Genomic DNA, 71,559 nt, shown 5'->3' with positions numbered 1-71,559 from the left:
AATGATTAGCTTTAATCCACACTCAGCTCTCCGGATGTAAAGATTTATTCCAGGTCTACTGATGCTGTAGAGAGCAGGGAAGAAAAATTCAAAGAGTTGCAGAATTTAATCCAAACACAGCCATATTTGTGTTGTACTAAGACTGAGCTTTTGACACATCACACCAGACTGCACTAATATGTGACAAAATACAAAACAAACGATGAATTCATTCACGCCTACATGTATGGTGAGATTAGCTGCATGCAGCTGTTGGTTCCTGTGTTGGCAGTGAAGCTAAATAGCTGTCTGACACATGAGCAGTGAAAGGAAATGAAAGCATATTCAGTGACGTACACTTTCACGCCTGTTGCTCCTTAAAATAAGAATACAGCGCAGTGTGGTGTGTGTAGGGGTGAGAGGTGAAGCCACTGAAGGCCTTACTTTGGAACAGGAGACAAACCACATGAGGGGCTGAAGAATATGAAGTTCTGCTGCATGAGTGACTTCATTTACTTCTGTAAACTAGTTTCACGACGGTTTCACATTCGTTTACCTGCTGTTCTAAGACAAACACCACGACATCCTCATTTCCTGGTAAAAGTCCCTCAAATTCTGGGTTTTATGGCCGGTATCGGTGGGCTCTGTTGGTGGCAACACATGAGATGAATGAAAACGAAGAAATCTAAAGAAGACAAACCTCCAGAAGATGAACTTCAGTGTGAGACCATTAACCCTCCTGTTGTCCTCATTTACGGGCACCAAAAAATATTGTTTCCTTGTCTGAAAAAAATTTAAAAATTCAGCAAAAAAATTCTCTAAATTTCAGAAAATTTGCGAAACTTTCAGGAAGAAATTCCAATAATTCCTTAGAAAATTCCCTTAAAAAATGTATTTTAAAACAAAGAAAAAAATTTTTGTAAATATTTTCAAAAAATTTGTAAAAATCTTCCCAAAAAATCCTAAAAATATCTTTAAGAACATTCACACAAAAAAATCTACCAAATGATTGATTTTTGGAAGATTTTTACCCTGGACAGGTCGCCAGTCTGTCACAGGGCTACATATACAGACAAACAATCACACCTACGGGCAATTTAGAATAATCAATTAACCTCAGCATGTTTTTGGACTGTGGGAGGAAGCCGGAGTGCCCGGAGAAAACCCACGCATGCACAGGGAGAACATGCAAACTCTATGCAGAAAGATGCCAGGCCCACTCCGGGATTTGAACCAGGGATCTTCTTGCTGTAAGGCAAAAGTGCTAACCACTACTCCACTGTGCAGCCCCTTAGTCAAATAAATTTAGTTTTAAGTTGAAGCAGAAAGTTAACAAAGAAAGTTGAAAACCACCTTCTGATACCTGAAATCTCTGAGTTTTCACACATAGAATGCCTGAACATGTCAAACTGGTTTCATAGTAGAACCATCACTTTAAAAATGTTATAGTATGGTGTGTTGCTCAAAAAACATTATGACTCGGTTGTCTAGGGTCAACACAAAAACAGGGCAAACACTGGTTTCCAGGGGGTCAGGAGGGTATTTATTTGAAAGACTAACTTTACAACACAACATGTGAGCAGAAAAATCACAAAGTCTGTCTTTAGTTCAGCTGAAAATATTACTTTTTGTCTTGTTTATTGACCAAACTTTTTAGGAAGTAGATGAAGAATAATTAAAGCTCTCATGTAGAAGTCCAACTTATTTTGGATTCTTGTGGAGAGTTTAATCTTAGAGTTTGTAAAGTTTTTGAGTTTTTAGAGTCACATGGATTGTTTTGACATTTAATAACCGAGTCCTGAAATAAAATTACAGTTGTGGATTTCTGTCATTTCGTCTGGACTAAACAAATAACAGCAGCAAAAATCCCAAACATCATTATGAGGAATCTGGATTGAGGTTTCTTACTTGATAATGATCAAAACATGATATTTAGGTTGGTTTAAAGGAATATTCCACCTTAAATCTTTGAGTGTTGACCTAAAAGGTTGGTTAAAAATCTAAAAGTATTCCACCTACAAGGTCCTCACACATCCACCTTAAAGGAACATTCCAGGTGCTCTAGGAAGTACATGGACCTGCGACACAAGAACATCTGCTCACTGTGAAAGATTATTAAGAGCAGCTTTTTGTGATTTCTATGCAGAACACTATGATGATTGCTGAGCTGTGCACTATTAAATGACTTAAGAATATAGAATATTGTTACTGTTTATTATTGTTCTCAGGTTTACTATTAAATATATAGAGTGCTGCTTACTGTATTTTATTGAATTTTAAAATTTACATTACTGCACAGAACATTTCAGATTATTTTACTACAGATCAAGGGTACAGATTGTTGTTGTTCACTGTGTATTGGGTAGTACTCATTTTGATTTAGACTGATTAGTAAACAGAACCCTATGATATTTATTGTTTACAGCTGAGAACTAGTTACTAGAAGTACAGAATATTATTTCTTATTTTAGGTGTGATAATTGTCAGTAAACATTCTAAGAAGTAGAAATTGACAGGGTTGTAAATACTGCTGTTCTTGCACAATATTTGTCCCTTAATTGCCCTTAGGATACTGTCATTGAGCTTACCAGTTTTACATAGCAGGCAGATGCTGCAGCTGATAATGCTGTAATTCACATAAACAAGGAAACAAGTCCATCATAATTTGAATGTTAACAGTCCAAAATGAAAAGGTCATATACAGCTTTCCTACTGGGTTAAAGAGCCAAAAAAAACAAAACATGAAAAATACTTTGTAAAAGCGAGAGGTCGGTAGCAGCTTTCATTTTTTCTTACAACTTTTCAGTGGCTCCCCCAAAATATCTGCTGTGCCCCTCCACTAAAATTAATCTGGATCTCCTCCTGCTGCCAGAAATGTTTTATTCTGCATCTTTCTGTCTGTCCAATAAGAGAAGCAGCCCTAAAAAACATACAGTTTCAACAATAAAGGCACACAACACACTAGGAGTGGCCCCCTTTTTTCAATTCTTTCTCTTTTTTTTCCCCACAGATGCATGCATCGTAAAGCTCTTTATTTTGTCTGTAAAGCTGAATGTCTCTGACTAAAGCAAAGTTTTGATTAGAACTCAGACACTCAGCTTATCTGCTTCATCAGTCCTGTGTGGGTGTTTGATCAGATTTCATTGACAGCTGCTGGCAACAAGCACGAACAACTGTCATCAGATTTCATTTCTAATGCTGCCGAGCATTGATTCGTGCATGGAAACACACCATGTCACCTCGTTCCAACCGACGCCCGCCCACTTCAAACCAGCGTGAAAACCACATGCATATACAAATCTAAAGCGCTGGTGGAAATTTCTGTATTCTTGCACGACTCAATAACATCTCATATCAGTGACTTTAAGATATTCTTCAATGTGGAAGCTGCTTTTATTATCAGGAACCACTTATTGAGTGCTAAAATGTGTAGTTTTTCCTCAATCTGTTGCAATTAGTTGTTATATTCCTGATTGTCCCTGTTTTGTTAAATCACAGATACTAACTAGTAAAATTGCAGCAAAACTGTATTAATTTTTAAATGTAGTAAAACTACAAAAAAATACAAAAAAATAATGTCTACATCAAATATCTATATTTTTATGAATTACAATTTGTTCCTTTTACTGTGTTTGATAGTAAGATTAATACAATTACATAAATTTTACTGTATTTAAATCTGAAGCGTATAAAATTGTGTATATTAAGGACTAAAAATGTTTTTAAATGTCAACTATTTTGTTAAAATAACAGGCAAGAACAAGTAAATTCACAGAAAAAGGCAAACGGTATTGATTTGCATGTTGATTATTAAAAAATACCAAATGTCCAAATCAATATTTTGCAGTTTTACAAACTTTTTTTTTTTTACAATGTGTGAACATAAAATTTCAGTTACATCTGCTAAAAATATATATTATTATTATACAAACATTCATTTATTTATGCACTTATTTATTTTTATGGCACCCTTGCTGCCATGTTTTTAGAGATTTTCCTCTTTTTTTTCTTTCCAGTTCAGCTCCTGCAACACTTTTTATAGACCGTATAATAGCTCTGATAAATTACACATCTATCCAGTTCCTGCATTGTGGTTGTGATTCAATAGAAGCTGTTGGTGGAAATTATGAGCAGCAGCAGCACCAGGAAAGAGGCAGTTAAAGCCACACAGAGACAATAAAACCTTTGAGATATCAGCTCTCTGCTGCTGTTACTGGGAAACCAAATGCAGAAGTTTCATTTAAATACAGATTGTAAGAGATGTTGTTGCACTTTTTCTGTAGCTATTGAAGGCAAAGCTGATTCATCCAAGTCACGCTGGGCATATTCCTCTTTTTTGGCCTTCAGTATTTTGTAGACATTTCTGATGTAAAAGACAGCTTTGATCTGTAAATCTTTCCCCTGAGGTCTTCTTTACTCCACACCTGTCGTCTCCTGAGGCAGGTGTCGGCCTGCTCTGGTGCTTCCTTCCTTATGTAATCACTGATTATTTGTTCTCTCCTTGTTAAACACTCTGACTGACTGGAACATGCACACTTATGATGCTGCCTTTTTTTCAGCCTAACAGACAGTTGTATTATCTTATCTTTATGGTGGATTTCCGGCACATTTGTCGCCCACATCCTGTGTCTTAACAACCCACACAAGCTCCTACTCCTGTATCAGACATCGCATACAGCCTGCTACACCGGCCACCCACGCTTTATGACGCCCCAAAACTTCCCTTTCTAGAGATATTTCTGCTCCAGACTGGTTGATCTCTTGCGTGAGAATAACATTTCTGGTTGTGTCTGGTGTCTCCTTCGTGAAACACTGAGGTGCGAGTGTTGAGCCAATCAACCCGCTGCTTCCTTATTTTTAACCAACAGCAACTGATCCATTAATTTCACCGGAGGCACTAACGGCAAACAAGAAACTGTGACGCATGTCACGCTTGACAAATAGCACTTTGGTCTGAGCTGTTTCACCACAGAGGCTCAACTCTGTCCCACCAGCTCTCCTGCTTCCTCTTCTGAAAGCTTCTTTGTCATCACTGACGGAGATGCTCCAGAATGTACGTTTTGTTTACCAAATTAAGCGATCACAATTTCAGGTACAATAACTCAACTTTCAGTGAGCGCTTCCTTGTTACACTACAGTGAAAAGATGTTTGCAGAACTTTTAACACACACACTGAGGGCAGATTTATTTTTTTAAAGGTCACAATATTCTAAATCTTGTTCCTGAGGAAGAGAAATCTATTTCTGTAGTGTCAGTTTATTCACTGAGGCACAAAATATCTGCCTCTGTAATTACTTTGAGGTTGCATGCAAAGGGACACCAGGAAGTCATGTGTGCATGTGAGGGGCCTGAGGCGTCACTGGAACCTTTTTCTCTGATCTTCAGTCTTTAATGTATAAATATTACTCCACTGATGGAACATTGGGCTTTCCTCTGAATATGAACCTTTACCATGAGGAAAAACACTCAAAATATTGAAGTGCAAATGCTTCACCCTCCATCAAGTTGATACTAAAACACTGTGAAACAATCTAAAGTGCGACATGTACACAAGCAGCCTGTAGGGTTTCCATTCTGTACAGTTTAGCATCCCCTTCTGTTTTTATGTATCTTTCATACCGATATCTAAAGCAACAAACTGTGTGCCCCAGACAAGTTTCCCCCGACTGACAAAATTAAAATACTAATCCTGAAACCTAAATTACCCAAAATGCACCTGGATTACTGACAGCTTATTCTTCGATTCAGGTTCTTTATGCTAGTTAGTGATGAGGGTTGTGTTTCACTTGTGTCATATGTGTTACCAGTGATTCGTCATCTAGTAATCAGTCTGTGGATGAAACTGAACATACAAGCGCAAGCTCATGTCAGAGTTACACGTAGAGGTGGACGTTTTTCTGACCAGAGATGATTTCAGCAGCAGGTGGGATCCTGATGTAAGCAACAGCAAAAATATGTATGAATAAATGTTGGTTTTCAGTTTTATTAGTTTGTACACAGACAAGCACTTAATCAGCTGCTACTTAAAGGTCTCGGTTCACAGCAAAAAGGCCAAGCATGATGGTTATGAGTGCTTACTTTTGAGAAATATAACTGAATATTTGGGAGTTTTGAGACTAGACATATGATGGCATCTCTTTGAGCTCTGGGGTATGTTTTTATTTTAAAGGTTTTCTAATGTTTTATAGACTATATGATTGAATAATTAATTGACAAAAATAGTTACCAATCTCCAAAAGTGTTTTCTCTTTGCTGTTGATATAAAACTGACCCTTTTCTTGTCAAACCAGCTGAGCAAAAACAATAATCCGGCCTTTTTTGCGGTAGCAAGTACTATTACATACGCACATGCAAGTATATTACAACACATATTGTTGTGACAGAGCAGTGAGGTATGCATTTAAGAAGCTACTTTAAAAGATGGGGGAACAGTGCAAGAAGCTGCAACCTACAGACAAACTAATTCACCACTTACTCCTGGAATAAACAGCAGTGTTTTAGCAGGCGGGCAGCGTCCAAACATTTGCAACAGTAGCCACACGCCTGGACTAATCTCCTACTGTGTTAATTGCCGAGCATCTCCTCGTTTGCATCCTCTCTCTCTGCTAAATGGCCCCTTCACACACTGTTTCTAGTGAGCCATCATCCCGACTAATTATCCCCTCGTTATGCATTCAGCCCATTCACTCTAAACTGCTGTTTTAAGCACCACTGAGCGTGCATAACAACCTCAGTCCCCCTCCACCCTCACCCCACCGCCTGAAGAGGGCCCGGCTCCGACACATGGCCGCATACCATCGCTCACCATCGTCGACACTCCTGATGCATCTGTGAATGAATGGTGGAGGACAAAAGGGATCAACGACGCACAGCCAACGGAGAGAGTGACCACCATGACCTCATGGGTCAGCTGGGAGCCAGGAATGAAAAGACTCCAAGCAACCCCCGCCCAACAAACACACACACACACACACACACACCCAAGCAAGCCTCGGACAACTAAAGCCGCCATGGGAATATGGGAGCGTGGAAGAGGAGGAATCAGCACTCAGGAGCTGAAAGAAAGCGGTTGTGTTTGGAATTTTGGGTCATGCCTTTCTCCGCACATTCCTCACCATTCTCCCAACAATAAACTGTGTCAGAGTCGATACAACAGCCTCCATTCTGGATACCTAGCAGCACGAAAAGCCTCAAAGCATCCAAAGCCGCGCACTAACCTCCAAAACTCGGAAGATAACATTCTTAAACTGTGGAAGAGTTGTGCAACTATAAAGGCTTGCTACATTTAAAAATATCACATGGTACAGGACGCATCTCCAGCGGGGAAATTACAAACAGACTGTGCACACACTCGACGTCTGAGTGCTAATTCAGGGTTGGAAGCTGCAATTCCCACAATCAGTAGTGGCTTGTGGAACAAAACAGCTTTTCTTGCAGGTTCTGTGCCAAAAAATGAGCATGTAACCAGTAAATGCCACATATTTTATTTTTAGGAACCACGAACTTGGGCAGAAAAATGAAATGGGATCAATAAATCAACTAGGGTCGATATCAAACTCTTATAAAACGTTGTGTTGCACAATTACAGTTACCGTGGGCGATTTATTCAGCTGTCGAAATAAAGGTCAAGCATGCAGTAAAAACAAAACAAAAAAAGTCCTTCATTCTGTACATAATCCAAACATGTTAAAAATAAATAAATAATTTAAAGATCAGAACTAAAACAAAACTTATGTACAGCTGAGAAACACTGAGAGCTACTGAATGCAGCTAAATGTTCATTGGTCTGGGAGAGGTGCAGCTACAGAGCCAGCACACTTTGGTCTCAAACTCGCCATTCTTTGGGTCTGTTTGCTGTTTTCTTTGGGAGTTTAGTTTGACAGTCACTGGTGCTTTAAGTCTGTTGGGTGAACAGATCCGTTTGCTGCTCACAGTTTGCTCTCCTCCTCCTCCAGCGGTCGATTCAAACCTGGGATGAATTTGAGGAGGCGCCTGCGGAAGCTCTTCTGTTTGGGTTTCCTCTGCAGCGAGTTGAATCCTCCCTGCTTCTCCCCCGAATTCGACGACGACGAAGATCCCCTCATGTAGCTGCGGGTGCTGGCGCTGCGCGTCAGCTGCGTCTTGGCCGTCACGAAGAGCTCGCTGGCCGGTCGAAGGCGCTGCAGCCTCTGTGGCGGCTGCTGGTCTTTGTTTTTGTCTGCGTTTTCTGAGTCCATGTTGCCGTCTGCCTGGTAAATGCAGGTCTGGTAGAGAGGGTCGTCCTCGGTGGCCGTGCTGAGGAAGCTGGCGCTGCTGCTGGTGCTGCCGGTGCATCGGAGAGCTCTCTCAGCGGCAGGACTGGGAGCACCGAGGCTGCCGTATATACCTGCTGACTCCAGGGACTCGTACACGGCAGCATCACTCATCACTATACCTGCAGGGGAGGAAGGACATGTTAGGATTCAGCAACTTCAACTAAAACATCAGAGCGAAAATCTCCCCGTTGCAGGATCAATAAAGGTTTAATCAATCAATCAATCAGTCTTTTCATTGATCACAAAAGAAATGGTTATTTTCCTAGTTTGGTAACATGAGCATTTTTTAATTTTTGTTTGTATAATACTGCTTTTATCTGGTGTTAATCCTGAATGTCTGGTCCCAGCGTAGGAACAAAACACACAAACATCGATTCAAAATGAAAGACTGCATGATCTGCAGCCTGGACGCTCTTTGTTTTTAAAGAATGTACCCAGTACTTCTAGGAAAGCGGTGCGGACACTTATTAAATTATCTTGGAGGAACACGGTAACAGAATTAACAGTACTGGGAAATCATTTATTTCATTGGTGTAAACAATCTTCAATCACCAGGTTTAAGGCAGTTCAGAAACATAATAAGCAATAAAAAGTCGATTTTTTTCTAATACAAGGCAAAACACATTTGTTTGTCTGACTGGAACTGGGTGGAGATGTGGAGCACTGGCCAGAGGAGGAACCCATTAAGTTCTGGTGCAGATCTGGATCGTTTTCCTTAAAACTGAAAACTGGGTATTGGCCTTGATGGACGACTCTCTGATCGTCCTTCTACATAACTTTCTAAACCACAAACTCTCAGTGGGTGTTAAAGGAATGTTATCTTTAAAAAAATGACACCATTTATCAGAGCCAGAAACTGTATAAACACAGAGAATTCTTGGATCCTTGAATGATTCTTGATCTACTCATCTATTATGCGCCCTTCTGTCCAGAAAAATAACCAAATCCTAGCTTAAAAATTGTCATATTTTCTCAATATCACATTTTTTAATTTAAAAATTCACCAAAAAATAGTTTGCTCTAACCAGACTTTGTAAAAAAACAAAAAAAATCTGTCTGACTAGTACTCTCAGTACAAAATGTTGGATGTGTTGATTCAGTTTTTTCAATTTTTAACAAGTTTAATGATTATTATTGTGTTTTTTTTATTTATCTATGACATTTTAACTTTGTTATGCTGCACAGAGGAGATTTTTGAGTTCTCGACCTCTAGCCATAGTTGTGCCGTTTCCAGAAAACTTAATATTGCAACAAAAACTGGCCTAAAGTGGCCTTCACCTCCGAATTCGATGAAACTGCTTGGAGTTCACAATGTTCTCTAAAATTACTTGGGCATATCACTATTGTTTGTTTGTTCTGCATCTATGTCAATAAAAGTGTCGGTCCACTGATTCTTGGTGGATTTTTTTAAGCCTACATTGGCCTAAAAACTCCAGTATCACTACAGTTGAGCTACACAAGAAACCTGAAATGACCTACCGTGAACGAGCCTCTGCTCCTGCACCATCAGAGATCGATATTCATCCCACTTCTCATGAAGAGTTTGCTACAAAGAAAGGCAGAGACACTTGAATTGACTGTGACAAGAAAACCAAAACATACAATCAACAGAACAACTGAGGATCGAGCATTTTCACATGTAGCTATTCAAAGAAAAGAAAAACCCACACTGCATCTGCACTGGATGCAAAAAGATAAGTGCGGTGAATATGACATACAAGGGTTTCCTCGACAGATGAATGTATTAAAGTTTGATTTTGAGTCCAAGCTATATAGTATTTAGTGAGCAATCAGCATCAGCTGCATCTCTGATTGCACCAAATGCAGCGTTTTCTGCAGCAGGTTAATCTTTAAAAAGCTGCATTAGTGTCCCAGAAGGCGGCTGTGTTGCAGCGGATTAGAGCCGGACAGCTGCTGTAATCTTTGGGGGAAAAGCTCGCTCAGTCGACCACTTCACAGGCAGCTCGAGTTAAGAATGTCTGCAGCGAGCAGCGAGCCTGCTGCACAAACTGCTGGTGCAACAGGTGCTGCTGCTGGTGGAGACAGGTGTGGAGGGAGGGGGAGGTGGAGGCTATATCAAGCATTTAACATAATGTGTGTGCGTGAGGCCGTCGGACACACAATCAGGCTGACTCATTGATGACAAACGGTAAAAAAACGGCTGCAGCAGAGAAAAAAAAACTCACCTTCAGATACTGCAGTCGGGCTTCCAGCTCGGCCTTTCGGATTGAGTCACTGTAAACCGTCTCCAGCCTTCAAGTGAAAAACCAGAAGGCAAAAGACTTAATCAGCAGAACAGGATGCAGCTACGCTTATTAACAGTTATGGAACTACAAGGGCAGCGATAAAAAACTCGACCATATGAAAGGCTCTTTTCATAAGTCGGTGGCGGGAAAAGGCCTGCTGTCGAGCGACAGTTTACAAGCAGAGGGCAAGGATAAGAAACATATACAGTTTCCACTCAGACACACGAGTGCTGCAAAGCCTTTGAGTTTACACGAGTGGAAGGACAACTTACAGAGCTCGTTTGCACTCTAACAGTTTATACGGACTCCAGTTGTAAGTATAGTTTGATGATGTCAGTCTATAAAATCTGTGCCTACACTTCACTCTGATGCGGTTCACCTCCCGTCCTTTGCAGGAGCTCTGGAAGCTCACAGTCGGGGCCTCGCCAATTGTCCTTTTAATCTTTTACTAGCAGAGACGGAGGGCGAGGAAAGGAGTGGTTCAAATTAAAGACCCACTCAGCAAATCCCAACAGCGATGTGCGAGATACTCAAGCGACGGCTGACAGACTTATTGGAACTCTCAATAAAATGAGTAAAAAAAAGGGCAAAATTTTCAAAAACTCTTAATTATGTTTAACCTTTTAGTCTGTGAAGTGCGAAAAAATAAAAACCTAGTTCTTCAGATTGTTTTATTTGCACAATTAAAAGCCCAAAACCCAAATTTATGCAACTGAATTGAATTGATACAAAACTAAAAGTAACAAATCCTAACATTTCTGAGGCAAAAGCAAATGTGTAGCATTGATTTCTGATTGGGCCTTACTGTTAGTACACTCACTCTCTGATTCGTCACACCCCTGTCACGTGACTGACAGCGTTTTACAGGTGCTACCGTCTCTGTTAGCAGCTGTTGTGTAGTAACTTTTTGCTCTTGCTGTATTTTCTCCAACTTGCACACGCTCAAAGTATGCAGACAGTTATGTAATATGTCATTTTAAAATGCTGTTTTAAAGCTGTGTGGGAGCAGCCCTCAAAACACAATGGACTTCATCAAGTCAAATCATTGATACAGCACGTTTAAAACAACCTAAGGTGACCAAATTCTGAAATACAATTTCCTCTGCAAACGAATGCTGCTCTTGATAAATTTACATTTTAATCAATTACTAAAAGTACTGAAGCTGCTGCTGTTGTTTTTGTTGCCCGTGTACCTGATTGAGTTTCCGCAGGCCCTGATGAGCTGAACGATCTCCTTGTGTCGAAATCCCTCCACGGTGGCCTCGTTCACACTTGCGATGGTGTCCCCTGCACGACCACACACACAACATGGGAGTTAACCAGCAGCAGTAGGATCAATATGCACTTTTATCCACTGTGGCTTTAATTACTCCAAGATGCAGCCATCTGAGGCCTGTTTGATTCTAAATGAAACTTCAACACATGCGGCACAAATGTGGAAACACGTGCAGAGCTGCAGTCGCCTCAAGAAAAAGGACGCTTCAGTATTAAAGCATGTTTGTGTGAAAGCTGTTTGTCTATTTATAAGAGTCGCACGGTTCTACTTCAGGTTCAGAGAAATAATTAGATGCGGACTCTCATATGTGACACTTGCCTTTGTGAAACTTCAGCACAAAGCCTTTTTTACTCTTTCCAAAAACCGCCGTGATGAAGTCATTGTGTTCGCAGAGAGACGCGGGGAACAATTGAGCGAGCATGCGAGGAATGTAGGAAGTGAAACTGAAGTGACATATGGAGGTTGGATGAAGGAAATAGGAGGCGGCAGCAGCAGATAATCACCTTCTCCCTTTTTTTGACACTCTGATGGAGACTTAAGCTGAGAGCCTGTGACCGTTTGCGGAAGCATGACATCAAGGAAAGAGATGCTTCTCCTCAGCTCACTTAAAAATCATCTTCCTGTAATGCTCCTTATAAAAAATGGGCTGGATTATTATAGCAATGTTTCTATTTTCACTTATTTTTTTATTTTTTAAAGAAAAGTACAGAAAATGGAGCCAGACATGTTTGTCAAATAAAAATATCACTCCCGTTAAAACTGGCTGGCCCTGCTCTGTCTGGCACGCTGGTGAGAAGAGCTGGCAGATACATGTTGGCTGAAATAGCCGCTCACTAAAGTTGTTTGTTGACTGGAAAAATGAGTAGGCAAACAGTGGTATTTGTACTTCCCTAAACAGCGGGCTGGAACTCATGAGTGCTTTGTTGATGTACGGTGCACAAGTGTCAGCTGGCAAACACAGAAGAGGCCCAGCCGAAGCTAAAGCTCATGTGATGCCCGCTTCCTCATGTCTATTTCCAGTGCTTTTCAGGTTATTTCAGGCTTGGATACAAATAAAAAAGAGCAAAACATACAGATGGAAAAAGTGTGCACTCACCAACTTTAAGTCCTGCCTGCTGGGCCGGGCTGTCGTTGTGCACCTTACACACAAACGTGCACATCTCCACTGAGTTCTGGTCCTGATGATGGAGGCCGTAAGTCTGAAAGAGACAACCGCACAGAATTAAAGAAATGTCAAGGAATCATCTTATGCAACATGATTGATGTCAGCTGTTTGGAGTGATACAATGCAACATGAAAAAAAAAAAACGCTAAATAACGTGCTGAGGAAGCCATGACGGACGTTGCAGGAAAGAAGATCTTATCACTGAACATGCAGAGATGTGACGTAAACAAGTCAAGAAGGAGGTTTTTCTGTTCCTATCGGAGAAAACTGAAACCCCCAGGTGGACTTATTAAAGCGAATCCAAAAACTGTCCTTATATAACAGAGAAACTGACACAAAACCTCAATAAGAAGCCACAGGTCAGCCTAATAGATGCTGAAAAATGTTTGAAATAATACCATCTACTGCTATTAAACACTCAGTCAAAGCATTGCATTTCGATACAAGCTGTGTAGAGAGATGAGAAATGTGGCGAAAGAGACACACAGAATGACAATCAGGACTCACTGCTACCAGCATTTGCACCCAGTGTTTTCTGTGCCTTAACCGCTCCACTATCATCCCACTCCTCCGCATCAGTATTTTCATTTTATGCCACTTTTTACTACTCCATCGTATTTCCAAGACAAACTACCTCACTGAACTGAAAGCTTTGGCCACAAGTTACTTTCTGGATAGAGATGAGGGGTGAAAATAAAATTTTCCTCGTCGCATGTCTCGGTTTGTGGCTAAACAACGGCTCAAAACCCACAGATATTCAGTTTACAACGATACAAACCAGACAAAATCAGAGACTCGCTGTCATTTCATTTAAAAGGACAAATCAGTCAAAGCACAATGAATAACTGTGTGACATTAAACCGAATATCTTTGGGTTGTGGATCAACTAAATAACTGACAGATTAACTGATGATAAAAACATTTGTTAGTTGAAGGCCGGTAACACTCTGACTGCAGGATATTTACTTCTATTTACTGATTCTTCAACCGTCAGAAAACATCGTGTTGTCTTGGAGACCGTTTTGTTACTTCCACATATATTTGCATGCTCTTCCTTGTTTCAGTCACCACAGTATCTCTGCAGAAGGTCAGAGCGCTGCATGCTACAGACAGACTTCCCCTTGTCATACAGACGTCAGCCAGGCAACACGAAGCTGCTGCTGTAGAAGCATCAAAACTAGTAAAATACACACAAGTTATCAAGTGGCAGTCAGGTACTCCTGTTAGAACATGGAACCGGCTTTCATGAGTGTGTCTTCAGGAGATTTGCGTGTGTCTGTGCCTGTGTGAAGCCTGAAAGTTAAACATATACCCATGCAAATATTGTCAAAATGCAAATATGACATTTACATGATGGATCCTCAGCACCACATCCGCACTAACAGAGCAGATACTGAGGGAGGAAAGCCATCAGGAAACACAAGACTCCATCTCCATCAGACCGGGCCTCGTGATCTCACGTCCGTCGGGCCGCGGCCGGCAGGAAGGGCGGGAGCCTCAACAAAACCGTAAATAGAACAATATGAGTTTTCCTCAAAGAAGCACTTCACTATGAGCGCCTACGCTGTAGAATATTCATGTTACATTCCCACGCTTTAACCGTTGCAGAAAACTATTTAAAGAACGGGGTCTGAGCAAGAGAGACGACGCTTCAGGGCGACAGACCGATACTGAGGTCAAGCATGATACTGTATGGGAAGTGTGCGAGCTTAAAATACAGATGCTGAGAGAAAAAATACATAAAACCATCTCCTGTTCTCTCCAGTCACGAGATTAACAACAACGAGGTATTCGACTGATGCGTGACCTTTAATCTCCAAACACTCCGATTAACAGATGCAGGACAAGATGTTCATGTTTCAGTCACTTAAATTTCATCACTCGCTGACAGAAATGTGGCCGATAGCAGAAAATCCTATTAAAAGGCACTTCAGAAATCCCCCCTGCTTATGTCGCTGTTAATCTTCTTACCTGAATCTCAAAACCGAAGGTCTCCTCCTCTTTTTTCTCCAGGACCACCACCTTCCTAAAAGAAGATGAAGAAGAAACACATTGTCATTTTTATTTCAATACTTTCCTGTTCATAGTGCAGTTATCACAACTTCTTTTATCGTAATTCAGTGGATAAATGAGCAAATTACTATTTTGATATTAAATGAATCCAGGAAGTCATAGTGCATATATTTGCTGTTTTTATAAGTTATTTGTGGCAAATATCTGTTGTTCTTGGCCTTTGTCATCTGGTTGAGCTGTAGAAAGGCATGTAAATAAGAAAAAGCTATAACAATTATTCAAATAGACCCAGAAACTTTATAGATAACAGATTAGCCATTTTTCAAGCCAATTTTCTGGTTTTCTGTGTTTTATACCATGTAAATTGAGCATTTGGACGTCATCTTGAGCTCTAAGAAACAAAAAGGAGCATTTTTTTTACTGCTTTCGGATGCAGTAGAAGCAAGCATTTTCCATCCTTGCCCTTTAAAGCAAGTAAATATTACCGGAACCCATTAGCATACAGGCTAACGATAAGGATATTTATTCAGAATAACTTTCTGTTCGTAAAAATGCCAAATGAAAGACACACAGGGTTGAATATCAATAAGGGGTTAATGTCTGGATTCATGTGCGTCCTTATCTAAATTGCATAACGAGATATCTCTGCTGGCAGCACAGGACTTCTTGTGTTTCCAGCGACAGCATGCGGACGTCACAGTCAGACATACAGTACAACAGTCTGTTGGACCGGAGGACGTCAGTACGAGACGTCTCAGGCAGAAACAGTTAACGCATGAAAATTCATGACAACCCTCAAGAATATCATACATAACAATGGCTGCTATCACAAAAGATCAGTGTTCTAACGGCGAACGTTCACTCTGAGATGCAGCTTCTCACTCTCAAGACGTCATGAAACCATTCATGTGGAGTAAGAGTGAAAAAGATGAGAAAGTCCAGGGATGAGGGAGACTGTACCTTTGTGGTTCTGGCGTCTGCGTTAGGGGTTTCCACTTCTGCAGCCCGGCGCCCTGCCAGGAGAAAACGAAACAAGACATGAAGCATCAGACACCTGCATGAGATCACAGATTACTCAAAAGGGTTTCCCCCCAACTTTTACTGAACACACCCACTGTACACACCAGAGCATCAACCAGTCCAACAGGTCCTGAAGCCTCACACACGTGCCATGTGTGTTTGTATTTTTAAACGACTGAATCATTATGCCGGCATGGAAATATTGTACTGAAACCAGAAATGCGTGTCTGGCTGCTCTTTGTTTACTACCAGCACTCGCAACATCAGAAGGAAGATCCGCAACTAAACTCAATTCCACACCGAGTCGGCCCCCTTCAGACGCTCAAACTCCGGACCTGTCTGAAAATTTCAACAGTTTGGAGCAGCTTAAACAAACTCCAGTCTATTGAAAGGAACAAATAAGACACAGTGGTGAGCAGAGAGCTACAATATCTGCATTGAGAGCGCAGGAAAGTCAGCAGCAGGTCAGCTCCCTGCCCAACCTGACTGTGTAAATAAGGAAGGTATCTGTTCAGAAAAGTCCACCAAAAATCACCTAAATCAGTCCACCTCTGTTCCAACTCAATCATTTTCAAATGCTGCTCCTATGAAAGGCTGCTTTGTGCTACAGTCTCTCTGGGTAGTAAAATGTTGCTTTCTTTATGTCCCAACACTTACAGAATTGTCCCGCACTGGCCTCAATGAGTGCATTTATTACCAAATACCCACAGAGCCTGATGGGGGAGGCCTGAGCAGGACCTCCGTCCCCATCCACCGCACAATGCAGTGTTGTAGCCGCTCACTGGAGCTGCTCTTGAGTGGGTTCGTGGATAACTGTGTGTCACTTCACAGGCCACTGTTACACATGTGTGTTTGGAAGCAGCTTTCCAAGTAGGACATCCAATAGTGTCAGAGAAACAAAGCTACTAGAACGGATCAAATGAGCTTTATAGACGTTTTGTGTGACTTTTGAGTCATACACAAGATGATGCCATTCTTGATCATGATGGAAACTATTCTTCAAATGTGTGTTGTTATAATAAATTAAATACAAGACATAGAGAGAGAACAGAGCGCGTTAGTGGTTCTGTGTGGACAGTTTTCACCACAGTGAGCTCGGTAGTCCACCTGATTTAAATCATTTTGAATAAATGAGCACCCCACATGGACTTTGGAATGCAAATTTTACTGTTCAAATAAGTGTTTTATTGTGTGGTAAAGCTGCCTGACGACTACAGACAAGCACAAGTCTGCAGTGGTTCATTAATAACAACATATTTTCCAAAAAAAAAAAATCATTGTCATATCAAAAGTTTTCACCATCTCTCTATGAAAACGAGTCTGTCTGCTTTTATTTTCCAAAGTAAAGCAATACATCCAGGTATGAGGACCTGGGCAGTGGTCTACCTGACACAACATACATCATACTCAGTGTCTGGGTGGCCCACACTTGCCCCTGGATGGGCTACTGTTGGCTCTCAGTGAGATGACCTCTGTCGATAAACTGTGAGCAACTTCCACCACACGTTTTCACATAAATACACTGATGAACACTTAATGGACTCAGAGAGGCTCTTATTGTGAAGTAATTACAAAAGTTAGTAAACAAGTAAATAAATGTAATGTAAGGTCGATAAAATATGAACTTTGAAAGCATTTGATAACTTTAAAAATGCGGCTAATAGCTAATATTTTTTAGTATTACAGACAGACATGAGGACAGAGGCTTAAAAAATAAAATAAACTCTCACCTGCAGGTACATTCAGCTCATAAAGTTATGACAGAGGGAGTTAAAATGAACTTCTTACCTTTTTAAAGTTCCTGGGCAGCGTCCCTCCAGAGTAAGCCAGAGTCTTGTAGTTGTAAACCTCCGAGGAGTTGGTTGGTAAGTCCACAGTCCTGCAGCTGTCCGACTTGGACGAGGGGAAATAAATGTCGTTGTCCTGGGATGCGGGTCCACTGTCCGGCCCGCTGGAGTTCACCTTCTTCAGCCTCCTGAACGTCATCGTTGCTCAAAGTTGAATAAAAACACAAAGAGCCTTGCTGTCCTCCAGCACGGCGAGATGCTGACCGAGTTCAGGGCTTCAGCGTGGAACCAAATACAGCCTCTCCTGCGAGAGTTTCCTCTCAATATGCTGGAGGCGGAGACTTTGTTGTGGAGGACACAAATGAGCCAATTGTCGCGTTGACGTGCATCCTCTGCGGTGCCTTCAGGGCACCTCGGAACGTTTTCTTTCACGTTTAGACAGCAGAAAGCGAGAGGCTACAAAAAGCAACAAGTGATGATTTAAATATTGCTTGTGTTGTAACAGTCAAATAAAATAAAATAAGAAAAAACACCTCACATGAGCTCAGTGCAAAGTTGAAACGATTAGTCGATTATTTGATTAGCTGAGGTACAAAGTAATCAGCTACTCAGTGGACTTCTATTTAGATAAATGATTAGTGGTTTGTGACATTTTTTCAAGCAAAAATGTCTCATGTGAGAAATGTCACTATTTCATATCAGTGCAAACTCAATATTTTGTCAGTTTATGGGACATTTTCACTCTTATCTGATGTTTCAAGGACTAAATCACAGACAGATAAGTTATTGTTCTAAATTAATGACTATAATAAATGCATATTGTGATATTTATACATGAAAAGAAATTAAGTCTGATTTATTTTGATTATTGAAGATATAAAATAAACTTGAGGGCTACAGATAATCATACATTTAGCTGATGATTTTACATGCTAATAACATTGTGGATTTATAGTTTAAAGTGCGTTTGCTCTGCCTTATTTCACTTAGATGTTTGACCTTCACTATGCAGAATAACATAGAGACAAACAGGCTGCCATCAGTTGTTGCTTAATAGACTCCGGATGTTTCCAATAAAAAATAAGTAATTTTTTTCAGCCATCATTACTCAAAAGAGTATTTTTCTGTGTCTTTAAACATGACTAGTGAAGCCTGAGTCGTTACATAATTCTTGGTCAGGCCAAAGTTTTGCAATATTCAGACGGTTGTGTAAATCCTGCCAGCGTTGGCAAATTTTCTACACATACTGTAAGTGATCAGGTCAAAAGTCACGACATGTCCGACAGCCTTTGAAGGCAGCATTTGTTGCTCGCAGACAAACCTCCAGCTCTTTGTTGGTTTTAATGTTTTTGCTGCTCAGAAATATTCTCCTGGGAAAAAACTCACAGATATTCCATCTGCTCTTGACAACAAATAGATTAAGTTGGAAAGTAAAATAAAAAGCTCACTCTAACAGAGGCGCAGCAGACAATTATTTTGAATCAATGGACCAGCTCATGTTGCAGACATCTAAGGTCAATGACGCCCCCCTGTGGTAGAAACATTATCTACCACGATTAATGCTGAATGTGAAGCGTTCGGGGAAGAACAAAGTAAAACAAAAAAAGTGAAGCCCAGGTGATTTATTAAAATCGTGAGTAATTTCAGACATATTACATTAACATCCTCCAGGTATATTGAAATGATATGACTGATAGAGCATTTAAATAAAGACTACATACATTATTAAACTAGTCTGAACAGACGACATCAAATCCAACTCATCACAGACTAGCAAATTATAGCTCAGAAATGAACATATCTCAGCCTTCTGCTCTCAGCAAATACGTCTTCTGCCCACAGACACAGACACACACACACACACACACACACACACACACACACACACACACACACACACACACACACACACACACGCATAGAAACAGCAGGCCGACAGCTGCAGCCCTAATGGCAATAATTGTCCCTTAACTGTTCCCCGAAACACCTTCAAGTATCTTTTGAAACGAATGAAAAAAGAAACATAACGTCTGTCTGAAACGTAGTCTTGTCTTTCCTTCACTTCTGGTTCTAAATTCACATAAAACATTTACATCTGGCTTTCAGAGCATCTTCACAGCCACAAAAGAAAAGAAAAAACAGCAATACTACATGGTCTATGCTCAAAGTGCATGTGTACACAGCGCTCTGTATGTCTTCTACCTAAGCCATAACCATAGAAAACAGACTGTAAAGGCACATTAAGCTGAATATTCTTCTGCTAGAATGATATTAAGTTTATTTTAACCTTACTTTAAGTTCCTACAGAGCTGCACTTCCACTAAGAAGCACTGACATAGCGAGAGTGTTGAGTATTGATTAAAAACACTAAAGAAAGTTTGGTCAAAATAATTTTGCCACAATGCAAATATATCCTACCATAAAGTTTGTACTGGTATCACGCCATGCTTCGGTTATGTGTTACAGAGATGCAGAGACAGTTACGCTTACTTCGACTGTTACAATGTGATTATTATACAACATACACATTCAAATTGATTTTTATTTTTTTTAAAAAGTGTCAGTCCTCTATATACAGCAAAGACGTGCATTTAGTCAGTCGGTTTTATTTGTAGTTGAAAAAACCAGATGATTTAGCCTGAGGAGCCATCAACATACTGGCTTGATTCTTGTGTGTGATGTGAATCTGAAAAGAAAATATAAAATGCAAAAATGCCCAGTGAGTTACAGTGTAATCAAACCAAACAATTTCACTAACTTCACTGTTAGTAAGACGAGTAGCTTTAACTGTGAAGCAGCTGTGGTGTCTCTGGGTGGGTGTGTGCCGTATTTACCGTGCAGGGCGGCTGCATCCACGGCTCCCCATCTATCTGCATTGGTAATGCTTTCTTTGTCCTGGATGCAAAGTAGAGAGGTATCAACAACATACAACAATATCAGTGACCTTTGGGTGCAATTAAAATACGAAAAGGTGAATGCAAATGTACGATCTTGTGTAAAGAATCAGCAAACGACGGTCCTCAAGTGAACTCAACGACAAGCCATCACCATTGTCAACACCCAGAGCTCAAGATTGTCGTGTCTCAACAAGTCTTGTGGTTGTTTCTCACCTTATTGTGATTTGTGAAGTTTTAGCGAGCCGCACGGCGCTCTTGAGGCCCGTGTAAATCTGTCCCATCTCCATGGCTCCTTCAAGGCCGACAACCTCTAATCGACGGTCACTGAGATCTGGTGAGAACACAGGGACATACTGAAGCAGCAGCACACAGAGGGAACACAGATCAGTGATGTCAGTCATGTTTACTCTGCATCACAGAGGGCATAAATAAAAGTAACAGATTTATATGTGAATAACCGGGACACACTGTGTGCATCACTTCCTGGATACAGTTATACTCATACTAAAACTACATGTAAGCAATTCAAAGTTTGCTATGTAGTTAAATCTGATTATGATAGATATTTTTATATTACCACGGCGTCATTTCTGTGGCTCATTTGGAAGGATCACTTGTAGGTAAAAGTGGCTTTCATCAACTGACTGAACACGACCAACCCAGGCAGACAGAAAAAGCTAGTAACTAGTGAGTGAACACAGCGACGTGGTTATATATTTTTACTCAAATCAGAGCTAACAGAGTCAACTCTGGACTTGCATTTGTCACATGGTTATAAACTAAACTCCAAATGAGTAGTCTGTGTCTAGGATGTGTGGACAGTCAGGTTTGTTATTTAGCTGGAAAACAAAACTTAGTGATCGGTGTTTTTACAGATAATTTCTGCTGCCCTCAAGTGGTCAGAAAATAACGCAACTGCACGTTTACAGTATATCCAAATGTTTTAAGTTTCATGAATGATTCCTACAACTTATGCACTATTAAAGGATGAGTGTTTCAGGTTTAGTGGGATCTTTGTTGAAAAATACAAGCATATGTGCACATTCTCTCAGCTTTCAGGGGAAAGATCTCTGGCTCGTTCAGGGTAAAAGTCCAAGGTGACCTGAAACTATTTGTTCAATCATAAGAAAGATAAGAATGAACAAGATTGCACTTCACTGTACAGGAAAGGTGTGGGACACTTTTCCTTCTTTGGACTTTTAACTAGCAAGTATGTAAAGCGTTGTATTGAACTTTTTGCTGTGAAGCTCTCTGATCTTCATGTACTCATGAGTCCACTAGAAAATGGAAAACTTTTGCTTAGTTGTATTTTTTTTTTTTGTTTGTTAAAAAGACAGGATCTATTGACAGAAATGGAAAATAAAGCCCATAATTTTGGTTTGTCTAGTGTGTAATCACCAAATAAGAATTGTGTTTTCAGTTCCTTACAAAAAGTCCTTTATAGCTGCAAACGAGTGAGTCCTCTTCTAAGAGTCTAAGAGCATGTTTCACTGACATGTTTCTAGAGTATCCCACCACAGACAAACCACACACTGGCTTTAGAAAGACCATTTTGCACTTTTTAAAAATATTTCTGTGAGGGGAATTCATTTGATTGCAACTGATAGAACACACCAAATCCTACACACTCCTTCTTCAATTGATTACATCGTTGCCTATTTACGCATCCAGGAGACATGAGCCACATTTACATTCATTTCTTTCCTCCTGCTGAATTTAAGGCCAATATTTGGTCTTTGGTGGCACAAGGCAGAGTCTGTGATACTGGTGGAAGACAATCTGTTTTTAGTTAGTGAACACATTTAGACATTTAGTATCCCTCACACTCCCACCGCCTTTCTTCCTCCCCTCTCCCCTCTCCCCTCCTCCCTTTCCCCTGTTCTGTGCATGAGGCAAACGTGCACAGGACACACTGGAGCAGTGTTGTGTGGATCATTTGTTTTCCATTTGCAGAGCCAGGGCTGTGTACAAACGCCTGCTTTTTTTTTAGCGCACACAGAACAAACAGCTATTGGACAGTGAGAAGATATTTACTGAATCGGTCAAAAAATGTACTGTATTAGTGTCACTGATTCTATCTTTTAGGAAACGCCTGCAAAAAAAACATAACAATAGCAAATGAGGTAAGCATCTTCAAACTTTGAAGCAAATGCAGCTCAACAAAACATGGTTCAAATATAAACAACATGTAGCAGTTTTGTATTTGCTGCATATTTGTGGACCAATTTGTTCATGTGCTTAATTAATTTGATTATGTTTAATTTCCCTAAGTTGCTTTGGTTTAAGTGTGTTGAGCTCTCGTGGTCGCTACTGTGTTTTTGTACACCAGCAACTTTGAAAATAATCTGTTTGTTAGTTCCTAAATGTTTCATGATGTGTGGTTTGGTGCTGGGCAAAGATTGTACAGTCAGTATAATTTTTTTTGAGTTTTCCAGAAACAATTAGATTAGGGAAATTTTCATCTGAAAAATATTTATTAGTATTTAAATCCGATTTCTAAGAGTCTCATGTGCACCCTGATTTTTATGTCACTGTTCAGTGGAGTTGAGGTTGATGACAGGATACCTTGGGAAGTCACTTTCAGGATTTCTGGGTTGATGATGACCTCAGGCTCTTCCTGACTCGTCAGTCCCTTAGTGTCCACTTTTTTGGTCTCACCCCATAGGTTGGAGCCACCGTGCATGCTGGGAATGTTCAGGACAGCAACTCCCTCAAGAGACACGCCACTGAGCTCAAGTGCGGTACCACAGCACTGCGAGAAGGTACAGAAGGCCACAGAGACAGTTTTATATCTAAAACTGCGAGCATAAAAGACAAAATGCACATCTGCAGCACCGGCACCGCTGGTGCATTTCTCTCACCTCGATCGTTAAGCTTTCGCTAAGTTTCTTGCAGGAAGCAGAGATGGTTTCTGAAGTGGCAAATTCAAAATACCACAGCTTGTTCTTCATTCTGCAGTTATGAAAAAAAGTGTTTCTTTCAGGATTAAGTGATATTTCACTTTCACAGAACATTTTCTTCTTTTAGCACACGCAGCTCTTCAGAAGGAGCAGGAGTCAAGTGACAACACTTGCTGCCACAGACATCTGCTGTCACCGCTTGAATTCATTGCTATGCAGCTTAAAAAAAAACTGTGACTGCAAAACAGGGAAACACAAAAATAAAACTGGGGACATAAAATTGAAACAGTGTTCCCCAGCCCTGTTTTGTAGTTAAACAGTGTATCTGTTAGAGGTATGATTGTCAAGCAGTGTTTTATTTGATTTATTTTAGTGGGATCTTTTTTTCTTTTTTTGCTTTGTTTGCAGTTCCTTATGAAGTGTCCTAGAAATGTTCTAACAAACAAGAATACCTGCTGTTGAATTTCTGGGGATGTTTCTCTCTCATTGTGTGAAACCGGTGGGCAATGGAGGCATCCTGTCAACACAACACAACACAGCAGTGATCCAAAATCCCAAACTGAAAACAAAATACTTTCTCTTGTGTGGCACATTTCTGAAAAAAAACTCACAACTCCAATAGAGAAGTAGTTGTTGATGATTTCATATGGCACTGGGTCACCTTTCTCCTGATTCTCATCTGTGATAACCTGCACACTCCAGCGGTCCATCAACACCTGAGAGCTGCCCTCAATGTCTTTAAGAATGCGACTCAGATCTTCACCATCGTATCCTGCACAAAATGGAGAGGAGACCAAAATGACTCAGTGCCGTCATTTGCATAAACACAAAATAAAGCATTTTGGAAGAGCGCAGTTATTTAATTATTTTCATAATAAGGCAGTACTCTGACTTTGAATAATTTCTCACCTCCTCCCCAACGCAGACATCGTGCGAGGTCATTTCCGGTGCCCAGAGGAAGCACAGCAACAGGTGGCCGTACCAGCAGATTGGCTTTGTCTGATCGCAAGAAAAGGGGAAAGAAAAAGGAAGTGATTCACAATGATTTCCGCATGCTTTTAGCACAGCTGGTTCAATAGATCTCACCTATTGCATCTAGAATCCATCCAACTGTGCCGTCTCCACCACACACCAAGATTCTGTAGTCTTGCAGATTTCTGAAGAAACTCAGTCTGAAAGAGAGATGATGACAAGAGCTACAACAGCAAATCACGAAACAGGGAAGCATTCACTAAAATGTGGTAAGAAATAATGTAAATTTACATATTTTAACAGAAACTTTATAGTAATGCTGGGCATAATCTGTGTACCAATCACTTACCCTGGTCCAGGGCCACCATTTGAAAGGTTGTACACCTGCCGTGGATTCAGTAAATACTGAAACTTACGCAGGACTCTGAAAAACACATTTCACAGCTAAGCAATCGTATGGAAGTGAATGTCTTCAGGCATGAAAATATTTTCCTATATTTCCTTTGGATCACCTTTCTCCCTGCTTGCCACCACTTTTAGGGTTGACAAACACTAGAAGAGGATGGGTGTTTGGCACAGGGGCAATCTGTGGATTGATAAACAAATAGTGTTAGTTATTATACTAATGAAATCTAAAACACAAAATACATACTACTGGCTGTCAAGTAGCCATTATTCAGCACTGATAACAGCCTTTGTTGTCACCTGAAGCACTTGTCCATCAGGAGTAGTATTGAGCTCACTGTCATCTGCTGAGCACCCATTTTTTACATTATTCGGTCTCTCCTTTAGGAAGAAAAACAAAGTACTGATAAATAGTCTGCACTTCAATCATGCTTGCAGTATTCAAAGGCTTTACAGTCTTTCCTATTCACACAAATGTTCGCACACCAGTGATGGCGAAGCTGCTTGTCTGCCACTGAGAGCAACTTCAGGTTCAGCGTCTTGTCCAAGACGTATCTGCACTTGGAAGGAATCAAGCCACCTTGCAATTAGTGGACAGCTCACTCTACCACCTGAACCACAGTCACTAAGGTACGGAGTAAATAAACCAGAGAAATTCTAACAGTTTTACTTGCCTTTTGAGGACAGGAAAAAAGAAATCTACAGACTGTACCTGTTAAAATACCACACAGGTGAGAAGGCTCTACCAACAACAAGAAACAGCCCTGGGCTGATTTTATCTTCTGCGTTGGTGTGACAGGCACTGTTTGTACTGTACATGCACTTGTGATGTGCCTGAGGATAATTTTGTACCTTTATAACAGGATATATTGCCCACGGTGGCAGGATATGGTCTCTGAGGGGCCCACAGGTACATTCTGTTGGCTCTTGATTTGCACATTCATCATGACGCTGTAAAACACACATACATTTGACAAACAACGTAAACAATAGTGATGACTGACAGAATCCAATTTTATCTTTGAAAAGGCTTTTTTTTTGCATTTCTGCTTCGTTGAATGCCAACAGATGCAAACAACAAGGGTCACAGTCAGGCAATTTGGTAACCAAAGTAGATGCAATGCAACCAAATCACTTCAGTGCTCAGAAACAATTTTACTAAGTATATATTTCTAAAAATCAGTCACGCACTAAGATGCTTCCTCACCATAGTGTGGCACCACACACAGTGTTTCCCTGTTAAGCCTTGGAAGCTCTTGATCTTCTTCTGGCATTTGTCACACTTCCTAGAGTCACAGTTCCCACTCACCCAGTCGTGTGCTGGGACCTGAAAGGCCGGATGCATGTTTAAATGTCCATGTAAGAACACTCAGACATAGGATGCAGTCAAATTTATATTGCACGTGTCACTGCGAAGGTTGTCATGGAGACAACAGCATACCCCTGTTTCTTTCTTTGACTTCACATATGTCCTGGTGCAAGGGGCCGGGTTCCTGTTAGCACAGCGTCCATGGACTGTGTACTTGCAGCCTGCGTGACAGGATACATAAACCAGCTGTTACATTATTTTTTAAACAAATATAAATTACCCTGTAACATGTAAAGCTGCCAGTTATCCAAAAAGAATCATGAAATTCTCAACCATGGTTTGTGCTAAGCGTCACTGCAGTGTCGCCCTCTTGTGGTGGGTTCAGGTACTCACAGGTGCAGCACAGCCCCTGCTTCCTCAAACCCAGCAGCATGCTCTGACACACGTTGCAGTAAACAGGCTTGTTAAAGTGTTTCATCCGCCAAAGGTGCTGCCCGTCCTTCTGAGTCATCTGATTGTTGAAGCAGCAATCATTGAAGATGGCAATGCATGAAAGAGAAGAATTTAATGGTTTAAAATATTTGCTACTGTTTGCATTTAGAACAGAAAAACAGCATTTTTTCAGAAGAGAAGCTTGCTAAAGTTTGAATCAACAACACTACGACTGAGGTCTGCATTTCAACTGTTTTTGCACCCTGTCATGACAAACCCTGATTTGTTGGGACTGCTCATTATGCAGTATGTAGCGTCTCTACATATCATGACATATCACATCAAAACTAACTATAATCTTTCACAAGATTATAAGGCTGCTTTCAATCTGTTTACAGAGTGACCAGAGCTTTCATCCAGATTACACACTTAAATGCTTTTTTTTTTACATGATGTATCAGTCTATCACTTGCTGCATGAAGCATTATGGGTAGTAGCACACAGCAACTGTGAGGGGGCTGAATTCATGCACCCCAGGCTTCAAATGGCCATTGGTGGCTAGAAATAGCCTGAGGGGAAGTCCCTGGCATTGTTGTAGAAGCCAAACCCAGAGTGGAGTTGGTGATTTTAGATCACCACAATGAGCCAGCAGACAGGCCGCTAGTGCCTTTTACATTTTTAGCAACATATGAAACAACACCCACAATACAAAAGGGTTCTGTCACTGGTTTAAGATAACCATTTTTATGTTCTATACCTGATGTTAAGATTATTAATTTCCTCAATCCAATGGAGTGCATTAGCGCAAAAGACTGCTATTTTATGAAAGCACTTAGATTGTGCCGAGTAAATGGAAAACACTTAAGCATTCTTATGGTGCAAAGCTTGCATGAGAGGGGATAACATTACCACACCCTGCAACACTGAGTCGGCAAAAAGGCGGTTTAGAGGCATGGAGGAGGAGGAGGCAAAGGACAGGAGGGAGACACGCAAGGCCAGGGTGTCACAAGAGCAGTTAGCACTTTGTTAGACACCTGCTGTAAAGATTAATTACATCTAAACTCCACTTTTACCAGCAACACTTAATGAATAAGGAAACATGTCGCTTATAAGGCACCTTTAGACCCAGCAAGACCAGCAAGGGAACGTTGTTCATGCCTCCCTCGACCCACTCTTCCAGAGACACTGTACCGCTGCTGTCAGCATCAATTGCTGTCATCATGTCCTTCAGAACCTGATGAAATCACATTTAGTTGTTATTATCCAATCAGCACACACATTTCTATTACTTACAAAGGGCCATATGTTTCCTGTTACTAGTCATGCATGGGAATTGGTGAATTTTAATTGCAGGGAGGCTTATCATTTGATTTATGAACCCTAGCAAATGAGTAACAAGCACTGCCATATACTGTATGTAACACTGTAAAGGCTATCTTGTGCAAACAGATGTGTTGTTTGTGCGTATCATTTTACCATACTGTCATGCCAAAGTGCAGCATGCATAGGTTCTCATGTGTTTGTGGGTAATTTACATTACAGAGTGCACTGTGGAACTTACAGGCTTGAGCTCTGACACATCCCAGTCAAGATATTCTGCAGCATGCATCATCTGAGCAATAATTCGATCCACTTCCTGTTAAAAAGCAACAAAAGACTTCTTTTAGCACTGTGGCTGATATGATACCCCGATGATCTTTCCTGCAAGGTTTTTTCAACAACTTACAGAGCTGTCAAGGACTCCATTGCCATCTCTGTCGTAGAGCCTGAAAGCAACTACAGAGAGAGTGGAAATTAAAGTAGAACTGCTAGAACATTACACAAATTATTTTGAGCTGCAAACAAACAAAGGACTCACACTCTAACTTGTCCCGGGGCTGGCCATCCTCCAGGAGAGAGAAGTAACATGAAACATCCTTCAGGAAGACCTCCTCTACAGGAGAGATGGAGGAGAGAGAGGGGGCTGTGAGTAATGTGGTAACTATATCTGCACAAACAGGATCGTACAGACATGTGGTGATAAATGAATGTATGCCAAATAGGCCATGGCATAAATTGATAAGGGCCTGCTCCAAGTAGTGTGGAGGTAGTGAGCTGAGCGAATACATGGTGTGTATATAATCTCACTGGTACTGTCTTCCTGGGTGGGTTCAGAGTTTTGGAAGGAGCGGAAGAGTCGCTGGCAGAGATCCACAGGGAAGTCCTCCTCTTCTAAATATGTCTTCAGGAACAGACGAAAGCCTTCTTCATTGATGCACTGGGAAAAAATGAATGGAAGAAGTAACTCTTGTGTACAATGGTTCGGTGTGGTTAAATGAAAAGGCTGAAGTGTCTGTCACTGTGATACACATGCTAACTTCCGCAATTTTAAAATTTGTGGCTTCTAGAAATATAGGGAAGATGACGATCAGATTATTGTTACCATGTGAAAACGTGAACATCATATTTGACAAGTGTTGCTTTCATAGAACAACATCCTTATTTTGAGCTCAAGTGTCATGTAAGTAGGAGTCGAAATATTTCTAAAGCCCAAGATGCTACCCAGATACATTTGACCCATTATTAAGAGACAAATAAAGGTCTCCAAAACTGGAGTCATTGCAGGGTGTTCACGTGACCATTAAATTGGACAAAAAAGCTTTAGATTAAAGATTCCAGTCCATCTGTCTGGTGTGGTATCTGTGTTTCTCACATGAATACTAGGCTGCTGGGCTAACAAGCAGTAGTCTCCTGATAACGGTGAACAACAAACCCATTTTTTGTTGATATTATTCCATTTCCCTGGTTCATACCCTGCAGAGCTGCTTCAGTAATAAATAATGTCATAGCAAAGCAGCCAGATCACAAGAGGAAAAGAAAAAAAAGCAAAAGAGAGGGAGACCACGGGAGCTGCATCACGATTCTGAACACACCAACACGTACAATAAATAGTGTCATTGTTCTGTGTATATCGACTGCTATTAACTGGCACCATTGTATTATGGCTGTATTTGTGTTTTCTCCCCATTATAAAGACTCACATTTCCTTCCAATTTTCCAATTCAACTGAATGTAGCCAAACAACACATCAGAAATGACTGAATTGGCTTGTTGCACAAATGAGTTGGCAGTCGACCACTGATGCACAGTATTGGAAAGACCTTTTGTCAATCACATTTGAGCTTACACTGCATGAGGGCAGCCAGCACACTGTTCAGAAAGGCCTTGCTGCGTGGGCTAATCTAAGGAGGTAATTTACATTTGCAGCCTCGCTCAAATGTGCTGCAGATATATTTCTCGTGGACAGTTTAGTCAACGTGATCGATAGCTTTGAACCTAATTAATCAGCATAGGATTATTACGCACTCTCCAATATAGCTGAATCACATTCTCATTTCACACTAAACAGCTACACGGAGAGCTGTGATTCAGTTCAGTTAGGCGCCTTGTGGCTGACATCACTGTGAGTCAGCTTTGGAGGAGTGGACTTGACTGTGAACAGCAGGACGATCTCCCCTCACCTCTCCATGTCTGTGCTGGGCCAGACTGCCATCTGCATCAAATTCCATCAGTACGTCTTTCACCTTCAGGCTGCAGTCTGGAAGCAAAGACACGTAGGTCACACTGGGATACACTTCTGGAAATGAGGGTAGTACAGCAATATTTGAGTTTACTGTGTGTGACCATTTTCAATCCACGTTTCTCGTATATTTTCTCATGTGATTACACAGTAAATATATAGATTCATCTGGAGCACAATAAAACAGGTGTATGTTGGTTTTTTTTTAAAGACAATGGTAGACAGCTACCTCCTCTAGATAAGAGAAACCATGAGCGAGTGTAAATGAGTGTGTGTGTGGGTGGAAGTGGAAGTCGAGGGGAGGGGGGTGGTGGTGGTGGCGTTAAGCGCTGAGAAAGCTGCTTGCCTGCCCGCCCGCCCGCCCGCTTGCCTGTCTGTACTCACATTCAATGTACTGTTGTAGCTGGATAAAGTCGACAGGGTTCAGTTCCTTCACCTCTGGGTTTGTGGGGGTGGACATGGTGCCTGCTTCTGCACTAACTGCCTGCCTGTGTACAGGCGAGAGAAACAGTGAGACACAGACGGAGAGAAAAGAGAAGGTGGGTGCACAGTAGCCCGCTTCTTTGTAAAACATAAAAGCATGGCTGCAAGCGTAAGATAACATCTTCCATCTCGCATAGTAAAAATCCATCATTGTAGACAGGGAGACTCACGCTCAGCATCCAAACTTTGTGTGAAGCAGAAGCAAGAACATGTAGAGCCACGCACATGTAAAAATGTCTTTTACCAGGGGAAACTATGAAAGGGTAACATTTTAACAACACTTGTATGTCACTGTGGTCTGTGTTCATTAACCCACAGCGTGTCCTTAAAATGTGTGTTGATAGCTGTTTTCCTATTGTGCTGCTCTGAAATGCAGCTTCACTGCCAAACATGAAACATTTCTCATTCCTTTAGACTGTTTTAGATCTCACACCATCAGAACATGCCACTAGCAAGTAGAAACTGGGCCAAAAGTCTGGCAGAAATGATGTCAGGCTAAAGCTACCCCTGATACTTGGACTCTAGGGATTCTCTGCATCCTCAGTCTGTTTCCATATAATTACTGGCTCATTTTAGCTCTACAATATACCAGATACATGAAGTGTTTGGTTTAACTTAGTCAGAGAAAATGAAATTGTGTGATAAAAATGCAGACATAAACGATACATTGCTGCAGCAAGCTTTACAAAACCAAACTGGCCTGTCAAGGGACGTCCCCTTCAAACAAAAGGAAGAGACTTAAATGTCATACAGAGCTGACAGTGAGCATGAAATTTGAATCTGAAACAGAAAAGGGGCTTGTGATTGCAATGAAAATTGACCCAGCACATCGCTGGAAGCGTGAAGCCCGAATGAACATTTGGTGGATTTGTAATGCGTACTTTCATCAGAAGCAAACACACCGTTTAAACATAATGCACAGAGATTCTATGATGACGGGAAAACAAGCAGACAAATATACAGTCCATTAATCATTGAATAAAGAGGAGAAACTAGTTAATGGAAGGAGAATGTCGCCAGACCGACATCCTGTTTGTTGTAAAAGCACGTCGATAAAAACGGTTCAATCACAAAATATATGGATGATCAATACAGAATTTATAGAACACCTAATGTACTTCCACTTCTTGTTTTCTAATAATGTGTGCTAGATCTTTCCATCAGGTCTGACATAATCAGCAGCAAGAAAGTGCACACGATGCCCTCCATTCATGGTAAGAAAGGCATTTAAAAGCATTCTCTCATTTACAAACAAAATGTTAAATCAATAAAGAATAAATTGTGCCATTGCTGTATTTAATAATAATTTTAGGGGATTTGGTACTCTAGCCTTTCTTGGTCTGCCATGGCTTGCGACTTATAATGACTAACGCTGGCAAACTTTAGATAGACTTGACTTGTGCTTCTTCCTTTTGCGCAGTGTTTTATCGTTTATCATTATCCTGTAATCACTTCACTGTAATTAGAAAATGTTAATTAGTCTTGCCTTGAAGGAACACATCAATGTTTTATAATACATGCTGAAGAATTTGATGTGTTGTGATAAAAAAAATACAATGTTGTAATTATACTGAATCACTGCAAACTGCATGAGGCTTTTGTTAAAATTAAACTACCATTATGAAGTTATGCACTGCACGCAATCTAAATCAATCTGCACTTCACCTGCATTATCACACAGCAATAATGAACATTTGAAAGCAATAAATACAGTTTTAAGATTTCTTTCTTAGAGTACACATGTTGAGAAAGTACAAATAGTCTGCTTATTGATTTTATTGATGTGTGGAGATGGAAACTGAAGTGCAACAGAAGACTGAAATGGAAAATGGTAAAGATAGCTCTGGAGGAACAAGCTCTACATCAGGCTTTAGAAAATGGTCAGCAGTAATATGATGTGGAGTCACAGATCTATAATGAAAAAACAAGACAAATGCCTTTAAGAGCATCCTGTTAGCATAAAACCAAACATCCAGGAGTAGTTCTGGTAATTATCTATTTCACAACACGACAGCAATTAAAAGAATTACAAGGGAAATGAGTAAAATAGAACAGGATAAATATACTGAAACTGGCATAAGAGTTTTGAAGAGTTATATACATACACTTTGATCTGACACGTTGGATTTCACCAACCATTATATCACCAACTACACAAAAGCAAAATGAAGGAGAATGATAGATTGTATGGTGGTTTTCAGTCCAGGATGATGAGTAGGCCCTCACTGTAAATTTGTTGTTCACACTGTTGTCCACAGGTGTTATTCACACATTAAAGTGCAGCCAGTGCAGGTACCAATGACGGCTGCCTGCACTGAACAGAAAATCAGAGTGCTTAAATAACAAAGAAGGCCTGAGAGAAAGAAATGCAATGATCTGAAAAACCACCCACTACCTGCATGTCATTTGGATCCATTTGCTCTCTTTGGACGCTGAAAGGTTCACACTGTCCTCACTTAATTCCCTCAAAAGGTCAGCAGTGTTGCCTAGCACTTCTGTTTATGCAGACGATCAGATGGGCCAGGTGTGTATCGACAGCAAAGTGACACATGAAGGAATCATGAGACGCCATCTGCTACCGATCACCAGATTATGGCCCAAAACTGTTTATTCTAAAAATATACTCCTGACTCTGACTTCAAACGCTGTCTTATAAATAAACTAAAAATAGGCTTCTGAGTTTATTTGCACATAAAACACACCTCTTACTTCAGATACTGTCCGGGTGTTATCCTTCCTTTGTTGTCTTTAAGCTCTCCAGAAGAGCGTGATGTCATGTGCCGCATCACATCTATTTTGTCTCCTTACCAAATGAGTGTCATCATCATTATTGTCTGGTTCAGCGAGATCTTGAGCCTATCTGGGTAATCTGATTCCTCACTTCCTTATTAGATAATGATTTGCATGTACAATGCAGAAAGGGAATCAGGGCCAGTCAGAACATGGAGCACAGGAAGAAGCATTCATGTACTTAGAGGAGATGGATGGAGTCATATATACTGAGCCAGTTGTCTGCACACACAAACATGGGATGGACTTTTGAAAAACAGTGGCACCAACTAAATGAGTTTACTGAATCAAGCATACATATTTCAGGAGGTTTTGAGAATGTCTGAAGCTTGCTTAGACTTAATACAGGCCATGGGACTAACTCGACTCTCAGTAAGGTCATGTTGCTGGGCTGAAGCTAAATGGTAGATGCTTTATAGGAGAACTGTTTACATTTCTTTATAGAAACATTTATGTGGAAGAATCTCTGTTGTGTAGACATAAGAAAGATTTAAACAGGAGTCCCGCAGTCATCATTCAGTGTGATTTACTTTGGTCCGCTCTGCTGACAGACAGTCTGAAGTATTATTCTGTTTGAACGAAATGTCACTCCATATAATCAGTGCAAAATAAATGGTGCGAGTCATATTCTGCATAGACACAAACTAAAGTTTCACTAGTGGTTCTTCAAATAGCACTAAAGAACGATTTAAACGTTAAAGTGGTTAGTAACAGCTCATGACAGCAACATCTACTCACCAATCAACTTCTAAAAAACATCTGTTTACAGTCTGACACTCACTTTTATTTCTGACCACTTAACTGAAAAACACTGAAGCAACAGCTTCATAAAAAGTCACATGGTGAAATAATTAGAGGATTAGAGTTGGATGGTTAAGTTGGTATTTTTCTTCACAGATGCCATGTGTTTAATTATGAACTCTTCATGTCTAAATGGAAAATTGTCAACAGCCATAAAACCACTCTCTTTACAAGAATCAGTTCAAGGTATACTTGGGGATGACCTTTTTTCCATGCAGGCTAATGTTTGTGCAAGCTGTCATAACGCCCACGCCTTGTGTCAAGGAAATCTGCTGTTTTGCAACACTTGCAGAGTGTAAGTCAATGGCTCCGTCATTCTGTGGTTGGAAAACACTGCGTAGGTGCTTTGAAGTAAGTCTGCATGTAATGCTGGGCATTTGTTTTCCTCCTGAAACTACAACAATTCTCTTCACTGAAGTGTGTGCAGATTGCATCAGATTAACAGAAGGGGAAGGACGGACATGCTTGGTTGCTATGGAAAGTGTTTCCCTCCATCAGCTGCTCTCCGTCAAAGTGCTGCCACGGCTGACTAACAGGTAGGAGGATCCACTGGCAGAAAGGGAGGTAGCCAGCTAAGGGAAAGGGAGGCCAGTTATTGTGAGTCTTCCCTCTTCAGCTGCACCTCCTCCCACATCACAAGTCTCATTTGGCCTTCAAAACCAGGGGCCACCCTCTAAATTGCATTCTACATGCAGATGCTACTGTGACTCATTGCATGAACAGGGGAATACTCCCTTACTATAAATGGACTGTTTGCTTTAGGGGTCAATTTGCAGGTTAAGCCAGAAGTTACAAACCACTACCAGGGGGAAAAATGGCACTTCTTCATGTTTATGTATCCCTGGAGCTGCAGCCTGTAACCACTACTTCCCTTGTGTTATTTGTTTTACATCTTCACTTGCTTCAGTCACTGTAATATTGACAAATGTATTGTTGAAATAATTTATTTGATTAATTTATGGGACTAAACAGTGTCTTGCATAGGTGGGTGATTCTTTTACAGCTGGTGTATAATTCATCCATGACAGATGTGCATTAATGCAGGAAGCTGGTTGAAAACAACTGCACGATCACGGCCAAGCATGCTCTGTTAAAACAGGGCTTCCCTTGTCTGCTACTCTATGGTGATATTTGTGGAATTGGGTGGTATGCAAACAGTCTCCGGTTAGTAGGAACACTGGAGAAAATGAAGACAACAAACATGGGTTGTAAATCAGACCAAAAAAATGGAAGAAAAAAAAACACACAAGACATTCACCACAGCATGAATCACAGATTTCTTGGAAAATGTAGGCGAGGCTTTGCTCGCTCCCCAGCTTCAAAGTGATGACTGCCCATCACTCTGAGTTCAGACTTGAATGTGACTTACATAATAGCTTTTTTTGTGTGGAGGCAGCCTTGTAGAACACCATACTGCTTTCAAAAAAAAGAAAAAAAACCCTCAAACCTGCACAGACTTGTGAGGGTGCATGCTGTCATACAGCAGCCACACTCACTTTTATGCTGGAAATATTTGCACATAACAGAGAGTCTCGTCTGGTTCGCCCACAGAGCTATCCATAACTGAAAATGAAACAACACTGAGTGTCTCAAAAAAAATTAACTGATTTGAAATGCAATTATAAAGTATTCTATCAGATCAGCACATCATGGACTTGATAATATACTGATCACATTTGCTAAATTGAATCATTATTTAAATATAAATGAGTGAGCCTAACTCTGAGCAAATAGAGGACGTAACAAATCACAGCATGACACCATGATGTGATAATAAAGTAGGGACAGTTTAGTGAGGAATAGAAAAGTTGCAGTCAATTAGTAATCCATGATTCAGGCTGGGGTGATGATATAATAAAGGAAGTAACGGTTAACTGGAAGATGCAGTGACTGTATTTAGAGAAGTGAAATAATCTGCAAACAAAAACCTTCGATGCCACTTCTCAGAGCAACGGTAAACACTTACTAAATAAACCACAAATCACAAAATGGGCTGAATTCTAGTGCATTTATAGCCTCTAGCCTCCGACATAAACATTAACAAAGACACAATTGACCTGACAAGTGTATTGATTGCCTCTGCCTGAAAACTCTCTTCCAGCTACAAAACAAATGAACACCATGGAGATTCTCCAGTTTTGTAATTACCTATTCATAGCATAACGTACATGCATCTCAGCCCAGTAAAGCATCACAAGGAAATAAAGTGGTTCTGTAACGAAGAGTTCATGCAAATAAAGTGATAAAAACAAACCTAGAAAAATCTAGACTATTCTGTATGTTTACTTTTTTCCAGTTAACATGAGGGGTCAGAGTAACACTCCTCGTGACAGTGAAAGCAGAGCCTGACCAACGACACACAGAAGTAACAGTGTCCACCAACGTCCACCCTTATCTACTCCACGACATGAAGAATTCTGCTGTCCCAGTAGTGGCTAAAAACATAATGAAAACCTTAAGCGACATTTAATGTTGCCGCACTCATATTCTCAGATAGGGGTCACCCAGATAAGACCCTATCAGTTGGGGGCAAAGGCACAATAAACTGTTTGCTCAGTGTACAATTGGCTGTAAAATGTATTGGTAAATGTAAATAAAGCTTATCATCACTGAGTATCTGTAGACAAAATTTCCAGTCTCTTCTCAGTGCTCACACTGACAGACAAATTGCTCTCTGTAAATAGACTGAGAGAAGGGTTCCCTGCTGGTAACTCAAGTAGCCTGACATGAACAATCATTTCACACTGTAAAGGGAACTGAAATGATGCATGTTTATGAGCCTTTAAAAAGGCAGAGGGCAGGACATTAAAATGCAAAAGGCCTCCTCTGCTGGTTGTTTTTTTGCTGAGTGAATTACTCTGTTATTAGCACACGATTATGTGCAGCACTGTCTCTTTATATATGCATAGATATCATAAACATGCACGGAGCTGAAAGCAGTCAATCACCAGATGCATCCTCTCCGATTTTCAATTCAACTCTTGACAGCAGCGCGAAATCAACGGGCTAAAATTGTCTCTCCCGTGTTTGACTGGCGTTTATCCGCAGCTAAGAGACGTTTTAGAGCTGCAATGAAACTTCAATCAATACGAGTCGGGACCTGCGGTGTTTGTTTTTGAGTCATTTACCTCTCAGTTGGCTCTCGGCTGTTTGTCTGTGGGGAACCGTCGCGGTGCAGCAGAACAGCCGGTCCGAAATCCTGCTGTCAGACGGGAAGCAAAGTGGCCGTTAACTTTAAATGTCGGCAGCAGGTCGGCGGAGTGGAAGCGGTGAACTAGTGCCGAGCAGAGACTGAGTGAGGAATGGATCCCTCCTGTCAAGCACCGCCTCAGCTGCTCAGCGCCCTCTCTGCTCACCAACACACACCCGCTACGCCGGGCTGCTGCCTCCATCAGCCAAGTTGTAAAGTCACGCTCGTTAAAATTATGCAGTCGTGTCCGGTAATAGGGCAATTATCATTCTGCTATCCGGAGGAAATCAATGTAGTATACATTTCAATGCTTTTAACAACCGAATGACCGTAGCAGTGTTATTATCAATGTTTATGGTGAAACTTACAGTGTGTCTGGTGCACTCAACTTACTCAGAAATAGCTATGTGCTACTAGCTAGTTAACGTTTACAGCTAATTTTATTTCTCACAAAAATAAGTGGTTTTGGGTACAACAAAACTACAGGACCACATAGAACCTTTGAAACTAGCCCATTAAATATCCTCTGTCCTAGTTTTCACAAAAATAAACTACAGGCCTCATAAAAAGAAAATTTACTAATGTGAAGCTAGCTAACACGTTAGTGCAGTCATCTTTTTGTGTCTTTGCTACCCGTCATTATTAACCAAAAGTAATACATTTAATAACAGATAAAGTAGGGCTGTGAAGATTAAACTGTCTAAATGTACATGCATATTTTTACAAATGAGTCAAAAGTACAGTCAGTGCTGCTGTTGTTTCTTGTAGTTTTGACAAGAACTGCATCTGGCAAGTGAAGGGACTATTTAATGGCCATCTACAGTCAATCAGGAACGAGTATTCTGTGTCATTTATTATTATAATTAGTTTGTTTTACAGAAACTACTTTTTTTTTTTGCAAATTAGCAAAGTAAAAAAAGTGATACTCAGTACTCCACACTATGTATTTGATAGCTGTAGAAACTGTTTTTTTCCCCACCAATGAGTCAACAGCTAGTACCGTCTCTATGGTTACGTGCAGTTTTAAGGTACATTGCGCATTGATACGGCAGGTGACAGGGACTATTTATGGGTCCCCTGCAGCCAATCAGAAAGGAGTATTTTGTTATTTTTTTTTAATTTAATAAGTAGATTTTTGCAGATTAGAAAAGGGAAATATTACACTTATTACTTCCCTACACTACATTTATTTGATAGCTGTACAAACAGGCATTTTACAAAGTCAAAATTTTACGTATATAACATGCTTGTTTTAGGTTACAGTATTTTTCAGGATCAAACACCCAGAAGTATGTAAAATAGTTAATGTAAATTCCATACTTGAATGCATCAGAACTGAGATTATAGTAATTCTGCATTTAGTACTTTTCAAAACACTGAGCATTTTTTTACACAACATATACTTTGACTACTTTTACTTGATGTGAACACTATCTCAAGCACTGTATATGTGTTTCTTGTGGAAATATTTGTATATCTTGAACACTCTGAGGTGTATGTGAAAACTGTCAGTGCCGTTGTTCATCGTGTACCATCCAGCCACATCACATAATGATGTGTGCTGACATTAACTAAGCCACGGTATTTGGTAAAGCACATGATTTCACATTCCAGTGACCACAATGGTGAGGGATTAGGCTCCACAATGAGGACGAGGCCGGCAAGAGAGAATAACAGACACGGAAAACATGTGGGTGTCTGGGTTAGACAGAGAAAACGAGAGTGAGTCAGGTCAGAGGAATCAGTTCTTTTTCTGAGTTTTGTGCTTAAACTTTCCTCTGTTTTCATGAACTGGATCAGCACCAAATCACAACCCATATCTCCTCTTCGATGCCCTGATTTCTTAAAAGCAGCATTTCTGTCTTGATTGATATCTCTAAATGATATTTTCATCTGATATTCCCTCAAGAAATCTAGCTCCCCACAGATCTCTGATGACATGGTGTGGTAAAATAAGGAACTGCATTTTTTCCTAATTAAGATGCCAAATATAAAATCAGGTTATCCCAATGAGAAAATCCATTATTTTAAGATGAAGTCTGACATTTTATTACTTTCTTGTCTGTACAACACGGTACATAACAGACACAAAACAAATAAAAACATTAACAAGGAAAATAGTAAAGGGCACAAACCACTTGTGTGGGCTTATATACTGTCAGCTGAAGTCTTGTCTTACTACAGCAAAAAGTGACTGATGGTAAAGCATTTTCTCTCTCAAAAGCTTTAAGAGTGACTTACAAATATTTGTACAATCTCCAAGCGGTGTCTTTTAGTGGCATGTCAGTGAAAAGATGTTTGATATTTGTGAATAATGAGAAGATCAATGTCTATATTTCAATCATCAAAAAAATGACATAAGGATCACAGAACAAGTGAACCATTACAATTTGTCAAATAAAAGTCATTATATATAGTTAAATCCCAAATGTTAAACCTCAAATTTAACACTCTGACTGGACTCAACATACAGACGATATGTACAACTGAGGCAACAAAGAAACACAAAATCAATTTTTCTTTCTGCAATGACCTTCAAATGCACCGAAAAAGGCAGATTTCCATACATCAAACGGCAACATCTTCAAGCATGATTGTGTAAAAGGCAACACAATAAATAAAACAAATGGCACAGAAGGTTCGGACAATCTAAATTGGGAAGCACAATGTCTTGCGAAATATTCACAGGAAACTAAACACTAAAGCAAGCACGTGGAAAATCTTCAGAGCTGACGGACCTGCACAGGCTGACTAAATGAAACTGAGATAAACAAAAATCACAATCTAATTACAGTGAGGAGTATAACATTTATAATTCAATATAGTATTTGTATTTACAAGCATTTATACAACCGAGGACATTAAATGGGGGTTCAAGCTTATTACTACATCAGGACATGGAGCAGAACAATCAGATCATATAATGCACTAAATATAAACCTTGTAAACATCACATCTCACCTTTTATCTTAGATATCAGTCAGATTACGTTTATTTGCCAGGTTCATAAAGTATTTGTCCTTACTTTAAGGCATAGGTATCAAGCTTAGGAGTGAGCCTAAGATTTTATTTTAAATAAGCCAGATTTACTCAGAAGGTTTCATTCCATAAAGAGAAACCAACGCATCACAGCAAACCCCCAAGCAAAACGTCCCCACTTGTCTCTTGATCAGCTCAGCTAAATGTACAGTTATAAGATCTCCTCCACTCCGTGCGCAAAGATCATAACCAGGCCGGGCTCCAGGATCATATCCTCCCCCATATGCTGATTCTCGCAGGCCATCACCACCACTGCCTGCTTGCCAGGGATACGCTTGGCAACGTAGTTCTCATAGTAGCGCCTGTTCATCTGCCGCGTCTCCAGAGTGGCCAGTCCCTGCGGCCAGTTACGCTCGTGGGCGTTCTCGATCAGGTCGTTCACAATTGAGAGAGGACAGCCGCTGTCGATGAGGGAGCGCTTGATGACTGCCTGGAGCACGGCATCAGGAGTGGAGATCATACCGCCCCAGCGTGTCACTCTGGCAGGCTGCATGGAGTTCACCCACCTGAAGATGAAAGGGAAAAGGAGATTAAAAACCTGCTTAACCTTTCAACAACAAACGGGAGAGAACAAGTAACTTCACTTACTCCAGGATCTCATTGTACTCGATGCTCTCCTCAAGGTTTTGCAGGTTGGGGTTTGCACTGCGGATTGCTCGCATGTAGGCTTTTAGCAGCTGAATGTCTCTTTTCTAGACAGCAAGATTAATGCTGTCAGTTATAGATTTCATAAAATTTTCTAAAACTAAATAGAAATCTTTGACTGTCCAGTTAATGAGTCTGGTGGCCACATATTAGGATATACATTCTAAACATAGACCTTATCAATGCTGCACTGACAGATATTGTAATCACAGAGTCAATACGGCCCATCGTATCAAACATTACATACACTGAGGCATTCATGGACATATTCTGTACCACAAATAAAAATCACAATGAAATTATTTATTGGCAGACAAACATTGCACAAAAAGTCATAACTCACACCCAAATGTTTGAAGCACTTTCAAATCCTGGATCCCAAAAAGCATTATAGAATTTGAATTCAACCACATTACACTAAGTACACAGTGCAGAATAATGTGGTTGCTATGCAAAATAAATATGCTTCTGGCAATTTCTAAACAAGTTTAACAGCATTTTTCAGGGCTAGACCAACATAAAAAGTATTTTGTGGTTGATACATTAATGAGCCAGTGTAATGCGCTTACTTGTTCTCCCAACTGGTGTTTATGTTCTACCACAGTTTTCTCCAGCTCTGAAATCTTAGTCTGTTGCTGCTGGACGACACTCCGCAAATGTTTAATGCAGTTGTGGTTGGGCAGCTCATCTTTGGGCATTTCAAGCCTGCAAGAATAAAAGACAAAATGGTGAGGAAAATAGAAGATAAATACCAAACTACACAAAGGACAGATCACACAATTTTCAAATCACTTATTTATAACATTTTAAAGTGTACGTTTTTTAAAGACGATTATTATTATTATGCCACTTGGTTTTCTTCTGCTTTTTGTCACTTGGGATTTTGCATATTTTCTGCCAAATGAAAGCCACTTACCCACATCCCTCCTCACAGTTGACGGGCCTTTTGGGGTTGTGCTCACAGTCCTTGAGATGTGACTGCAGCTGGTCCAAACGCAGTGTGGCTGTGCAGCCGAAGCTCGCATTGTCACAGTTGATCTGAAGTTTGGACAGCATGTTGCGCATGATGCGGGGCACAGGCCGTAGGTGAGCTAGCGTCACTACTGTGCGGTCAACAGGACAAATCTGCTGCTGCGCAAACCACTGTGTTATACAGGCATTGCAGAAGGCATGTTCACAGTGTGGAGCCTAAAATGAAAATGAAAGCATGCCATCCAAAACATAAGAAATCTGCAAAACACATACAATTAATGGTGGGTCATCTTTTGAACAGGGACTTGCCTGCACTGGTTCTTCTAGCACTCCACTACATATTGGGCACAGCAGGTCTTCATCCACCTCCCCTTGGAACCTTGTAACGTCGTACCCCATGGTACATTACCCTCAACCTCCTGAGCAACACACAACCAAGAAAATGAAGTTTTCAGACGACTTTGTTGTGCAAAGATATGACTGAATATTCACACGAACAGAACTGGGCAAAAATTGTAGGCACTTCAGAGATTTAGATTCTCAATCTGTCGCATCAAAGGGGAATCTGATTGGGACTAAATTTATTCTGTAGCGTGACAAAGACCCTAAAAATACTGGGTCATAAAGAACTCTCTTTTGTGACGAGAAGAACAAAGAGTCTTGCAACGAGTGGTATGGTCCTCACAGAGTCCTGATTTCAACATCATCACAGCCCAAATATGTGGGGTGTTCGCCATTATGCTTGGAATAACTCACCTTGAAAAATGGTTCTCAACTATGCCAAAGACAATTGATGCACAGGATATTACTTTGATTTACTATATTCTTTAACTACAGTTTGTTGAACAAAAAAATAAAACAATTACCACTCTTTACTTTTAGTGGCTAAATCTTTTGCACAGTTCCATATACATACATTTTAAGTCCATCTCACTCACAAAAGTCCTCAAATGCGTCCATTCAGGTTTTGATGTATTGCTGATAAGTCACATCTGGCAGCAGATATAATCACTGTGGAAAGAGACACACACACACCCTGCAAAAAAAAAAATAACAACATTTACACAGATTATTTTATTTGCAGTTGACTATTAGGCAGCTGATTTTTAGATCGGCTAGAAACACAATGCAATCAAATCACACATCATAAATACAACATCGATGCAGCCTTTCTGGAGACATTTTCAAGTGGCACTGAGCTCAGTGACTTTAACGTTTTCTTAAAGTTATCAAGCAACACATACTCTTTGCCATCATAACCCAATAATGGCAACAAATCGCAAATAACCATGAGTTCTACTATTAAGTCATTGTGAGCTATAAAGGCACCATGACTCAAGAAATTGAGCACCCAGCCATATTTCTACTCTAGCCACCAGCGGTGCCCTTGATTCGAAGTTGTGTGGTTCTCTAATGTTTTCCCCTACATGTGAAACTGCACCAGCACACCTTTAAAATCTAATGAGAGTATCCTATGCTATCCCAGCTGACTGGTGGCTGACCTAATTTCAGAGAGAGAAATACACACCGGTCTACAGGCGATTTTCAGATCTTTTCTCTCTCATCGCTCTCGGCATGCTTTGCAAACAAGCTAGCTAAGGCTCAACGCTATCGTGAGCTACGTGCATCCTATTTCGCTGTTAACGGTACATTAATGCGATGTTTCGGGATTTCAAATGAGCTAAACAGATGTAACCGTAAATAAATATCGTAGTGCTTCAGTTCGGTTAACAGCACAGCTTGCTGGTCACGAATTATATATAGCGGACGCCTGCTAACCAGCTAGCCCTGTTCGCAACTGTGGTACCTTTGGTTTCCTCAGGATATTAGCTACCGAGCTAACCAGACAGAGCTCAGTCTGGGCAAATTACACCGAGAAATACATGTTTACACTCAGTCACATTAGGTGAAAATATCACAACGAACTAGTATACTTACTCGGGCATGTAGCAAAACAGATCTTTATGTCGATTTTTATGTATTTTCGGACGTCCTACTGCAACTAGCCGCTTGTTAGCCACGTCCTGTGCTACATCCTACACTTCTGCGTCGTCGATACGCAGGCGGATGGATACGTCATGACGTAAACAGGAGCTTATGATTGGTCCGTGAAATCTATCTTCTCAATTTTTGAAATTAGTATTTTTGTCAATATATTTAACTACTTCAGCATAATAATGAAATTCCTCTTTCCAAGCCATACGGTGCTGCGATCCTCTGTGTGACAGAAGGTAAATAGAAAGGAAAAAAACAGCCTGAAGACAGAGAAGGCTCTCCATGTGTCAGTTTAACAAAAGAAACACACTAAAAACATGTCGACATTCACGACCAGCGTACCTGCATACTATAACACTGACGAATAACCCAGTGTTCATTCAATGAACATTAAAAGTACTCAGAACACCATTTGGGAATGTTTTCAGTTTGAAATCCGGTTCTGAGTGCTGGCGTTAACACAGTTAAAATGCAAGTTGCTACTTTTATATTTACATGTTTCAGTATATAATGCAAAAATGTTTTGTAATCCTCTATGGGCTTTACTGGTTCAGTATTTTATTGCTGTCTTTGTAAGCAACCCAGGTGTGCATTAATATGTTTTAAAAGGATGATCCTGCTGATTAAAACAGGAGTTATTATACAGGACTAAACTAATGAGAGCTGATAGTGCTGCAAACACTTCATAAATCCGATCGTTATTTGCTTTATTTTGTCATTGCAGTCCCTCATTTGAGTCACAAAAACAAGAAAACAAGACATGAATTTCTCGCATTCAAATGAAAACTCAGTGACAAACTTTAAATCTGTTTTTTAACCTGATGTAATAAACTTCATTTTAGCTCTGAGCTATTTAGATAATCCAGTGAATTCAGCATAGCAGTAGTTAAAAAAAACGTGTATATCAGTCCAGTGTTGTCAAAAATAAACTCCAGGCTCTGAAATATTTAGCAATAGCACTTTATTGAACACAAACAACCCTAAGCCACAATACTGAATGACAAGACCAATTGGCTGCAGCAAACATTTTATAAAATAGATTCAGGTTTAATGTCACTAAATTGTTTTTTTTTTTTCTTTTAACGTCAGAAAGACAGATGCAGGTTTTTCCAAAACAGTGAATGATCTTTTACATATTTAACATTTCTGTAACAAATTATCATTCACATGTTCACACAAAGGAATAACAAGGCAAAGTGCTTTCAGGATTGCATTGTCGAAAAAAAAACAAAACAGAAAAATGAATGGCTTGAGGTTTAGGTGAGACAGTGGGTGGGTGACGGGGACTAGGGCTGGTCCTGTCTTGGAGTAGGCATGGGTGGGTGAGGGGTTTCGGCGAGTGGTTAGGGGGGCCCTGGTCAGAAAACCTCAAACCTTTCACCTTGTCCTGTACCCCTTGTAGTCAAACTGAATGTAAAATGTCGGGGCAGTGTGGAGACAGACGCCTATGTAGCAGAATTTGGTTCAGAGTGGACAGATGGATTCAAAGGCATACGGCTCGAGGGGCTCTCACTCACCCTCATACAGAATTACAGATCCACCTTACTATCTTCCTTGTGACAAGCTGTGACATCAACTGCAGGGCAATCAATGGCTGACCCAGAATGAAGCTGTAAACGTTGAAATATTGTATACTATAGGGCTAGACAGGGAAGTATATGCATAAGAGAAAACCAAAAGAAATACATAGTGTTGAAAAAAAAAAAAAAAAAAGCCAATGCTCAGTTATTCAATTTTCTAAAAGGTGATTCCTCTGACCATTTGCCACTGAATGTTAAAGGGGATAGACTATCATCATAACATTATCTGGCTTCACATTCCAGTGGTATTTTGTCGTATAAATGCTTCTCATAAATATTTTTTTTTCCAACGTCAAATAGACATATACACATACAGCACAACCAAGCACACTTTATGTATAACTACCATTGCTTATGATAAATCTGTATTCCCATACTGTGAATAGATTTTTATTTTTTTGAAGTCAGAACAGGTGGAGAGACAAACAATAGTCAAGGCTGCAAAACAAGGAGGTAGGAGAAATGCTACTGAAAAAACAGCAAGTGATGCTAACATGATCGTTCACTTAAATAATCGTGAGACACACCAGGTTTCTTGAATCATGCTAGTGCCAACAGTTGCTATTCCAGTCAAAGTCTGAGGAGCGGTTTGTAATAAGTGTAACGTTAGATTTACACCTTTAGCTTGTAAAATACGGAGTACTAGGTTGAAATCTCTAAAATGGTGTCTGCAGCCTTCCTGATGGCTCCTGATGCTGACTGGGGTAGCAGCTGTGGTGATTTACTAACTGAAGAAATCTTAGAGGCCCGTTCGGCCTTACAAAAAAAAATTGAATCGTGTCTTAACCCTATATTCCCAGACTGGTCTTATTTTAAAATTGGCTAATTTCAACAGAGTAACTTCATTGGTCCTGTTGTCATCACAGGTCTCGAGACCACGCTGCTGGTGATGGCACTGACTCCTTTACACACAGTAGAATAGTATATTTGCAGATTTGTAAATGAGGTAATCAGCGTTAGGCTAAATAGGGAACCCTGTCATTTACATACATGCCCACTTCATTCACCAGCAAAGCAAAAAGATTTCCTCAATCAGAGGGACAGGACTGTGGAAAATTAAATCAACTTTGGAATGTTGGGTGGACGAGCCAACTTTATTTATTTTTTTTTTACTTTTTACATTTTTTTGTGAAGGTGCACTGTGAAACTATTTGATTGTAACTCATCACATGCCCTGATTCAGAGTCCTTCCACTCATGATAAGGGCTCCTTTGTATTTCCTCAGATAAGCCACTCAAAATAAAACAGGCAACCCCATTACCTATCATCTCTCTCTTCTTTTTTTTTTAAATTTTTTATTTGCAGTGAATTAAGGCTGCCTCAGCAGCAGATCAATGCCTGCTTTAAGTCCAGTTGTGAGAGGATTGTTAATAGCTTGTGAGTTGCAATGAGGTGGCAACATCTACAGTGAAGCGGACTAAAAAATAAAAACATGTAAAGGGTCTACCACTACTAAAATGTCACAGAACATGCAGTATACATCCTTTCCTACAGTAGGCTATTCCTAATAGCACATTCAAAGGGGGCTCCTAATGGGCAAATTCTCTGATATGGCTCTGCTTTAGAGTAATCAAGCTTGGTGAGAGATTACGTCCATTGTGGGCTCACAGAAGGAGCAAGTCTATATAAGGTGCTCCATCAGAAGATTGCTGCCTTATTTCACCTGCACAAATACTTTGTGTCATTCAGCTCAACAGGTTCAACAGGAAACACTGGAAAGTGTTTTGAACATTTGTTTTCCTTCGTATAAATACATTTCCCCCCCAAGACACATCTTCTGCTGGTGAAAACAAACGGCACTTTCAAGGGGAATGTTTCTCTAAAACCACAATCACAGGACCTCCAAGTAACAAATTCTGAAAACACATAGGCTATACAGTAGATATAAATCTCATGAGTTTCTTAACTGTACAAGCTTTAGGCTACACGCTGAAAAGGGAGGGACACGTAAGAACCCTTAATGCTTAACATCGAAAACAAATATAAGGCATTTCATATTTCCTTTTATCCGCATACATCACTGACAGCAGGTCTAAATATTTTTGAGAAAACATTTCATTCAAGGAGGAAGAGAGGATGCATATACACATCTACACATGCAAATGAACATGTCTACCGGCTATAAACCAGAAGTCCAAACTACAATACCATCAAAGTCCATCCAGAAAAAGAAAAAAAAAAAGGGGGGGGAAAAAAAGCACCTACTCAAATCTTATCAGTCAACTTGTGCACGGTCCTTTGTCTGAGCAGGCAGCTTTTAAAGTTGGATATTGATCACAGTTTTAAGAATGGAATATCACACACTCCACTATCAAACGCCACCTCTCTGAACACAAACAAGAGGACCACTTGAAATCCTTCATTTGCTACAGATGAGTGACTTTTGGTGTTAACAAAAAGGGCATATTAAATAATTTTTTTTTCAACCGAGGAAGCAATGATAAACAAAAGGTTATTGCACTTTTATCTTTTGTCTATTTCAAACGAGGTCAGCTTGAGAGAAGATGATTCATGCCTTAATGTCGTAGTAAGACAACAAATGTTACGTCACTTCTATAATATGATCACACTGTTATTAACACTGCACACAGCTACTACTGCAACCCTACTTGTAGTCAGTCTACCCTAAATAACACAAAACAATCTCCACAATCAATTTGCAACACAGTCACAACAAACAGTTTACCTAAATTTGATGGTGAATGCAGGTACCGCGTCATTTCACAACTTGGTTTGCACTGCGAAGTTACTAATCGTCGATGAATACCCAAGAGCTGAGAAGAACAATCAGAAGCAGCTCTGAAATTCCAGACAACGGTCTTTCTACAGTTCATGTGTTACTGACAATCAAACCTCATGGTGTCTGCACTCAGGAGTTGAATGTTTTTCCTCACATCTTTGCCTAAATTTGGTCTATAGGCTCCTTCGCTTCTTATTGTTGGGGGAGCTAACTGAGCCCCCGAGGTGCCTTCTTTGGATTTGTGCTTTCGTACTATTGATCCCCATCCATCCTATGTTTGATGTGCCCGAAATCGCATCAGTTATGTGCAATTTATTCTGCCACCCTAGGGGAGCACTCAGTCACTGGAAACACATAGCGAGATCCAGACTAATACAGAAGGAGTTATTTAGGCTTTTTCTTTTTTCTCTTTGTTTTAACTCCAATCACACAGGATTGAAATAATAATGCTTAGAGGGCGTATGAGCCTATCTACTGTGGTCATGTATGTTCAGTGTAATTTCTTTTTCCCATTATAAGGCTTCTGGGAAATACAAATGGAAGACCGTACCTTTCGGTAGTAACAAATAAAAGGCACCATGCCACCACTGTGCTCGATATTACACAGGTCCTACTGGTGGGGGGAAATTAATAACCAAGTGTTCAGGCAGGGAAGGCGGTCAAACTAGCATTAGTCATACAGTAAAGTTGTATTGTTTTGACTTACAGAGGTAAAGTTTTATAGCTACCTTCATTTCCCACCTTAAAATTAGACTGTACCCTTCACTCCATATGACTTGCACCAGATAACAGACTCGTCTGTTGATTGTAATGAGGAGAAAATGTTCAAACAGGGTAACTATGCTTTTTAGTTTTTTTTAAAAAAAAAAAAAAAAGGGCTTGTGCATGTTTAGGTTTGACATGCATATGTTGAAAAGTCACTCACACACACTACAAGAGAGAAATCTACACGACTGGCATCAGGAAAAACAAGAAGAGATCACAGAGGATCAATGTCAGCATCGTCACACAAAAGATCACTGATGAGGTAAAACTGCAGGTCCAATAAAAAGTACAAGGTGCAGTTGGCTGCCCCTTTGTAAGGTAGGAAACATGAGACATCTGCCAACACTAATCAAACACTTCCGCGTAGATACATCTGATTTAGGCTGGTATAAGCAGAATTACACTACCCCCAACAAGATGGATCACAAGATTTTAACTCTTTGTTAGCATAGCTGTACAAGCATTTTTCATAAGAATTTCTTTTCTGTCTGAAATCATTGTTTTGAGATACACCACTTGTATCCCCAGTGTCGTTTGGCTCTAGATGACAAAGAAGCCAAAGTTGATTGTTTACGAGTGAATTCTGAATTCATTCATTCACAGTGGAAAATATGGCGATATCCCAACCTCTCAGAACAATCTCTGCACCATGGCAACCTTGAGCGATGTGCTACCTCAATTTATTTGTGTGCTTCTTGACACCCGAAGGTGTCTGTGAGACCAAAATAAGCCAATTTTTGTAAGCAATCCAACCAAGTAGCATAACTCTATGGGTGATGCAACTCATCAGGTACTGCCAGGTATCATTTTCTTTTTCAGCTTTTAAGGCAAAAGGCTCAACAGTGGATCAGAGAGTTGAATTGAAATTTGCCATTTACTTCAAGTAAGAACCAAGACATCCATTGAGGCAAATCAATTCTATACTGTATATACCATGCTTTTTTGGACATCAAAAAATTATTTTTTTTTTGTAAATGGTAACACACACATTATAAACCATCTTGTTACACACACACAACCTAGGGATTGCTTTGCCAATACCAAAGGGACGAACTCTATTCTTTAAAAATGGCCAATTATAAAATAGACTTCTACCAACACCAAATTTAACTGAATACTTGCATTTAAGTACCAAGATCCCATGCAAATATGTATATAGCTTTACTTTGACTAATATAATTGGCGAAAAGACATGCAGCTCCAAACACAAAACTGTAATAATCCTGCCTACGTCTGAATATGTAGTAAATATGATTCATGTCTAAAGGCAAATCAAGGTTTCTATGGCACTAAATGGGTGTAGCTTAGGTGCATTTTTGTCAAATATAGGCTATTTACGAGTATGTGTGATCGTATCTACTGTAGACCTTTTCGTCCCTCTTGTTTTACTGTACTGTAAGGCAATCTCAATGGAATGGATGAACATGAATGTTAAATTCATCTGAACTCTTGTCCTCTGTTTACCTTGTAGGCTACACTCCACACAAATATCTATGTATAGAGAAAGAAAAGTGGTATTTCACAACAGCAGGCCTACACGCCAACGATAATGCCAAACAAAAAAGAAAACATATCCAGACCTTCGATGCAGGAAGACTACTACACGTACTGTATAATATGTAGAGAATCATTTAACTACATGCTACCTGTATAATCATAGCTATGCAAGACAAATGAAGAGCAACAGTTTAAAGTCGGGAGAAAGTAAATTGTCCTGCTCTAAACTGACCCTACATTCATTTCAGTCAGAAAATTCATGGCTCAGATTTGATGGTCAGACTGTAAACTGCTTGAACATATGCATAAATCCACTGCTGCTTTACTAAGAAGGTTTCCCCTCTCAACACGTTTTGGCAAACAGGCCTCAATTGTGACCAAAGATTATGACATCTAACCCGCATTTAAATCGTCCATTGGCATTTATGCTATGATTTACTGAATTGGCCTAAATGGATGGCAGTGCAATATTTGTGCTGCACACTATTACACACACGCGCTATTGCTACAATTGGACCTTTCATTGCTTTCCGACTCCAGATATATTGTATATGCTCCATTTGTTTAATCGTTGCTATATCAAAATTGTGATCTAGCTCCATGCACAATCACTCACTTATCACTGGTACACACAAATAAAAAAGCATGTATAAGAATACTGTGATACAACAAAAGGATTCAGCTGCAGCTTGTACAGCTGCAAGGGGCAATGGCTCCATTTACTGGTCAGATAAGGACATCACGAGAGAAAAAAAAATCCCTGCCTGAACAGGCTGACCTGACAGCACCTACAGATGGCAGAAAGAGTATGTAGAGTATTATGAGGAGCCTGCCTGAGGTGTCTGTTGAATCACTGGACTGACTGTAAGTGACTTAGGCCAGAGTCTGTATTGTTAACAGTAGGCTGGGTAATGTAACCTTGTCACTTTGCCGGGCCACCTGCCCAGAAATAGATAACACAAACAAGTCAGAGGGCAGTGGACACTGTCCCATAGTGCTTGGAGACACTTTCTTTTTTTTTTTTCTTTTTTTTTAAATAATGCATCGTTAGAGAACAATTTTATTGTAGCCTTTGCTTGTCTTTTGCAACCCTTCCTTCCTGTATTCAGCAGCAACACACATGCATGTAAACATAAGTACATACATTACATCTGCTCTACTTTGCACACTTAGAACCTGAATGTACTAAAGTGCGTGCTTGACTATCTAATTAAGTGCTGTGGGATTAGGGTTAAAAAGGAATTAAATTATGGAACATCCCATCAAAAATTGTAGACATAATCATTCTGTGGAAATCTGATTGGATTAATAAATTCTGCCTGCTGCTTCAGCACAGATCCTGAGAATACAAAAAAAGTATGTACCTATCCCCAGTACTAATAAGATATCGGTTCCCATGAAAAATATAAATTGATCAAGAGAACAAAGGCTGGGGTTCACCAATTAGTCCCATTTCAGTCAGTTATGGAGGTCAAATGAAATGCCTACTACTAATCCACACCACTAACTCATAGAAGTCACCGCTCTGAAATGGACTTCTTTTAAATATTAGAAAATCAAGTTACATACGATAATGCAAAAGCCTTTTTGTCAGGGGTATTTAACAACACAGTCTAGTCTAGGTCCTCATCTCTCATCCAGTCAACTAATGTGTGCAATTGTGCCACTTCAATACCAGTGGATATGAAGTTATCGCGCCAATGAAAACAATCTGACTCAGTGTAATTTAACCACCAGCAGATGGTCGCAAAAAAAAAAACCCAACAAAATAGCATAGATATAACATCTAAAAGTCACAAACAGCTCTAGTGGTCCGATACAATCATCTTTAGTATGCTTAGTACCAGAAAACGGGATGAGGAGACAACAAAATGAACACCAAAAAGCACATATTTGGATTTCTGCTATTCCTGAAATCTAAACAATAGGTATTGGCCGAAGCAAAGATCCCTCTCCTTTCCCTCTTAGCCCTATTCGATTCGTTTAGGGATATCAACTCCCTGGTCATTGATGATGCCAGGTCATAAAGACATGCCAGGCATTTGTTGTTTTTTTCCCCACTAGATACTGTGGTGCAACTGTGGTTCAATATCGTTGCTATCAAATGGGTGGAAACATAATCAAGTCTCAGGGCTCGCCATACTCTGCCATTAAGCAATCCAACTGAAATGATGTGTTACGGAAGGCATGGGTCAAAAGGCATTTCATGAGATGCCATAAAGGCAATCCAGTGCATTTGTGTTGACACTGACAGTAAAATGCCCGGCACACACAGAGCCATTCGTTTAGTCTTTAGGTAATTTGTCATGAAATAAGAAAAAAAAAAAGAAAAAATAAAGAAAACTCAAACACATTCCAGGGAAACAAAAGCCCTTGTGACAGTGATTGTCTATTCAATAACGCTAAACAAAAAAAAGGCCAAAAGAAAATATTGCTTGAAAACTGCCCAATAAAAATAGCAGACAATACTCTTTATCTGTTCAAACTGATCAGAGTTCACCACCGAGAAGTTGAGATAGAAGCTATTAGAGGCTTAAGACTAGTTCACCAGCTCCATGAAATACTCCTTTAGTGAGAGCTTGTTAAAAGCACTACGCTGATGGCCGGTTCAACTTCAGAAATGCAAAGAACAAAAACATCGTTAGTGCCTAAAATCCAGAACTGATTGCTCTCTTTCAATAATCAGGCCATTCGGATTCTGAAATCTTTTCCAAAAAACACTGTTAAAGAGATGGGAAATAAATTGAAATGGCTTGTTCATTTATGTGCTCAGATATATGATGCTTTGATGAGGTGTTGTTGGCAGATATTACTAGTAAAGCCTTCATCTAGAAATAAACAAGGCCTCAGTCAGTCACTATCCTACAGTAGTTCTCTAGTCCTACAAAAAGAGAACATTAGGCCTACGGACCCTGGGTGAAGATGAAGCAGCTGCTAAACGAGTTGACGAGGTATATCAAGATCTATTGTCTTTCTCTATACAGTACAGTTCATCTCAAATAAATAATTTATAGCCATAGTAGTGTTGATCAACTTTGGTCATAACTTATATGCTTAGAAACATTCTAGCTTAACAAACACTTATTTAGCATCTTTATAAAATGAAGTCAGCATTAACAACAAATCGATGATACGATGCTGACCCGAACATGGCTCTCCTTTGGAAGGAGACATGCTAATGTATTCAGCAGCATTACCAAATTATCTTAAAATGCCAAACAATTCTAGGCCGTACATTTAAAGTACACTATGGAATTAACATCTTTGTGACCCTTTTCCAAATTTCAGATTGTACTGTAGTACACAAGCATTGCACTCTTAAGCAAAATTTAGATTTTCCCTTGTGTGGTTCCTTCATAAAAATTCTAAGCTAACGGACAATAAAAAAGAAAAAAAAAAAGAAAAGAAAAAAATCATCAAAATTATCAAAAAACAAAGAAACTCTTTGATCATTCTTTTGGGAAGGCTGTATGTTCCTCTACAAGGTCACCGCAACTGATTAAACATGATATGACTTTTATACTGAATGATATGAAGAGAAAGACAGCTGAGGATAAAGACATTTCCATGCTCTTAGATGTTGGTTATATAATTATGCTGACATGGTTTTAAAGGGTTAAATGATTTAGAGATGGCCAGATTGCTAGTGTTTGTTTTGAATGCCACACTTCATCGGAGTGACCTTGTAGAGCAATCTGCCTCTACGTATTAAGCACTACTAGGAGATGGAGGAATGGGATCTAATTGCATATTAGGTTTGACTGCACCTCAAGAGAAGACCAAACACTCACGCACACACAGACGCACAAACACATACATACACAGAAACAGACATGTGGGTGGGTGCTCTCCTGGTCCTCTGGGCCATGTTAAAGGGAGTCGCCCCCTGGTGGTGATGATGGTGATAGCAGCTGACTGAGTGGGGCACGAGACCTCACTCAGACAGACACCCGTCCAGGCCGACCGGTGCACCGTGACGGTCTTTGACATAGCCGTTGTGGAGGCCGTTGCTGGGCAGGGGGGCACAGGCGGCGGTGATGCCGCAGTGCTTCAGCAAGTTGAGACCCGGGGAGGGGGAGACTGTGGGAGAGGAGCAGGAGCAGGAGGAAGGGTCCCGCTGGGGGAAAGGCTTCATGGTAGAGAGGATCAGAGCCAGGCAGTCAGCCACGTCCTTGTTGGGAGCACAGGCCAGAGCTGGGGTGTGGCCTGATCAACACCAACACATCCACATATTAGTGCATCACATGAGAAACAGATTGTACAGTTGCTCTAATTCAGAGCTTTCACATTAACAACCGTGTGTAATGTCAAAGATATCACTCATAGTGACAAACTTGCAGAAAGCTATTACCAGACTATAGTCTCCCTCAGTTCTATAAGGTACTGTAGACTGTTGGATCTAATAGTTTTAGGGACGGTTCACTCCATCAGCTCTCATGAATGTGATTTTCATGATAAAACACTACAATCACACAGTGCATTGTCTGTTCACATACAAGTTTCCCCAAAGTGACTAGCTAGTGAATATAACTAATTAATTAAATAAGAATTTTTTTGCTAATCTCAAAAATAAAAGTCTTTTGTTACAGCAGCAGAGATTGTGGAGGCTGTACAGCTAAATGACAAATGAAAATAAACAATCTCTATGGCTTGAGGTAGAAAGGGCTTTCAGTTGTATTTTTTCTGCAGCTAAAAGGGATGATTGAGGCTGCATCCACACTTAGTTTTCTTTTGAAAATGGTGTTCTAAAATATTTATGAGCATCGGGCCGGTTTCAGAAAAAAAAATCTGTCCATACAAACACAAATGAATACACATATCGGTGAAAGCAAAGGGTTGGTTGCTTAGTCGAAGAAAAATGTAGGCAGCAGCAGCATAAAGTAACTGCACACCATCTGCTAGCATGGACAACTAAGTCAACAATGCCTGTATTTCATAACAGACGTTGAATTAACCCCTAGCATTTAAGACCTGTCTGTCTTGCAGGTAAATACAGAGGAGTTGTAATTGTAGTGAAAAAAGAAATGAAAACTTTAAAAAAAAGAAATAAATACATCACCCAGACAAACAGGAATTCCATACATTATGTTACTGCAATTTAACACCGTATCTGTAAGCAGAATGGATAAACAGAACGTACTAAATTTCAGAGTGTCTTACCTTCCTCATCCACAGCCAGCACTGTAGCTCCTCTACTCAGCAGTGCCTGCACCACCGTAGCCAGTCCATTACGTGCTGCAAGATGGAGGGGCCTGCGGGAGAGCAAAGCAGAGTTTGAAAGACAGCTGGCACACGAACGATTCAACGTGCAATTCTCAGTTTAGAATATGTAAAGAATACTCTTGCTTTTAAAAATGATAAATCCTACAAGCAGTGCCCAGACGTAAAACAACAGCTCTTCTTCAGAGCTTGCATTTCTAGCACAGAAGATGCTGAAAGAATCAATGATGGCACAACAATGAGTCATTACTCTTATTTTCACTTGTGCTTTTCCTGCCATTTCACTGTTTGCTGTGAACAAATTCAACAGTTGCAAAAATAGTTGATTTTGTCCAAAATTAAGTGAAAGACTGAACAACTACCAGAGAGGATTTAAAATATTCACACTTTGTCAAAATCAGGGGGATCACTGACAAAAAGGGCCTATGCAGTATTGCAAGGCTATTGCCAAATGTTATTATTTTCTCACATTTGCAGAGCACTGTTGGTGGCATTTATGAGAGTGGGACTGTGGATCTCGCCCAGAATCAGCAGGGCGCACATCTCATGGGCCTGAGGACCAAATAAAGAGACAGTTAAAAATGCATAGTCTTCTGTGAGAATGAATTCCTGAGCATTTAAAGAAAGCGTTTTTGGTCTCCTTATACACTGATGGTATTTAGTAGAACATAAAAATAGTTCTTACAGAAACAGTACTTGCTTAGCTTCGTTCTAATTGGCATTGTGTTGGTGCTCTGACTTTAGAATGTTTTAATAACTGATTTGTACCTTGCTGCAGGCCAAGTGCAGGGCAGTGTTCCTGTTTTCATCCAGCAGTGTCAGGTCAGCCTTGGCCCGGTGAAGGAGGATGGCTGGACAACGTCAAGACATAATCACATTTATTACATGTAACTACACATGCCCCGATAGTAATAATATTTAGATGAGACGCAGGACAAATGTATAACTGTCTTGTAAAGCACTATGGCATTTGTCTTGAAAAGTGCTGCAAAATAAAGCTGTCCTGATACCAACTCTGAAGAATCCCACCAGAATACCAGGCATAAGACTTACCCACAGTGCCACTGTGTCCCTTGTCAGCAGCTACCATCAGAGCAGAGCATCCACTGTTGTCCACTGCATTGATCTCTGCTCCATGGCGAAGCACCAGCTGAAGTCCCGCGACATCCTCAGCAAACGCAGCAGCATGCAGTGGAGTTCTACAGACAAAGACAGTCCAACTAATTACTGCACGAGGAGCGTTTCTGATCTGTCTGAACTGCATGTTGGATATGACAGAAACACCCTTCAGTACCTCATGTATAAAAGGAGGCGTTTGTGTCATGGATTTTTAGTATCCTCCTGAAATGGACAAATCTGACATTTACATTCCCTTCACACTGTGATCAGCCAGTTGTGGGAGGTGAGAGGAGCCGCCAATGTACCCCTATTTAAAGTCTTCTCTTTAAGTTGTTACTGAACTACCTATGGGATTTTTTTATGTGTGCAAGCACAACGCTATCAATGTGTCTCGAGGGAGAGTTAGACAGAGTTCACCATTATTATTAAACTATATCCTACACACTAAACTTGATTCTCTGAAACTTAAATATACTACACTTGATCATCTTCAGGTCATATGCATTCACTCTATGTTCCCACATAATATACTCTAGTCTTTTGCACTGCAGCCTCACCTTCCTTTGGCATCTCTGGTGTTAATCAACTGGACCCCAGCAGACTCCAGCAGTCTCTCTGCAGCACCGCTGTGGCCATTCATCCTACAAGCCAGATGACCGAGTTAATGGAATGAAAAATCTCATCTAAACCTAATGAGTAGGATTTTTTTGGCATAAGCAATTTCTTTTTTCACACTGAGACACAAGACAAGAGGATATGCAAAGCTAATACTCACAGAGCACAGTGCAGGGGGGTGAAAGGGTTTCCCTCTTCGTGGATAAATGTTTTAAATTCAAGTAAAACCTCCAAACAGTCTTCATGCCCTGAGAACAAACACACTCAGCATTATAGACAACAGATGTTAGAGTGATGAATTGCAACATTAAGGTTTGGGGATTAGCCACTTCCAGTCGATCAAACTGAACAAACCTTTGTAAGCAGCCCAGTGTAATGGGGTGTATTGTTTGTTGTCCAGCAATTTGTCTTGTGGGTCTGTTGCCATGGCGGCCTGCACCAGACTAGCCAGGATCTCTGTGTGGCCTCTGGATGCAGCGTAGTGCAGCGGTGTCCTACCCTGGGTGTCCCGACATAATGCAGAAGCTTTGTGCTCCAGAAGGGCTGTCACACAGTCGTCATGGCCCAACACCGCCTGAGCACAGACCAGAGAGGAGTAATTAGATCAACTCCACTGACATTTTCTGGAAACAAATTTTCATTTACATTTATCTCTTATGTGTTCTACTCCAGTATTACTATCAGATTTGGGCATGTTTCCCAGATAGAGATCGTGTCTACTCTAAAATCAAGACTTTGTTTCAATGAACACCTTAAAAAGCCCATATTATGCACATTTACAGGCTTCTAATTATATTTTTGGAGACTGACTAGAATATGTTTACATGCTTTAAAGTTCAAAACGCATATACTCAGTTTAAGTCTCTCTCTCTTTTTGGTCTCCATCCTGAAAAACCCTGTCTGCTGCGATTGATCAGCCGGCCCAATGAAGGGGGTAAATGGACGCTAGTTATGCACTGTAACCCCACATCTATGAGTGCAGGCACACAGATAAAGCTCTAGCAGAAGTGGTTCTAGTGAGGAAATAATAGAACTGTGAAGAAGCTGTTCATTCTTGGCCATTAGGAAGGCATTATGCAAATATGGTACACGGTCACACAATTAAGCTCAGAGAAAAGGCTGGACTTCAAACAAGATATGGACTCCATCAAATATTGTTTCAGTCTACAACTACGCTTTGTGTCAGTCCATGAAACAGGCCACTTCACGTGTCTTGACAACCGCTACTCTGAACCTCTGGACACTTGAACAGCTTTACCTGTCTTTTTTTAACATTAACATTTAATACTTTTTCTGACATACAGACATTGTTAGATGCAGCTAGTTTGAAAGTTTTCTTCCAAATTCTCCATTTCACAATAATCAACTGACAAATACAAGCTTTTCAAGTGGTTCGGAAGGGAGAATGAAAATGAAACACTTAGGGTGTCGTCCGTTGAAAATTTTTAATCATCCTGAGAAACATTTCACTTGACCCACCAACTGGCTGAAGTTTTCAAAGCTCAAATGATGCTGTGATACAGAAAAGAACCACATGCAGTGTTTGCACCTACCCCTCTGTGCAAAGCTGTGCTGCCCCTCTTGTCCTTGGCATCTGGCAAGGCACCCTTCTCCAGCAAGAAGTGGACACAGTCAGTGTGACCTCCCAGAACAGCTAGCATTAGAGGGGTCCTGAAAAAAGACAGAAGGAGTAATAAGAATGGATTTTTCACTGTATGCATGTTGTATGAATTAGCTTTAGGCATTTAAAGTGTTTTTCAAAACTTAATGAGCAAACCATTGCTGTTCTTTTAAAAGAAAATGACTTACTGGCCAAATTTGTCTGCCACATTGGTGAGATCACCCTCCTCCCCGTAATCAATCATCATGCGCAGGCAGTCCGAGTGACCATTGGCAGCTGGTATGAAACAATATAAAAAAAGCCATTTACAAAAATTACATGTATACGCTATGACATCAAATTTGTAATGTCATGCTATTAAATCTTTCAGCTCAGAGCAGTATACCTGCAACATGAATTGGAGTCCACATGAGACGGTTGTCATTGAGGAGACAGGAGGCCCCCTGAGCCAAAAGCACCTCCACACAGCGTGCGTAGCCTTTCTGGGCAGCCAGGTAGAGTACAGAGCGGCCTGCAGCATCCTGCATGTCCACATAGGCTGCAGTCTCTGTGAGCACACGCAGCGCCTGCCAGTGGCCTTTATCAGCCTGAAGGACAGGAGGAAGACGGTTACAAATTTGCATTTAGTCAAGATCAAGAGGGCGATTACAGCCTCACGGGGAACCTGGGTGCAACACTTACAGCAAGATGTAGTGGACTGACTGGAATACTGCTCTCTATGTCTCCTAGTGCATTAAAGGACATCTCCAGGAGCTAAAAGTAAAGCACAGCAGTGGATGTAGGTTAATTCAGAAACAAAAGAACTAAAACATGTTGCACAAATATCAAAACTTGCAAAACAGTCCCAGTAATTAGTCCATTACTTGATGTGTAAGATGTGATATTTGTGACATATGATATGAATGATTAATAGCTGTGTCAAGTTGTCGGGTGATCTCACATTAAACAGAAAACTCACCAGCTCCAGGTTCTGTTTGTTGCCATGGTAAGCTGCATAGTGAACAGCACTGTAACCCTTCGAGTTGACCATCGACGGATCAGCACCATTGTCCAAAAGATGCTCCAAGCAGCTGTTATAAAAAGGAGAAAAGCAGCCTTGAATTGTAGTGCCGTGGGGGACATAGTGGTTAAAGCAATCAAGTTAAATTTTAAGTCTTTTTGAGCTATATTCATATGTTTGTGTTTTGTGAACCTCCCTAAAAATGTAGCTACATGTCATAGCGATGCAAACCACATATGAGATAGTTCCACTTGGTTGTGATTGATATGCCATGCTTGGCATGTTCACAGACATTTGCAGCTTTACTGCTGTGTGTACTGAGACTTGCATGGCTGTGTACACAGCATATTGCTGTTTCTGGCACAAATCAATATGTCTTTTAAACATGGCATATTGATTTGTGTATAATGCTTCTGTGAAACTAAATTTGATAGGCTGTAATTGTATTTGCCTTGATTTACTGCGATCGCTATGGCCAGCATTCTGTCAACTTTGCACTATGCTGCTTTTTGTTTCCATCGCTCTGCTAACCTCTACATATTCATATATCCTGAATCTGTTCCAAAAGCTATCTCAGTAATTTTGGCAAAGCAACTGTTCAGCATAATTCGTTTTGCTTCTGTCATCACTGTTCGAAGTACAAGAAGAACATTAACACAGTAGTATAGAAAGTCTACCGTTAACTAGCAGTCTGGCAATGCAATTGCAGAGAAATGCAGATATCCTACTGCATAAGTGGAAATGCTTACAACCGTGTAGACCAACTTTGTACAGGGCTATAGCTTAACTTTTTCATTGGTAGCACTGGTGCGACCAACTTTCTGATTCAGTCGCACTCTCACTTTGTCACAGGTGAAAAACATCACCTGTTGAACATCTGCTTATCGAAAGACACTATATTTCACAAGAAAAGCACATTTTTAAGTGTAAATACCGCAGTTGATCATGCATATATCATGGTGGAAAGATTAAATCATTATTGTGATTAATGTTCATTTAATTTTGCAAATTTTGTGCAGATTCAACACACGAGCAAAAATCAAGCTCACACTGATCACAGTCCGATAAAAGAGAGAAAACAAGACGAAGACAACTTACAAGTACGACTCCTTCGCTTCATCCTCATCATTCTGATGGTTCCCAGAAAAATGACGATCGACTCTGAAAAGAACAAAAAAGGCATAATTCAATAAACCTTCTCGTTTAGAGTTATATACATTGTACATTGGTACAATACTGCCCATTCTTGGTTGCGCTGTTTAGTTACGTTGCTATCTAAGAAAATTCTCTGTCCCCCAAAATTACATGCAATTTTAACTTTGAACCCAAATTTTCAATGACAACAACATGTAAACTGCATGAGCTGAGTGAGTAATGGGAGAAAATGGAAAATGCAAAAAGTGGTGACAGATAAGATTAAGAAAAAAAACTTTTTGCTCATCAACTGTTTATGAATTTCAAAATCCTATCAGTCATCTGTGTTCTGAAACAACAGCTGACATGTTGCCAAACTTGGACAGAATTTAGTGCCTTGTGTCGATTCTGCTGTTTCAGAGAACGCAGACGGAGAGAGAAACAAGATTCCAACCTGCTGAAGGCTTGGGAGGCGGCAGAGTAGTGCAGGGGAGTGCAACCTGTCTGGTCAGGCTCGTTGACCTCAGCGCCAGCGCTCACCAGGGTCACAGTGCACTGGTACCTCCCATTAGCAGCCGCATAGTGCAACGGTGTCCTGTACAAAGCAGGCAAAGAAACACTTTAAATTCCGACATGTATTGGGTATCCAAGGGATGACAATCACTTGCTGTTAAAAACAAACAAATCTAAAAACACAGATTTAACCAAAATGAAGGGGAACTCACCTTCCCATTATGTCCCTCTTATTCAAGTCAGTACCGCTACTTAAGAGCAAGTTCAGACATTCAACATTTCTGTAAAGCCACACAAGCATGAGAATAAGTTAAGCTGAAATAACAGATGACATGTGATAGTGCAACATTTTGCTCAATTTAATATTGTTGTGTTAAAGCAGATTCTGCATCGTACCCTCCAGAGGCAGCTGCGTGTAGACAGGTCCTCCCAAAGTTGTCAGGGGTGTTTATGTCAAACCCAGCCGATAGTACATGCTCTTTACTCATAGATGAAACTATACTATACAGCTGACCTGTAGGGAAATAAAGAGACAGCTGAAGGTAACAGTCACGCGAAAGTGTGCATAAACAGTGGCATAAAAGACCAAGTAAATTAGAGTGCACATATTTATGTCACAAACCTGAGGAGAGTAACTTGCGACAACAGTCTGAAAACCCGTACAGCACAGCTAAGTGCAAGGGGAACATTCCATGGATCCCACGTCTGAAAATGCAAAAGAAAACCAAAATGTTAGCAACCAAACCGTCAATGTGAAAGATGCAACTCAACTGTTCTACAATTTAAAGCATATAATTGATTCTAAGTATGCATCTTACTGTGCTTCTTTTCCCCTACAGCCTCATGGTGCTATTATACTTCATATCAGGAATACAACTGAAAGCTTTGCTGATACCTGGCCGTGTCTGCTCCGTTGGTCATCAGAGTGCTGATCAGCAGTTCATGGCCGTACTTAGCAGCAACGTGGAGAGGAGTATTGCCATACTTATCCACACAATCAATTTCCCCACCTGATGGAAAGCAGGGAAGAAGGAGTGAATCAAAGACCCATTAGGAGGAGAGAAAAGGCTGCACCAACATATTCTTACAGCTCAGTCAGAGAGTGCAGTCATCGTTACCATTTTGGATGAGAATCTGAGAGCGTGTGAAGCGTCCGTGAATGGCTGCCATGTGCAGGGGGCTCTTCCCTTCTTTGCTCTGGAGACAGTAACAAACAGAATATAAAATTCTTTTTATCTTAGACATGCTGCATGGAATACAATGAGAGAATTCCAGGTCAGCGATAGAAACAATTAAGGCAAAGGTCCAGAGTTTTTCTGCATAGGGGAATTTTTGGCACACTAAGAAAGTTTTAGCCAAAAGTAATCACCTCCCAAACATGTTCACAAAAAAAGAAGAAGAAGAAAAAAAAAGAGAGTATACCGACTCACATCTGGCCAATTTTATTTTTTCTGTTTCATATAATATTGTTTTAAAGGTCTCATCTGCTATAAATAGAGGAACGAGCAATAGCATAAGAATTCTTAGATTTATTCTGACATTTTCTCTCTCATGCATTCCCTTTTCACACACAACAATATTGTCATTTCTGGCAACTAAATGCACGTGTGAGAAATTCTCCACCTCTGCACATTTACACTTGAACAGGTGTTTCTATAGGCAGGAATAGAATGTGTAGAATCTTTATCCACCCACCTATGCTGATTATGTTACTTCGAAGAACAATCACAGCCTAAACACACACACTTATTTAAATCTTTAATAATCACCAAATTACGTGAATATTATTAAGGGGAACAAAGACAATTTAATTCATACCTGCTGGTTGACATCTGCCCCATTGTTGACCAGCAACTCCAGACAGAGGGCACCGTTGGTGGAGACGGCAGCCAGGTGCAGAGGGGTGTAGCCACACTTGTTGGGCTGGTTAACATTAGCTCCATGGTTCACCAGCTCTGTAGCCACAGCCTCCTGCCCCATGTAGCAAGCCACATGGAGCGCAGTGTTTCCAAAGCCGTTGGGCTCATCAATCTGAGTGTAAAACACAAACACGGCAAAAAAAAAAAAATTAAAAAAAAATCACTGTACCTACAATGAAAAGTTTAAAATACATGACCTCAGCTCAGTTTTAGATGCCCATGATCAAAAAATCTAGGCGCAATGCTGTGACATTAAGTAAAATATACAATAAGGCATAATTGTATGGCTAGACTAAATAAATGAATGTATAAGAACTCACCTCTGTCCCCATCCTCAGTAGGTACTTTACAATTTCGATGTGACCACTTGCAGCAGCAGCATGGAGAGGTGTGTAGCCCTGCTTATCCTTGCAGCTCTTGTCAGCACTGCGGGACACCAGCAACTTCACAATCTCCACATGTCCTGTTGAAAACACCAAAAAGGGGGTCAAAAAAAATCAGCAATAATTGTACCTATTTTGAAAAATCCAAAGTAATAATAAACACAGATGAAGAGATTTAAATACATGAGGTACAATTTATTGTTCCTCATCTAAGTAAACAGTGTTGTGGACCTCGGTGACTTTTACTGCAATTTAATAATATAAACTTGTTGTGTGCAGCATTGGCAGGAAAGTAACATTTGCTAACCCAAGTAAGCAGCACAATGGATAGGCTGTCTCTCCTTCTTATCGATGGCACTCAGGTTGGCCCCTTTGTTCAGAAGCAGCTTCACCATCTGTTAAGACAAATTGAAAAAGTTTAATGAAGAGGAACTGCACTTTGGGTCAAAAATCTTCAAAGGCGAAGAAAATTACTTAAGTCTCACCTCCTGGAACCCACTCTGAGCTGCATGGTGCAGAGCAGTTCTGCCAGTGCGATCTGCCATGTTCAGGTTGCTCAGCTGGGTTAGCAGGGCCTCTGCGCAGCGTGTGGCACGGTTGGCAGCAGCCACATGCAGTGGAGTCTGCCAGAACTTGTCTCGTGCATTTGCCTCGGCTCCACGCCTCAGCAGCAGACCCACTGCCCTCTGGGGAGAAGGAAGCAATCACCAGGGCTTTAAGCACATATCTTACTGCTTTTCCTTCTATCAGTGCAATATTTGAGTGTGGGAAGTCAAAATGAGAACAACAATCATTGTGGGTGAATGCATAATTGAATTAGAAGACAACATCATCTGACTGAGAAACAATTTGATTCTTTGATATGGCAGGAGATGAGTTTACTGCTTACTTCATTCCTGGAAGCAGCTGCTCTGTGCAACGGGGTCAACCACACATGGTCTTTAGCATTTACACTGGCACCTGGAAGACAAAAAAACCAAATTATTTTTAAAGGGGTCACAAAGATGTAGCAAGAGAGTTGTGCAATGCAGCTGCACAGTGAACTAGCAATGAGGGACACGTTTGTTGGGATGATGATAAATGCTAAGTGTGCCACACATTAATAACGTAGAGACGGCTAAATTCTTAACACATAACCAGGGATGAGGAATACATGGAGTTTACAAACCTGATTCAATGAGGAGGTCCATTATATGGACATCACCCACGCAGGCAGCAGCATGAAGTGGCGTACGGCGCTCTTGGTCCTGTCGATCAGACGTGATCAATCATGAGGAAAACGACGTTTGATTTTCATAATTATCTGAAGCTAACGTCCTTGAGGATCTAGATCCGTTTTGCATTGTAACCGAATACATTTCAAACATACCAGTGCATTGACATCCTCCTTTTTGTGCAATAATAGTTGAACTTCTTCAGCATTACGGTTGAAGATGGCCTGGACCAGAGGAGGCTGCAATACAGAAACACCAGTTTAGTGAACGTTGCATAAATTACGTTAGCGTTGATCCGGACCGAGGATTCGGTTGTGACCATCACACATCTATGATTTATCTGAGCAGGCCAAATCCTGGTTAAAGCGGTTAAGTTCATAGTACAAGCGTTAAAGAAACTGTGAATGCTGTTAAATGTTGCATTCAACGCGTTTACTGCACGAAACTGGTTGTGTTTCTTGCTTTCTCCAGCAGATACACAGAGCCTTGGCTGAGGCCTACAGGCCCGTTTCTCACTACTTACGTCAGCTAGCCTAACGGCTCCTGTTAGCTAATTCTGCTAGAGCTGGCTCTGACCCAGCGCAGGGCCTGGACTACAGCTCCTACAACGCACATTTCAACTTATCAACGCCGACCATTTGCTAACCAGGAGGAATTTTATCCTCATGATGCAGATATCCATTTAAATAAACATGCACCGCTAATAAGCCAAGAAGGAAAACAAGTCGTTCGTTGAGGTAGACATAGTATGCTGCGCACAAGAGCTGGTCTTTCCCAGCAAATAGACTGCGCCACAGCACAAACACGGAGCGCTTTCTTTCATCGTACCTGGTCTGCAATGTTAAGTACTCCCATCTCCCTAACTCAGCCAGGACGGAGCTCCTTCATGAGGAAAAAACTTCGAGGTATATTGCGGTGCGCTACTGTGTCCACTTCTCAGACTACACCCATAGCTGATTGCAAACAGAAATGCGGTCTTGATCTGTCACTGTTGTTGTCTGTATCCAGTGTCTGGTCTGACGATACTGGCTACGACTGTGCTGGTCCGCCTACAGGCGTGGCGGTCCGCGGTCTCCTCCTCGGATGAAATGGCGGCACCGTGTGGCAGGAAGTTGCAGAGCAATCTGCATTTACACTGGAAACATGAATGGAGCAAGTCGTCTGAAAGGTCAAGTGGAGTATTCAGGTCCCATATAAACAACTGTAGCTGTTATAAAGCTGAATTTTTAAGTATAGGAACAACTGAACTACCACACACGACCACTGTTTTATAATGTGACACTATTGAGTTGAATCACCAATGAAAAACAAAATAAACACTTTTTCCTGGTAAATGCATTCAACAATAAGCTAATCATTTCCTGTTATTACCATCATTATTATTACTGACATTGCCTCAAAGCTATCACACAAATAGAAAATTATTTCTCTATTCATTATTTTACTAGTAACTGTTAAGACAACAATTAAATACATTTTAGAAAATATTTCCTATTAATTTTGCATTTTAAGTCAAGCCTGCACTGCCTTTAAAAGGGTAGACAGTAGTAATGAATAGCAGAGAAAAAGAACCATCCATCCATACATCCTCTATACACCGCTTTATCCTCACTAGGGTCGTGGGGGTGCTGGAGTCTATCCCAGCTGACTCAGGCGAAGACAGGGGACACCCTGGACAGGTCGCCAGTCTGTCGCAGGGCAGAGAAAAAGATGTCCAGCTTAAAGGCTCAATAAAACCTTCATTGTCTGCATTGGTTTACTATTAATCACTGCCAAAAACCTGACACAAAGCCTGGGAAAACAGATAAAACCAAACCAAAAACATGCACTTTGTTTGGATAATTTAATAAGCACAGGGGAATCATGGATTTACAGGCAAATGCTTTTTTTTCATTTGAACCAGAGCAATAAGCTATGATTTCAAATGAACCACTAAAACATACATTTAAATGTTATGCAAAAAGAAAAATCTGACTGATGGAAAAGTACTGCTTGCTGAATGTTATGTAGAAACTGACAATGTCCATGTAACCTTGTGGGTTGCTGCTGCAGACTGGAATGTGTTTTGCAGGTAATTCCTCACCTAAACCGATCTGAACTGGTTTGTGTTATCAGCTGTGGAACGACTCTAACCTCAGGATGTTCCACACTCACCTGCATCTATAAAGGAACAGTACACTCCACTCTTTATTAGAGTTTGTTGCTGTGGGACTGAGCCCAGACTGCGCCTTCTGTCATAATAAAATAATCATCTCATTATTCTGAACTGATCTCTTGTAGAACTTTTCTTACACTTTCTCTTCTTTTATCTTGCTATAAAACTCACTAAAGCCATAGACAGTATACTAAAGCAAATCACATGACAACTTGAAAAATTAAAATATTATATTTGGAATTAAAATAAGAAATAAAATTGGAATTTAAATAGGAATTTAAAATGAAATAATCTGACTGACATATTTTACCTTGTTTTAAAATTTATCAAATCAAACAGCGTAGTTATCGCAGGCTAGTTAAGGCTCGTCATTAGCTAAGCTAAAGCTAATTTTCCCTTTTTTCCCCTGTTGTCTGAAATTTAAAAAGATAGAGCTTTTCAACACTTCAAAAACTAAATGTCAAACCACTACAAAAAGACAGCAACTAAAACTTAAATAAACTTGAAAGACAATGAAATAAAGTATATCTAAAAGTAATCCCTCTAGGCTAGCTTACCTCAGCAGAGGAGCAGTAACTGCCATTTTCACAGTGGCCATTTTGATACTAAATAGTAGATAAACACAGGTGTTAATAATCACATTCATAAAGGTTCTCTTATATTTTGAAACAGTCTTAATTAATGTCATTAACACTCACATTTACCTGCTATTTAGTCTTAAAAATAGCTACAATAATAATAATAGTAAGAAGAAGAATTTGTGTAACAACTTTCATATAACATATGTAGCTCACAAATAGTTTTACATTAAAAAGCATTAAAAAGCATTAATAGTCATTAAGTTGATTTTGCAAAAATTAAGGCCTTAAATAGCATTAAAAATCATTAAATTTGATTCTCAGTGCCATTAAAATTTCTTTCTGCACTTTTCAAGAAAATATTTGACAATACTATATAATTAACCACGCCCGACAGGTACGTCAGCGGGGTTATTGCATTCGGTGCGGTATCTGGCTGGGTAAGTATGTATGTATGTATGTATGTATGTATGTATGTACAGTGCCTTGCGAAAGTATTCGGTCCCCTTGAACTTTTCAACCTTTCGCCACATTTCAGGCTTCAAACATAAAGATATAAAATTTATAATTTTTTGTCAAGAATCAACAACAATTGGGACACAATCGTGAAGTGGAATGAAATTTATTGGATATTTTAAACTTATTTAACAAATAAAAACCTGAAAAGTGGGGTGTGCAATATTATTCGGCCCCTTTACTTTCAGTGCAGCAAACTCACTCCAGAAGTTCAGTGAGGATCTCTGGATGATCCAATGTTGTCCTAAATGACTGATAATGATAAATAGAATCCACCTGTGTGTAATCAAGTCTCCGTATAAATGCACCTGCTCTCTGATAGTCTCAGGGTTCTGTTTAAAGTGCAGAGAGCATCATGAAGACCAAGGAACACACCAGGCAGGTCCGAGATACTGTTGTGGAGAAGTTTAAAGCCGGATTTGGATACAAAAAGATTTCCCAAGCTTTAAACATCTCAAGGAGCACTGTGCAAGCAATCATATTGAAATGGAAGGAGTATCAGACCACTGCAAATCTACCAAGACCTGGCCGTCCCTCTAAACTTTCACCTCGAACAAGGAGAAGACTGATCAGAGATGCAGCCAAGAGGCCCATGATCACTCTGGATGAACTGCAGAGATCTACAGCTGAGGTGGGAGAGTCTGTCCATAGGACAACAATCAGTCGTACACTGCACAAATCTGGCCTTTATGGAAGAGTGGCAAGAAGAAAGCCATTTCTCAAAGATATCCATAAAAAGTCTCGTTTGAAGTTTGCCACAAGCCACCTGGGAGACACACCAAACATGTGGAAGAAGGTGCTCTGGTCAGATGAAACCAAAATCCAACTTTTTGGCCACAATGCAAAACGATATGTTTGGCGTAAAAGCAACACAGCTCATCACCCTGAACACACCATCCCCACTGTCAAACATGGTGGTGGCAGCCTCATGGTTTGGGCCTGCTTTTCTTCAGCAGGGACAGGGAAGATGGTTAAAATTGATGGGAAGATGAATGGAGCAAATACAGGACCATTCTGGAAGAAAACCTGTTGGAGTCTGCAAAAGACCTGAGACTGGGACGGAGATTTATCTTCCAACAGGACAATGATCCAAAACATAAAGCCAAATCTACAATGGAATGGTTCACAAATAAACGTATCCAGGTGTTAGAATGGCCAAGTCAAAGTCCAGACCTGAATCCAATCGAGAATCTGTGGGCAGAGCTGAAGACTGCTGTTCACAAACGCTCTCCATCCAACCTCACTGAGCTCGAGCTGTTTTGCAAGAAAGAATGGGCAAGAATTTCAGTCTCTCGATGTGCAAAACTGATAGACATACCCCAAGCGACTTGCAGCTGTAATTGCAGCAAAAGGTGGCGCTACAAAGTATTAATGCAAGGGGGCCGAATAATATTGCACGCCCCACTTTTCAGGTTTTTATTTGTTAAAAAAGTTTAAAATATCCAATAAATTTCATTCCACTTCATGATTGTGTCCCACTTGTTGTTGATTCTTGACAAAAAATTAAAATTTTATATCTTTATGTTTGAAGCCTGAAATGTGGCGAAAGGTTGAAAAGTTCAAGGGGGCCGAATACTTTCACAAGGCACTGTATGTATGTGGCTATGTCCGGTCCGATATCTCTGCAACCGCTGAAGTCAGGATAATCAAACTTGGCACTGAAGATCAGTCTAAGGTCCCCTGCGCAGTTGTGGAGTTACAGGTCAGCAGATCAAGTAGGGAGGGAGATATGTACGATGATCAAAATTGATACATATTGCATCAGTTGTATAGGGAGGACAGGGTTTTCGCCAGCAGAGGGCGTGGTTCTGCCCTCTACTGAGGGCTCATCTAGTTATAGACTGCGATTGGTCAGATGTGTGCATCTGCATAAACATGCCGAAGCATTGCGATAATTGTTCCAGCTGGTTGGGTACAATTTCCAAAAACTGCATGTTTATAAAGTGGCCGACAGGCTGGACCAGGTGGAGGAGAGCTGGGAAATGGGGAAACACAAATTCCAGCAAAAATGGCTCAAAAATGTGGATTTCAGAGAATGACTGCAGCACGTTGGTGGTCAGGGGTGGTTTCCAGATTCAGAAATAGTGAAATGTAGGGTTTTCATATAAGAATCCTCTTTTACAGAAATAACCCAAACCCGTGTAATTTGTTGAGTTCACAGTTGTGGCATTAAAATTTTTACAGTACAGCATTAAAAAGCATTAAATTTGACTGGCTGATATCTGCAGAAACCCTGTACAATATAAAAAGTCCATGTTATTTGTAGCAGATATGCAGCATTAAAACATCAACACATTCAGGTCAAGAGCTTCATTATTTCCTTCATTGCACATTTAAAAACTGCATTAATTAACAATTCTGAACTGTAAAGATGCGTAAACATATCTAATAAATTGATTAAATTAATAATGTGTTGCTGACAATGAAGTGTAAAAACTGAACAGTCACAAGACAAGTTGTATTATGAAGAGATGAATCTGCAGCTTTATTGTTACTACTGGAAGGATGAGGAGGACATCAGTGCTGCTCTTCCTCACAGTGATGAAGGAGAGAAGACTCTTCAGACGACCACAGCTGGATGTTCATGTTTTCTGGAGCTCTCAGTCCATCAGACTCATCAGACTAGATGCTCCCAATCATCCAGACCAAAGCTGGAAGAAAAAGGCACTACCAGTGAGGAAAAGATCTCCAAGGTTCTTTCATTCCAACTGATGGAACATTAAATATCAGAGTGAACAGATCAGGATATGAATGGAACATAATAGAGAGTTGTGTTTTTTTGTCCTACTTTTTAATCTTATGGAAATGTTTGTTTTCCTGG

The 71,559-nt window shown here is 40.4% G+C and overlaps 4 protein-coding genes across 4 annotated transcripts; all 4 read right to left on the bottom strand.

Annotated features, from left to right (window-relative positions):
• Nucleotides 1-7,447: 7,447 nt before the first annotated feature.
• tamalin (trafficking regulator and scaffold protein tamalin) lies at nt 7,448-18,360 on the bottom strand. The gene is made up of 8 exons (XM_022206379.2): nt 17,782-18,360; nt 15,934-15,986; nt 14,932-14,986; nt 12,892-12,994; nt 11,713-11,806; nt 10,460-10,526; nt 9,753-9,819; nt 7,448-8,392 (listed from the first exon to the last, which is right to left on the bottom strand). The coding sequence occupies exons 1-8, from the start codon at nt 17,977-17,979 to the stop codon at nt 7,908-7,910; spliced, it is 1,122 nt and encodes a 373-aa protein (XP_022062071.2). The 5' UTR covers nt 17,980-18,360; the 3' UTR covers nt 7,448-7,907.
• A 1,027-nt stretch (nt 18,361-19,387) lies between these two features.
• On the bottom strand, nt 19,388-37,705 carry dgkaa (diacylglycerol kinase, alpha a). Its single transcript, XM_022206380.2, has 24 exons — nt 37,457-37,705; nt 30,639-30,742; nt 30,196-30,272; nt 28,823-28,952; nt 28,554-28,628; nt 28,422-28,471; nt 28,257-28,331; nt 27,813-27,929; nt 26,657-26,774; nt 26,396-26,484; nt 26,162-26,281; nt 25,807-25,905; nt 25,255-25,335; nt 25,062-25,135; nt 24,899-24,973; nt 24,664-24,749; nt 24,487-24,576; nt 24,189-24,349; nt 24,030-24,094; nt 23,539-23,629; nt 23,243-23,429; nt 20,891-21,008; nt 20,615-20,675; nt 19,388-20,466 (listed from the first exon to the last, which is right to left on the bottom strand). Exons 2-24 carry the CDS (start codon nt 30,712-30,714, stop codon nt 20,386-20,388), a joined length of 2,196 nt encoding a protein of 731 aa, XP_022062072.1. The 5' UTR covers nt 30,715-30,742; nt 37,457-37,705; the 3' UTR covers nt 19,388-20,385.
• Nucleotides 37,706-39,551: 1,846 nt separating this feature from the next.
• Nucleotides 39,552-44,256, bottom strand: rnf41 (ring finger protein 41). Its single transcript, XM_022206381.2, has 7 exons — nt 44,113-44,256; nt 43,113-43,210; nt 42,484-42,593; nt 42,119-42,390; nt 41,772-41,907; nt 41,146-41,249; nt 39,552-41,063 (listed from the first exon to the last, which is right to left on the bottom strand). Exons 3-7 carry the CDS (start codon nt 42,571-42,573, stop codon nt 40,709-40,711), a joined length of 957 nt encoding a protein of 318 aa, XP_022062073.1. The 5' UTR covers nt 42,574-42,593; nt 43,113-43,210; nt 44,113-44,256; the 3' UTR covers nt 39,552-40,708.
• Nucleotides 44,257-45,113: 857 nt separating this feature from the next.
• On the bottom strand, nt 45,114-66,538 carry ankrd52a (ankyrin repeat domain 52a). Its single transcript, XM_022206382.2, has 28 exons — nt 66,318-66,538; nt 65,645-65,728; nt 65,444-65,522; nt 65,165-65,235; nt 64,761-64,961; nt 64,583-64,670; nt 64,213-64,355; nt 63,792-64,004; nt 63,092-63,170; nt 62,869-62,983; nt 62,596-62,678; nt 62,370-62,487; nt 62,186-62,254; nt 61,915-62,055; nt 61,425-61,487; nt 60,285-60,396; nt 60,008-60,079; nt 59,712-59,913; nt 59,515-59,602; nt 59,259-59,376; nt 58,060-58,279; nt 57,866-57,953; nt 57,648-57,731; nt 57,025-57,170; nt 56,740-56,822; nt 56,441-56,523; nt 55,912-56,003; nt 45,114-54,957 (listed from the first exon to the last, which is right to left on the bottom strand). Exons 1-28 carry the CDS (start codon nt 66,342-66,344, stop codon nt 54,686-54,688), a joined length of 3,234 nt encoding a protein of 1,077 aa, XP_022062074.1. The 5' UTR covers nt 66,345-66,538; the 3' UTR covers nt 45,114-54,685.
• Nucleotides 66,539-71,559: the final 5,021 nt, after the last annotated feature.

The sequence above is a fragment of the Acanthochromis polyacanthus genome, chromosome 6 (assembly GCF_021347895.1).
Source record: "Acanthochromis polyacanthus isolate Apoly-LR-REF ecotype Palm Island chromosome 6, KAUST_Apoly_ChrSc, whole genome shotgun sequence".
Lineage (NCBI taxonomy): Eukaryota > Metazoa > Chordata > Actinopteri > Pomacentridae > Acanthochromis > Acanthochromis polyacanthus.
This window is presented reverse-complemented; position numbering and strand designations above follow the sequence as displayed.

Bases quoted from the DNA above. Each gene is read 5' to 3' on its own strand.
- tamalin (XM_022206379.2), bottom strand. From the start codon at position 17,979: ATGACGTTCAGGAGGCTGAAGAAGGTGAACTCCAGCGGGCCGGACAGT. The intron at 12,995-14,931 runs GTAAGAAGATTA...TGTCTCTTTCAG, and splicing joins CCTTCGGTTTTGAGATTCAG to ACTTACGGCCTCCATCATCA. The intron at 11,807-12,891 runs GTGAGTGCACAC...GTGGTCGTGCAG, and splicing joins GCAGGCAGGACTTAAAGTTG to GGGACACCATCGCAAGTGTG.
- dgkaa (XM_022206380.2), bottom strand. From the start codon at position 30,714: ATGTCCACCCCCACAAACCCAGAGGTGAAGGAACTGAACCCTGTCGAC. The intron at 28,953-30,195 runs GTGAGGGGAGAT...ATTTTTTCCCAG, and splicing joins CCCAGCACAGACATGGAGAG to TGCATCAATGAAGAAGGCTT. The intron at 23,430-23,538 runs GTGAGAGAAATG...ACCTTCTCGCAG, and splicing joins GCGAAAGCTTAACGATCGAG to TGCTGTGGTACCGCACTTGA.
- ankrd52a (XM_022206382.2), bottom strand. From the start codon at position 66,344: ATGGGAGTACTTAACATTGCAGACCAG. The intron at 62,255-62,369 runs GTACGATGCAGA...GTGGCTTTACAG, and splicing joins CACGCAGCTGCCTCTGGAGG to AAATGTTGAATGTCTGAACT. The intron at 59,914-60,007 runs GTAAGTGTTGCA...CCTGTCCTTCAG, and splicing joins TCAGTCCACTACATCTTGCT to GCTGATAAAGGCCACTGGCA.
- rnf41 (XM_022206381.2), bottom strand. From the start codon at position 42,573: ATGGGGTACGACGTTACAAGGTTCCAAGGGGAGGTGGATGAAGACCTG. The intron at 41,908-42,118 runs GTAAGTGGCTTT...TTATTCTTGCAG, and splicing joins AACTGTGAGGAGGGATGTGG to GCTTGAAATGCCCAAAGATG. The intron at 41,064-41,145 runs GTAAGTGAAGTT...TTTCATCTTCAG, and splicing joins GAGTACAATGAGATCCTGGA to GTGGGTGAACTCCATGCAGC.